Source organism: Nyctereutes procyonoides, unplaced genomic scaffold, assembly GCF_905146905.1.
Source record: "Nyctereutes procyonoides isolate TBG_1078 unplaced genomic scaffold, NYPRO_anot_genome, whole genome shotgun sequence".
Classification (NCBI taxonomy): Eukaryota; Metazoa; Chordata; class Mammalia; order Carnivora; family Canidae; genus Nyctereutes; species Nyctereutes procyonoides.
Window position 1 is genome coordinate 21,486,624 of NW_026575034.1, and position 72,089 is coordinate 21,558,712.

At 38.3% G+C, this 72,089-nt stretch overlaps 2 protein-coding genes and 1 pseudogene across 2 annotated transcripts; all 3 read right to left on the bottom strand.

The window, feature by feature from the left end:
• Positions 1–6,029: 6,029 nt before the first annotated feature.
• Positions 6,030–6,988, bottom strand: LOC129504838 (olfactory receptor 56A3-like; annotated as a pseudogene).
• Positions 6,989–27,021: 20,033 nt separating this feature from the next.
• On the bottom strand, positions 27,022–27,969 carry LOC129505069 (olfactory receptor 56A3-like). Its single transcript, XM_055318000.1, has one exon. The coding sequence runs from the start codon at positions 27,967–27,969 to the stop codon at positions 27,022–27,024; it is 948 nt and encodes a 315-aa protein (XP_055173975.1).
• Positions 27,970–54,459: 26,490 nt separating this feature from the next.
• Positions 54,460–55,419, bottom strand: LOC129504839 (olfactory receptor 56A3-like). The gene has a single exon (XM_055317720.1). The coding sequence runs from the start codon at positions 55,417–55,419 to the stop codon at positions 54,460–54,462; it is 960 nt and encodes a 319-aa protein (XP_055173695.1).
• Between the last annotated feature and the right edge of the window lie 16,670 nt (positions 55,420–72,089).

Below are 72,089 nucleotides of genomic sequence, written 5' to 3' on the forward strand. Positions count from 1 at the left end.
TGGTGATGTTCCCTGTTTCTATCTATCTATAATCTATCTATTTTTAAGATTTATTCATTTATTTGAGAGAGATCACAAAGGGAGAAGGTGAGGGAGAAGCAGACTCAGGGCTGAGCAGGGAGCCTGATGTGGGGCTCATCCCAGGACCCTGAGTTCATGACCTGAGCCAAAGGAGATGCTTAACTGACTGAGCCACCCAGACACCTTTCTCTTGTCCCTTTTTTAAGTTTTTGGTACTTTTGGTCTTTCCACTCAAAAAATTGCTTTTAACATTTCTTGCAGGACTGGTTTAGTGGTCATGAATTCCTTTAGTTTTTGTTTGAGAAACTTTATCTCTCCTTGAATTCTGAATGATAGCCTTGGTGGATAGAGAATCCTTGGCTGGGTATTTTTCCATTCAATATATTGAATATTTCCTTCCATTCTCTTATGGCCTGCCATGTTTCTATGGACAGATCTGCTGGAAGCCTAATCTGTTCCCTTATAGTTTAAGAGCATTGTTTCCCCTTGCTGCTTTCAGGGTCCTTTCCCTTTTCTGTATAGTTTGTGGATTTGACTGTGATATTGTGGAGGCAGAGAAAAATTAAGGCCATTCCACCTTAAGTTCAGAGTTAGCACAAGTACAGCCATCTCAGGCCCTGTGAATAAGTGCTGAACTTTGCCTTACTTCAGTTAAGCCCCATATTAGAATGAGAACAAAGCTCAGAATGTCCTTGGCAGGGAATCCCATGTCAGAAAGATGACAGAGCTCAGAGAATCCCGTATCAGGTCTTAAGAAACTCCCCCACCCTTTCCACCCATATTGGAATGGGAAAAAAAAAATCCTCCACCCCTTCTGAAAAATACCTAGACCAGCCCATAAAAAACACAGCTATATCCCACTTTGGGGTCCAAGCCCCTGCTCTGCTGTGTGGAGTATATTTGGACCCAAGCTCGAGCTTGTAAATAGACCCTTGTGTGTTTGCATCAGTGTGGGCTCCTTGGTGGTTTCTCCGATTCCCAATCTTGGGCACAACATACCTTTAGATGTTGGGGTTTTGTTGAATTTAATGGGAATTCTTCATGGTTTTTGGATTTGATATCTGTATTCTTCCCCAGAATAAGGACGTTTTCAACTATAATTTGTTAGAATAAACCTTCTACCCCCTTTTCTCTCTTTTGATCTTCTGGGATTCCCATGATATGAATGTTACTATGTCTTAATAAGTTGCTGAGTTCCCTAAGTCTACCTCTATGGTCCATTACTTTTCTTTTTCTCTTCTTTTCAGCTTTATTATTTTCTATAATTTTATCTTCTATACCACTGATTGACTCCTGTGTTTCATCCATCCTTATTTTCTATGGCCTCCATTTGTGTTTGCATCTTAGTTTTAGCATTTTAAATTGTGGCCTGACTATATTTTTGTTCTTTTAACTCACCAGTAAGGGATTCTCTTGTGTCTTCTATGCTGTTTTTAAGCCCAGCTAATATCCTTATAATTGTTGTTTTAAATTCTTGTTGAGACATCTTACTTATGTCTATATTGATTACATCACTGGCCTTGAGTTCTACTTCCCACTCTTTCTTTTATGGTGAATTTCTCTGTCTTGTTATTTTGTCCAGAAAAGACAAGAAGAAATATAAAAAACAAAAAAACAAAAAAAATGAAACAAAACACAAAGAAAAACAAAAAACAAGGGGAACCCCCCTCCCAAACAAAACAAAAACCCCTAATTCTTGGATGTATTTTCATGTGTTAAAGAATTATATATATATATATATATATATATATATATATATACATATATATATATATACACATATATATATAATCATATATGTGTGTGTTTTTGGTATATATAATAGAAATATATATGTCATTAAAATTAAAATAAAAAATACATGTTAAAAATACTTAAACGCAAAAATTTTAAAAATAATAATAAAATGATTTGAAGATAAAAAATAAATGAATAAATAATAATAGCAATAACTGAAGAGTAAAACTAAAAAGGAAGCTATATCCTGTTTCCCCTAGAACTGAAGCTTTGCAGCACTGTGTTCAGTAGACCTGGTATGAGTGAGTTGTTTGTGCTGCTCTTCTGGTGGAGAGGGCTGTTTTGCTGATTTTCAAGATAACTTGTTTCAGTGTAAGTATGCCTCCAGGGCATATGGAGGTGGGCTTGATGTGAGTGGCTTCCCTCCACTATGTGGTGCCATTTCGTTACCTGAAGTCTTTCAATGCTGATGGGCAGGATGAATGTGGCAGCACTCTGCTCTCTAGCCCTGGAGCTGAAAGTTCTTGACCACCCTCCCCCTACTCTTCAGAGAGCCCTCACAGAAGAGCAATCAGTCACCCCTCTTGTGTTCCTAGTTTCTGTCTGAATGCTGGATTCACCCTCCCTGTGCCTGAGCTTTTTAATCCCAGGTGTATGACTGAGGTTCAAAACTCCAAATTTTAGGGACTCCCATGGTGTGGACCCACACTGTTCCTCTTGGGAAGGGTCTCCCTGTGATTTTACCATTTGCTAGTTAGTCCCAGGAAAGCCTTTACTTGACTACACAGTGGTTCACAGTTTATGGCAACACAGACAAGAAAATTGGCACCAAGCCCCAGTGCTCCCAACTGGCTTTCCTGCTCCTATGCCTAGAAACAGTGCAAGAAGTTGGTGCCAACTGATATTCTTGTGACCCAATCTATCCTCTGACCATGCTCTCACTCCTGGATCTTGTGGTAACTTAGTAGGCAGTCCCCTTCCCTACAGACATGTTCACAGCTGTATCTCCCCTAATTCAACACTCTGTGCCCCTCCTACCTTCCAAAAGGTGGTCACTTTTTGATGTGTAGACTTCCAATTTTTGTTCTCTGACCTCTGAATTCTTTCTTGGGTGTTTAGAGTGATTTGATAACTATCTAGCTGTGTTTGAGAGACAAGATAAGCTTAGGGTCCCTCTACTCCTTCCCATCTTAACTCCTTCTCTTTGCAACTGTATTATTTTTTGAAACATTTGGTTCTTCTTTATAACTGATTATTTTAGTATTGATATTTATTATTTCCAGTATTATTAATATTTCCAGTATTTATTAAATTTTTGAGGACTTTGATGCTTTTGTTTATCTAACAAATACTTTCTGCTTATATGCTAAGCGTTCCTAATTTATCCTTAATTGTTATTCTTTCTGGCATATTAGTTCTAATTGTCATAATATGGTTGTTCAATTCATTGCCTTTTCACAAAAAGATTTTATTTATTCATTCACGAGAGACACAGAGAGGGAGAGAGAGAGAGAGGCAGAGATATCAGCAGAGGGAGAAGCAGGATTCATGCAGGGAGCCGGACATGGGACTCGATCCAGGGACGCCCAGGTCCAGGCCCTGGACTGAAGGCAGTTCCATTTCTTCCTTCTTGGCTTGTGCTATTTATTATTGTCATACATTTTAGAAACCACATACTGCAAAAATAATGCAAAGCATTATTAATATATATTAATTTATATATTATATATAATTCACATATAATAATAAATATTATATTTAATAAAGCATAATCAAAAATAATGCTTTGCATTATTTTTGTTAGGTTATTTTAAAATACATTTAAATATTGACAAAGTTACTTATTTACCCATGTTGTAACATATTCTGATGCTCTCCAATCCTTTGTGTAGATCCATTGTCACATTTGATAATTTCCCTTTCTAAAGAATTATTGTAAACGTTGTAGTGTGCATCTACTGGTGACAAGTTTTGTGTACATTTTCCCGTTTTTAAATAAATATTCCTTTACTATCTTTTCACTTGCATCGTTTCTGAAATCTGCTGTTGTGTTAATTTAATACCTTTGTATGTAATGTGAATGTGTCTTTGTTTCTGGATTTTACAGTTTTTTTCTTTATCATTACTTCTGAACAATTGGTTTGTTAAGTACTTTAGAATATTCTCAAGTTTCTTAATCTTGGGTCTCATTGAGCTCTTGGAACTACAGGTTTATAATTTTTATCAGATTTGGAAACTTGCAACCATTACTTTTAAAATATATTTTATGTTCCCTCTTTTGTCAAGAGATGGAGCTTTGACACAGCAAATATCTTTGAGCACCGAGAGGACAATAAATACATATGTAAGTATTTTTCTTTACCTGTTATAATATTTATTTATAGGGTATAGGTTACATAATGGGCTACATGGGTCTTTTAAACATTAAGTTACTTAATTAGATAGGGCCCCACAAAATCTACAGGTGGTCTGGGATGAAGGTAATCATAAGTTCTTAAGTGATCACAGTCCATTTTGAAGTGCTTTCTTTTTTTTTTTAAAGATTTTATTTATTTATTTATTTAGTTAGTTATTTAGTTATTTATTTGAGTGAGGGAGAGCACAAGAAGGCGTGAGGGCGAGAGAGAGAGAGAGAGAGGGAGAAGCAAGCTCCCCACTGAGCATGGAGCATGACACAGGGCTTGATGCCAGGACCCCAAGATCATGACCTGAGCTGAAGACACACTCTTAACAGGATGAGCTACCTAGGCACCCATTGAGGTGCTTTCTTGTTGCGACTCTTATTTGTGTTCCCTTTAACCTGACCACTACATCTTTTTGTAATTTCCATGGTAATGTCCCCACGGCAGATACAGGGATGATACAGAGGTTCAGCAAGGCTTTTTGATGGGCTTCCTTCTCTTCTTAATATTTATTTTTTCCTTAGGCCCTTCTACCTACTCCCATTGCTTCAAGTATGATCTGTTGTCAATTCTCAAGTGTACATCTTATTTGAGTATTAAACCCGTGTGTAGTAACCTGTGCTTACTATACACTTTTACTTGTGTTTCTCATATGAATTCAAACTCAGTACCTAAAAATGTACTTCTGATCTTACTTGTAAGCCTCCATCTGTCCTAAGGTAATATTCTATACAGTCTTCAGATTTCAGACCATGGATTCTTGCATGAGATGTAGGCTCCCTCACTCTTAATATGCAATGTAAGAACACAGAGAACAAGAACTGTATCTGAATTATATTCCTAGTAACTAGCATACATTTAATCATTTATTCAATTTGTATTCAGTCATTGATTTCACAAACATTTATGGTCCCTACTGTACACCTAGCACCTTTTGGACACTGGAAATACAACAATGAGCACAAACGGCAAAAGTTCTTGCCCTTCTGCTCCTTATATTTTAGTGACTGTAGGCTGACTAAATAAATAGGTGAACAAAATATACAGTAAGTATATAGCGATTGATGCTGTGCAGAACAAGGAAACAGAGAAAGTGTTAGAATATCATCTGTGCTTTGGGGGAATATTGTTGGACACTTTTAAATACTGTGGTCAGGGTGACCCAAGGAGGGAACGAGCTATGTGGTCAGAGGAACAACAAGCAAAAAAGTCCCAGAGACAGTGGTTCATGTTTTTGAGAAGCTGTTAGGGAGGCAGCTCTGTTTAAGGGACAGAAGGAGGAGATCAGATATGCAAGGAATCCCACCTACACAAATAAATTCCTCTCTCCTCTGGGCTTATTGATGAGTTTTAACCTAACCCTTCTACATTGATTTTACATGTTTTTGGGTTTTCCACCAGGTCTTTTTGGGTAATGGGATCAAGATTTATGTATGTTAGAGTCTCATTTTCTAGTTCTATGCGGGACATACCCTAACTTTCAGTAAATATGCTTGAATGCCTGAGGGAAAGACTAAAGCATAATGGTTACCGTCAATATTTTTTAATAGTTGCTTTTTAATCTCATTTTACTTTTCTAAAGTCAATGCACTGTCAGTAACACTGATGCTTCCTATCAGCCACACATATTTAAATGAGTATTTATTTTCTATCACACTGACCCTAAAGGGAATTAATCAGGAGCAGACAAGGAGGTGTGATGCACAGTCTTCAGCATCATGGCTGTGGGAAGTAAGAGGGAAACCATACAGTTCATATCTTCAGGCATGTCCAGAGAGAGGATTAGGACTGTAATTTTATCTCCAAGTCCCTGCCTTCCAATAGTGACTTTGAGTATTCGTGGTTGAAAGAAGTCAAGCTAGAGTACAATTACTTGCATCTCTCTACTACCCTCCTCAGTAACTTCCTAATTCCCTCTTTAATCTCCTGGGTTCGTACCCATAGACAATGGGATTAAGAGCTGCAGGAATTACATGGTGTAGGACATTAAGTAAGATGGGAATATCTGGGGAAACTTTTTTCTTGGCCATGTGGGTAAAAACAAAAACCAGCAGGATGGTACTAAAGAAGAGGATGAGAATGAAGTGAGAGCCGCATGTGCTCAGAGCTTTGGCAGCTGCCCCTTTTGCCTTGAGTCTAAGAATGGCTCTTAGGATGAGAATATAGGAGAGGAAGATGAGGACTAGGTCAGAGCCCAGAAGAGTCCAGGCTACAGTTAACTGGTATATTCTGTTAAGGGCAACATTATCACAGGAGAGCTTGGACACAGAGAGGTTGGCACATATACAGTTCTCAATTATATTTTTTCCACAATAATGGAGCTGGGCAGAGAGGATAGGAATGAACATAGTAAGAAGTGCATTCCTCGTCAAAATAAACATAGCAGCCCTAGCTACAAATTGATCAGTGATGATGGAAGAGTACCTCAGTGGGTGGCAGATGGCCACATAGCGGTCATAGGCCATGACCATGAATGTGCAAGACTCCATGCCAAGGAAGCAATTCATGATGTACATCTGAATGAAGCAGGCAGAGAAGCTGATGGACCTGAGATCAAACCAGAAGATGGCCAGGACCTTGGGTATAACAGTCAGGCAGAGGACGATGTCCAGCAGAGAGAGGATGCTGAGCAGGTAGTACATGGGCTCATGCAGAGAGGCCTCCAGCTGGATGGTGACCAGGAGAACACCATTGGCCCCCATGGCCAGGAGGAAGAGGAAGCTTAGGGGCAGGGACAACCAGAACTTCCAGCTGGGAGACCTGACTAAACAATTCAGGAGGAAGTCTGAAACCACAACGGAGATGGTGCCATTTTGGTGCGCTGTCATATTTTGCCAAATAGTTCTACAGTTTTCCTTTAGTGATCTGTAAAATTAGGATACACATGAAATATTAATTTAAGACACATGGATATAGAGCCATTTGCTTCGCTGAGCTGAAACTTGTGAGTTCTAGCAGGTCATCCAGACCCATGTGAATCCACCTGTTTATCGTTTGTGCCGTGTTCCTGGGATATTCCTATCACTTGAAGCAGTATAGAGGCCTGAAGAAATATGATTTTTTATACATGTTTGATTTGATCAAAGTTTATCTTTAATAGGATTGTATTTTCTTTGCAGAAATGAAAGAGTAGGAATTACTTAGTAACCTACTTTTTGACAGTTTTGTCCCCTCAAGTTTGTATGTTTTACATATTTTCTGTTTTTTATTCTTTAGTGACCACATACACTAGTACATGACAATTTTACCTTTACAATATGTATAGATAAGTGGCATAGCCAGGCCCAAATAGGGACTCAGATATGCGTCCCTAGTTCTTCATGCCACCTCCATTCTTATTTTCTGGAAGTACTTTGCTTCAAATACAGATTAAAAAATGATACTCTGGTAATAAAGCTTATCAGTCTTCATGATCCCTAAATAGTCATCTAAGGAGGGACATGTGGATACTCTCAAATTATCATATTCACCCCCCTCTATATGTTTTCAGATTTGTAGGATTCTTAACAACCTTAAAAGGAGAAGAAGCAATCTATATAGCTATGTGAGAGCCATATCTGCTGTTAGACAAGGTGAAAACTCGATTGTTCTGCTTGAAATAGTGTGAGGGTGTTGAAGTCTATCTTTAAAGTTTGTACGTCCCCTTTTGTATTTTATTTTCCCATCTTAAATCTAATGATCCAGGTACATGTTCCTCTGCTTCTGGGCATAGTTCAATGTTGTCATGTTCTCTTATCACTTAACCTCCTCCCCTGGCATTCTATTAGGTGCTAGGATCACAGTATTGAGAAATAAACTGTCCTTACTCTCAGTAAGTACAAGTAAAATCCATTCCCCGGGGCAATGAGTAATAATAAGAACAAATGACAGGATGTTGCCCAAACTATGAAAAGAGTGTAGGGTTAGCTGAGTCACTGTAATGTGGGCCATAGACTGGTGAGAAGGGATTGTAAATAAAGTGAAGTGTTCCTCTACTTTACATGAAGGGTGAAGGATTCTTAGGTTCTTGTCCCCATGAATTGTGAAAGAAAGTCAAAAGATGGCTGTAGGTTGGCAAAGGCAAGGTCCAGTATTCTGGGATCCTTCAAATCATGATGTCCATTGTGGATAAATCTGTGTACATGCACCAAGTCTCTGTGGTGTTATTTTGTGGGTACAGAAACACTTTTTCATTAGAGGTTTATGTACTTCCTTGTTTGTCATTCTTTGCTATGTAATATAAATGGCATAGTAGCTTGGGAACTTTTTTTTATTTCCTGTAACTATACTCAAATACGCTAGGGCTTCATCCTGTTGAATTATTTGGCATCCAGTGAGATATGTTGTAATATCACATTCCTAATGAGAGAATTTATATCTCCCAATCTTATCCACCCGTACTGTATCACACTGATCTTTTGTCTGCTTATATAGTGGGTGGGTGGGAGTAATTTCTAGGATTCCTCTGGATCTCATGAGTAATTGTGTGATAATGTGTTTGCCCTATTAATTCTATAAAAAGAAAACAAACCTCAGCCATGTTACAATGAATTTTTTTAACAACAGAATCTGATGGAGGAGAAATAGTATTGGAGTGGGGATTGGGTGGCAAGGAAGGAAGTTTTAATAAAACTGTGAACCCAGATCTGAACAATATTTTCATCCCTTTGGAAACACACTTCCTCTTGGAGTGGTTCAAATATACTTTTGCTTCTGTTTATGATTCTCTATTCTCCAAGTGCAGTTCCAGTCCTGCTCAGCTGACTCTTGTTACATTCTGTTCATTAGAGAGACCCTGTTAAGAGCTGGGGTTTGCTCTCACAGGAGGGAGGAGAGGCATTCCCTTCCAGGGCTCCTTTCTTCACTTTTGATACTCTGCCTCCCCAGGCAAGAGTTTGTGTAGCTGGAGTCAGCAAGGCATGGCTCCCTCCTGATACGTAGAAGAGATTTAGATGGCTTTCCCACTCTTGTTCTCTTGGTATAATAGAATACCTCAGTAGTAACTTTGGCAATTTGGGGATGAATTTTAAACATATTATTTCATTTGTGACTCATACCACTGTGAAGTAGTAGGATAAATTGACCATTATAACAATTTATCTTTTGAAATGGCAAGTTGGGATTCAGTGATTTTATGCATATTTCACAGTTTAATTAGTAGAGTTCAGATGTGGAAGAAATTAAATTTAGATCCAAAGCCCGTGAATATATTAATATACCTGTGTTCTGGGTTACCACAGTGATGTAGCAATGGGTATCTGAACTGTCATTCTATTTTACATGTTTTTATGTTCCTCCCTTTTACCTTCATCACCACCGCCCATGCACATACAATCCTTGGGCAGTTTTCCAAAAATCTGAAATCCTCCTTTTAAACACACTTACCAGTCTGACTCCTGCTTCCACTGCTCAGAGTCCAATTTTCTTCTTTCTTTCCCTTTATTTTGTGTATCTTATTATTGTTTCCCTTCGAAGTAGCCACCCAGTCTGGGTTCAATAAAGATTTCAAATCAATTTCCATAAGCACAATCTCTGATTTATTTTTCTGTCACAAAACTGTATACCCTCCACTCCCCATGTCAGCTTATCTTGGCTATCCTTTGCCTTGTTTGAGTGTCTTACAAAGACTGGGAGATATGAAGATAAAAACCAAGGAAAAGTGACATCCACGCTTGATTGGTGACCAAAGGACCTTCTGTAAATCCTGGGCATCATGTTTATTCACCTCTATCTTTCCCTCTCATTCTTTTTGAATACTTTCACCTGTATGTGTGAGGCATAAATTAGTAGCTCAACCTGCTCAACCCAGACTTTGCCACAATGACCCTCAACATGTATAACAGCAGGCTGCCAAATTCCAAATATTCCATCTAAACCCCACTTTCATCATTTAGGTTTTGTCATTTGTATTTGCTCATCACAACCCCTCATCCTATTCTGCCAAATTTTTACATTTAATCCTTCCAAGACACAGCTCCAAATCTCACCAACTCAAAGAAAGGTCCCAGAAGCACTGGTTCTCACATGTGCCACCTGATTTGAGACAAAATACAGTCTCTACTACCCCATTTTTTTAGACTATCTCAGCCATTCTGACTCAGGAATGGAAAAGTGCACAAATCTGGACTGAATAGGAAGGTTCCCCCTTCTTCCTCCCACCCCCACCCCAGTGTTCTGGCTAATATTGGTATAGCTGCCTCTCAGCCACCCTCTACACAGACTCACTTACAGAGAATGTGAAGCACGAGGTCTGCTGATATTGGAGTTCTGGTTAGTTCTTGAAGTATCTGGAGGTAGTTATAACTCCAGAGCCCAAGGGACTTTACACTCTGTGAACGTCTCCATCCCTAATTCCTTGGGCCCAAGAGGTCCTCTTTGGACTGATAAGTAGGCAAGTGTGAGAAGAAAATGATTTTCTTTCTCTCTAAAGCCAAGGAGCACTGGTAACATCCAGCCCTGTATTGACTGTGAATTCTGTAGGACTCTTGATTGATGTTGACTTATGACTTTTATGATGGCATTGTAATGATAATAATTCAAGAGAAACTTGAAACAAATATTCCTGAGAAAATGCATATTGTTTTTCAAAGAGATAATCCTATAGAAATTTTCATTGTACTAAAGATTTCTTAATTGGGAGATACATAGAACTTTATACTAGGAAATATCACTAAAATTTTTTTAATTCCCACTTGAACTTAGTGTGAATTATTCATATTCCTCAGTATGGTAGCAAGCTTCATTGGTTTCTTTATTATTTCTTTTTTTACGTACTGTTTTACTTGAGTATGGTGGACACATAACATATTAGTTTCAAGTGTACAACATAGTGTTTTGCCAAATTTATACATTATGCTTTTATCACAAGCTACCATCTGCTACCATGCATTGCCATTTATATGTCATTGACCATATTCCCTATGCTGTCCCATCATCATCAGTTTCGATAAAGATCTTCTTTTCCTTTATTTATTTTTTAAAAGTATTTATTTATTTATTTATTTATTTATTTATTTATTTATTTGAGAGATAGAGAGAGAGAGAGAGCGAGCAAGGGCATGGGGAAGGACAGAGAAAGGAGAACAAGAAGACTCCCTGTGAGCAGAAATTCCAATGAAGGGCTCTATGTCAGGCCCCTGAGATCATGACCTGAGCGAAAGTCAGATAGATACTTAACCAACTGAGCCAACCAGGGGCTCTCCATTTTGGTTACTTTTTGTTTGTTTCTGCACATACCATCATTGCTTCTATTTCTCTTCCCTTCAGAAAAGTGTCTTTCTAATTAATCTCAATTGTTCTTATATAACTGTGTTTCATTTATAGGTGATAGTATTGGACATTGAATTTATTTAAATGGTATTGAGTTATAAATCTGAGGTTATTCTTTGATTTCACCCAACACTAAATTTTACATCTGTCCATGTTGCTCTGTGTATGTCTACTTCATTATTTTTACCTGCTATTCAATTTCTGTTATGTGCATTTTCCCCTCTTACTATGAGTAGTCAATACCTCAATGATCCATAATTTACTGTGAGCAAAAATAATATTCCTGTCAATATCCTTATATACTTCTCTTTATAGACCTAAAATATCTTTTTTGTGCAGTAGTTGCTTCCTTTCAGATATGACATAAAAATATTTAATTTCACTAGTAATTATCAAATTTATTTCCAAAATATTACAAAATAGCCCTAGGGATTACTAAAGTTTCTTTAGTTTTCACACTTCTTTTTATTTTATTTTATTTTATTTTATTTTATTTTACTTTATTATTTTATTTATTTTTTTAATAATAAATTTATTTTTTATTTGTGTCAATTTGCCAACATACAAAATAACACCCAGTGCTCATCCTGTCAAGTGCCTCTCTCAGTGCCTGTCCCCCATTTACACCCACCCCCTGCCCTCCTCCCCTTCTACTTCTTATACCATTCGATGTTATCATTTTTAAAAAGCTTGGTTGATATAAAATAGTATCTCATTATTTTAATTAGAATATCTCCTGATAACTGAGATTTGTTCACATATCATTTAGTCATTTGGGATTTCCATACCTTGAATTATATGTTGACATTTCTTGCCTTTTTTAAAATTAATTTTTATTTTTCTTGTGTATTACAAAATCTTGCACTTTTCAATATGAGAGCGCCTTTATGGCTATATATTGCTAATATCTCCTCTAATCTGTCATGTACTGTGAGTTTTAGTGTATGCTATCCATTATTCAGTAAAAATTATTTAATTTGATCAAGTCAAATTTTCTAAGTTTCTATGGAACGATTTTCTCTGGGGTTCTTATTTAGGAAATATTCCACCAGATCACAAAGATGGGATGCCTGGGTGGCTCAGTGCTTGAGCTTCTGCCTTTGCCTCAAGTCATGATCCAGGGGTCCTAGGATCAAGTCCCACATTGGGCTCCTCATGGGAGCCTTCCTCTTCCTCTGCCTATGTCTCTGCCTCTCTCTGTGTCTTATGCATAAATAAAATCTTAAAAAAAATCACAAAGATGATTTTGTTTTAATTTATAAAAAACTTAATGCATTGTGTTTCATACTGGTGTATTTATATCTGTTTGTGATTTATACTGTCAAAATTAGGAAACCACAAATGTTGGAGAGGATGTGGAGAAAGGGGAACCCTCTTGCACTGTTGGAAAGAATGTGAACTGGGGCAGCCACTCTGGAAAACTGTGTGGAGGTTCCTCAAAGAGTTAAAAATAGATCTGCCCTACGACCCACCAATTGCACTCCTGGGGATTTACCCCAAAGATTCAGATGCAATGAAAGGCCGGACACCTGCACCCCATTGTTTCTAGCAGCAATGTCCACAATAGCCAAACTGTGGATTGAGCCTCGGTGTCCATCCAAAGATGAATGGATAAAGAAGCTGTGGTTTATGTATACAATGGAATATTACTCAGCCATTAGAAACGATAAATATTCGCCATTTGCTTCGACGTGGATGGAACTGGAGGGTATTATGCTGAGTGAAATAAGTCAATCGGAGAAGGAAAACGTTGTATGTTCTCATTCATTTGGGGAATATAAAAAATAGTCAAAGGGAATAAAGGGGAAAGGAAAAAAATGAGTGGTAAATATCAGAAAGGGAGACAGAACATGAGAGACTCTGAACTCTGGGAAATGAACTAGGGGTGGTGGAAGGGGAGGTGGGCAGAGGTGGGGATGACTGGGTGATGGACACTGAGATGGGCACTTGATGGGATGTGCACTGGGTGTTATTCTATATGTTGGCAAATTGAACACCAATAAAAAATAAATTTATAAAAAAATAAAAAAAATCAACGAGTAATATTACTTTAGTACATAATCCTATTGTACTGGTAACTGTGAAAATATGAAGTGGTGTCTTGCCATTTTTATAAATATCTTTTACTTCGGTCCCCTCAGCATCTCAGCAGTACTCCGAGTACTCTCATGGTGTGTCCCAGAAGTCCCCATGTTCCATCAAGTGTGGGTTACTGCCAGCAGAATGGTATCCATCAGCAGCAGGCTCCAGTGTGTGGTCTGAAAATTGTTTGTTCTGTTGGTGGAGGTGCTGTTTGGCATAGTAAGTATATTTTTAATATTTTCTTTGTTTATAGGTTAAGTAACTTTTTTTAGGTTAAGTAACTTTATTTTTCTTTATGTAGAGATAAATGATTGATCCTTTTCCTACTGATTTGAGGTGTCAACCGTATTACCTATAAAATTTCATGCACATATGGCTGTGGATCTGTTCCACCATTATTTTTATTGCTATTGCTTCAAGTATAAACTATAATATGGCAATGGTGAGTTTTCATTTGAATTTTATCCAAACATTTTTAGGGTTTCTTTGGCATGTAGATTTTACTTAGAAAGGGGAACCCTCTTACATTGCTGGTGGGAATGCAAACTGGTGCAACCTCTCTGGAAAACATATGGAGGTTCCTCAAAAAGTTAAAATCAGAACTACTCTGTGATCCAGCCATTGTGCTACTAGGTATTTTCCCTAAAGGATACAAAGGTACTGGTTTGAAGGGATACATGCAACCCATGTTTATAGCAGCATTATCAACAATAGCCAAATTATGGAAAGAGCCTAAATGTCCATCAACTGATGAATGGATAAAGAAGAGTTGTGATATATATTGGAATATTATTCAGCCATAAAAAAGAATAAAATCATGCCATTTGCAATGACATGGAAGGAGCTAGACAGCATAATCCTAAGTGAAATAAGTAAATTAGAGAAGGACAAATATATTATTTCACTCATATGGGAATTTAAGAAACAAAACAAATGAACATGGGGGAAAGGACAGGAAAACCAAGAAACAGGCTCTTAACTATGGAGAAAAAACTGATGATTATCAGAGGGGAGGTGGGAGAGAGGATGGGTTAAATAGGTGATGGGGATTAAGGAATGTACTTGATGTGATGAGCATTGGGTATTGTATGGAAGTGTTGAATCACTAAACTGTACACCTGAAACCAATTTTACACTGTATGTTAGCTGAGTATAATTTAAATAAAAACTTGGAAAAAAATAAAAAATCTGAGTAAAACAAACAAACAACAGTCCCAGACATATTTGTTACATGGCCCTGTCATCCGAAGTAAATCTGTAACAATCTGTGGCTCTACAAGGAAAACTGAACCAACATGTACACATTTAAGAAACTGAGTAAATGGCAGATGTACATTTTTTATCTTAGTTTCTTTTCCTTAACATTATATTGTGATCATTTCCTATATCATTAAAATATCTTTTTTTAAAGATTTTATTTATTCATTCATGAGAGATATATATAGAGAGAGGAAGGGAGGGAAGGAGGGAGGCAGACATAGGCAGAAAAGAAGCAGGTTCCATGCAGGGAGCCTGATGTGGAACTTGATCCCGGGACTCCAGGATCAGGCCCTGGGCTGAAGGCAGGTGCTCAATCGCTGAGCCACCCAGACGTCCCAAAATATCTTTGAAATCTCAAAGATAAATGTGTGTGTGTGTGTGTGTGTGAGTGTGTGTGTATATATATGTATATATGTATATATTATATATATAATTACATATCTATAAATCAGTGTCACTTTTGCAATATTTTATTGGTTGCGAGTGAGTCACTGGAAAAACAGCCCAGATTCAGCAGGTGGGACACTGGCCTGGACTTCTTTGTTCAAAGAGTATAAAATAATATGTGGCCATCATTAAATCTTCCATACATGATGTTTCTCCTTCGTGATTTTTGCTTATTATTAAATTGCTTTGATTCTGATTTTCTTTTGTTTCTATCTCCATCCTTTTATTTACTACTTCAACTCCCCAAAATACTTCCAATATACATCAGAATCTTGGAGAATGTTTGGAAATCCACCTAAGGCAGTAGGTGATCTGCACATAGCATTTATTTTTATTTTTTTAATAAATTCATTTTTATTGGTGTTCAATCTACCAACATACAGAATAACACCCAGAGCTCATCCCGTCAAGTGCCCCCCTCAGTGCCCATCACCCAGTCACCCCCATCCCCGCCCACCTCCGTTTTTACCACCCCTTGTTCGTTTCCCAGAGTTAGGAGTCTCTCATGTTCTGTCTCCCTTTCTGATATTTCTGTCCATCTTTCAATGGACATCGAGGCTCCTTCCACAGTTTGGCTATTGTGGACATGGCTGCTATAAACATCGGGGTGCAGGTGTCCTGGCGTTTCACTGCATCTGTATCTTTGGGGTAAATCCCCGGCAGTGCAATTGCTAGGTCGTAGGGCAGATCTATTTTTAACTCTTTGAGGAACCTCCACACAGTTTTCCAGAGTGGCTGCACCAGTTGACACTCCTACCCATAGTGCAAGAGGGTTCCCCTTTCTCCACATCCTCTCCAACATTTGTTGTTTTCTGTCTTGTTAATTTTCCCCATTCTCACGGGTGTGAGGTGGTATCTCATTGTGGTTTTGATTTGTATTTCCCTGATGGCAAGTGATGCGGAGCATTTTCTCATGTGCATGTTGGCTATGTCTGTATCTTCCTCTGACAATGACATGGCCATATGTCTTTATAGATCTTGGATACTAGCCCTTTATCACATACGTCATTTGCAAATATCTTCTCCCATTCTGTAGGTTGTCTTTTAGTTTGTTGACTGTTTCTTTTGCTGTGCAGAAGCCTTTTATCTTGATGAAATACCAATAATTCATTTTTGCTTTTGTTTTCCTTGCCTTCATGGATGTATCTTGCAAGACGTGCCATGGCCAAGTTCAAAAAGGGTGTTGCCTGTGTTCTCCTCTAGGATTTTGATGGAATCTTGTCTCACATTTAGATCTTTCATCCATTTTGAGTTTCTTTGTGTATAGCGTAGGAGAATGGTCTAGTTCCATTATTCTGCATGTCTATATCCAATTTTCCCAGCACCATTTATTGAAGTGATTGTCTTTTTTCCGGTGGATAGTCTTTTCTGCTTTGTTGAATATTAGTTGACCCTAGAGTTGAGGGCCCATTTCTGTGTTCTCTATTTGTGTCTGTTTTTGTGCCAGTCCCACCCTGTCTTGATGATCACAGCTTTGTAGTACAACCTGAAATCTGGCATTGTGATGCCCCCAGCTATGGTTTTCTTTTTTAATATTCCCCTAGCTATTCGGGGTATTTTCTGATTCCACACAAATATTAAGATTTTTTTTCCAACTCTCTGAAGAAAGTCCACGGTATTTTGATAGGGATTGCATTAAATGTGTCAATTTAACACTGACATTTTCACAATATTAATTCTTCCAATCGATAAGCATGGAATATTTTTCCATCTCTTTGTGTATTCCTCAATTTCCTCATTTTTTTGTGTAAGATTTTCCTGTGAATGTATCATAATGTATCATAACACTTGCTGGCCTGCAACATTTCTGCAGAGAAACCAGCTCATAGTCTCATGGTATTTCTGTTGTATGTAACTTTTTAGGTTTCTTTTCTGCTGCTTTTAAAATTCCCATTTTATCTTTAAACTTTGGTATTTTAATTAGTGTATCTTGTAGTGTGAATCTCCTTGGGTTCATCGTTTTGGAGACCTCTGTGCTTCCTGAACCTAGGTGTTTACTACCTTCTCTAGGCTAGGGAAATTTTCAGCTATTTCTCCAAATCAGCTTTCTGTTCCTTTCTCTCTCTTCTCCTTCTTCAGAGACATCTATAATGTGAATGTTTGTTTGCCCAATGTCCAAGAGATCCATTACTTTTTAAAATTTCTTTTCAAATTTCAAATTTCAAACCCATCCTTGTTTTTTTCAAATTTCTTTTTCTTTTCTCTTAAGCTTGGGTGGTTTCTTTCTGTTATTTTTTCAGATTGCTGATCCTTTATTATACCTCCTCTAATCTACAGTTGATTCCCTCAGTGTATTTTTCACTTCAGTTGTATTCTTCAACTTTTTTTTAATTTGCATTTTCTATTTCTTTGTTGAAGTTCTGAGTTCTTCCACTCTTCTCTCGAGGCCCCTGAGCATCTTTATGATCATTACATTATACTCTTTATCAGGCATCCTGCATTACTCTCAATTAGTTATTCCTCTGAGGTTTTATTTTGTTCTTTCTTTTGGAGCATTTTCCTCTGTGTCTCAATTTTCTTTGACTTCAGTGTTTGTTTCTATAAATTAGGTGAAATAGCTACTTCTCCTAAACTTGAAGGAATAGTATTGTTTATGCTCATCTTTTTTTATGGCCCACATGTGCTTGGCTACAGGCTGGCTGGAGTTGTGGCTATTGTAGGCTGGGATATGGGGAGGACATCATGCTGAGGTTGCATGGTGGGATGGCAACAGGTGAAGTGGGCATGGTTGGGGATGGTCCTCAGGTTTTCTGTTAAGAGAGTAATCTGGCAGGACAGGTGAAGCCAAAGTGGGTGCAGGCTGTAGGATTCCCAGGGCTTTAAATGAAGAGGGCACCGTGAAGGAACAGCTGTAGCTGAAGTGGGTGCAGGCGGGGGGGGAGTCCTGGGGCTCTATGCAAAAAGGGCACCTTGGCAGAATAGCTGAAGTGGAAGTGGATGTAAACAGAGCATTGGAAAACTCTATATTCAGTGAGGTCTCAGCAGAGGGCTGGTGGGGTCCCAACATGGGCTATGGGCTACATCAGGTCCTTGGATGTTCTGTGCAGAGGGTGCCCAGGCAAGACTGCTGCTGTTTAAGTGGGCATGATCTGGGAAGTTTTCTATGCAATGGGTACCCTAGCAGGATAGCTGAAGGTGGAGTGAGTGGAAGCCTGGATATCTTGGGGCTTTCCACACTGAAGGCACTCTGGTGGGAAAGCTGTAGCTGAAGCAGATGCAGTCCAGGATGCCCTGGGGTGCTCAGCACAGGGATACCCTGGGGGAGGCGCTGGATCTGAGCCAGTTATAAGTAGGGGTGTCTCAGGGAACTCTGTGCAGGGGGTGCTGTGTGGGGTGGCTGGAACCAAGGCATACACAAGATGAATAATGGCATGGATCTATTTTATTTATTTTTAAAAGATGTTATTTGTTTATTCATGACAGACATACAGAGAGAGGCAGAGACCAAGGCAGAGGGAGAAGCAGGTTCACTGTGGGAAGCCCGATTCGGGACTTGATCCCAGGACCCTGGGATCACACCCCAAGCCAAAGGCAACTGAAGTGTCCTCCAAATCATCTTTTAGACTGGCTGTAGGTATTTGTGTTCCCACCAGCAATGAACGAGAGTTCCTCTTTCTCCTTATGGTTCCCAGCCTGTGCTATTGTTAGTGTTCTGGATTTTGGCCATTCTAATAAGTATGTAATGGTATCTCAGTGGGGTTTAATTTGCATTTTCTTGAACTCTAATGTGGAACAACTTTCTTTTCTTTTCTTTCTTTTTCTTTCCTTTCCTTTCTTTTCTTTTCTTCTTTTCTTTTTTTCTTTTCTTTTCTTTCTTCTTTTCTTTTCTTTCTTCTTTTCTTTTCTTTCTTTCTTTTTTTTCATCCCCTGTGTATCTTGTTTGGAGAGGTGTGTGTTCTGTGTGTTCTTTGCAAATATTTTCCGAGGTTTATAACTTAGTTTCTCATTCTCTCAAATTGATTTTCTCAGAGTGGAAATTCAATTTAATGTAATTACTTTATTTTTTAAAGATTTATTTATTTATTTATTTATTTATTTATTTATTTATTTATTTATTTAATTTATTAACTGGTGAGTGAAGAAGAAGAAGAGAGCACATGAGCAGGGTGAGAGGCAGAGGGAGAATGGGAAGGAGAAAGCAGATTCCCTGATGAGCACAGAGCCCATAGCAGGGCTCCATTTCTGCACCCTGAGATCATGACCTGAGCCCAAATGAAGAGTAGAGTGCTTAACTGACTAAGCCACCCAGGCACTTTGGAAGTTTTAATTTTAATGAAATCCAGTTTATCAGTTCTTACTTTCATGGGTTGTGTCTTTGGTGTTGTATCTAAACGGGCATCACTATATCGAAGGTCATCTAGGTTTTCTCCTATGTTACTTTGTAGGACTGTTAAGGTTTGATGTTTTATGTTGATATCCAAGATCCATTTTGAGTTAACCTTTTTTGTGTGTGTGAAAGATGCAAGGTTTGTGTCTTGTCTATCTATCTATCATCTATCTATCTATCTATCTATCATCTATCTATCATCTATCTGTCTATCTAGTTATTTATTTGCAGATGGTTGTCCAGTTATTCCAGCACTGTTTGTTGAAGACCTGCCTATGATTTTATATTGAAAGTGAATTTCTTGTTAACAGCATATAGATGAGGCTTTTTTTTCCTCTCTCTTTCCAAATCTCATATGTCTATTTGTACTTTTAATTTGGATCATTTAGATCAGAGTTTCTCAGCTTGTAAAGACAGTTTGGTCAGACAATTGTTTTTTGTAGGTGTGTGAGTTTGTTCTATATTTATTATGGGTTTATTTAACAGCATTCCTGGGCTTACCTCACTAGCACCATGCCGAAATTCACCTCTGCCCCCGCAGTTGTAAGGAGCAAAAATGTTTCTAGACATTGCCAAATGTGTTCTGGAGGCCAAAATTGCCATCACTTCCTGAACCACTGATTTAACCTCATAAATTTGCAATGTTGATGTGATTAATGCCCACTATTTTACTCTGTATGGCAGTGTAGTTGCAGCAGAGACTAGATTACTTTAAAAATCTGAGCTTTTTAGGGACACCTGGGTGGCTCAGCGATTGAGCTTCTTCCTTAGACTTGGGGTGTAATTCTGGACGATCGGGTCCTGCCATGGGCTCCTGCATGGAGCCTGCTTCTCCTTCTGACTGTGTCTCTGCCTCTCTCTGTATCTCTCATGATTAAATAAATAAAATATTAAAAATATATGAGCTTTTTAGAGAAAATTTCTGCTGTTGTCAGTTGTAATGTTCAAAAATGTGTCTTTCAATTATCAAGTCAACCTTCTACTAATGTTGTGCTACTCCACATATAAAATATATATTCATAAAAGTTTCCTCCATTTCACTCCTGTAATATCTTGCTGTTGGTGTTATGCACACTTTAAAGCAACTAAATTTTTCTCTTATTGAAATATGTGAGGAAATGAAATTTTTGGGAATTATTTTTCTTATAATAATGAAAAAGGACATCAATGGTTTGAATCTAATTGTCGCTGAACATTCTTTTTTTACTTTTGAGCAACATATTATTCCCCATTCATATGTTGATTGTATGCTTTTAGCCATTGCTTCTTAATTATGTGAGTACATGTTTATTTTTCAAATAAATAGTTCACAGTGATATCCAGGAGCAGAGGAATGACGTACCCATTTATCATTCTTCACTGTGAGATAGAGAAGACAAAGAAATGGACAGAGTTTTGCTGAATGAAAGCTTAAGTAGTCCAAGGATGAATCTAGGTGCTTTCATGCAAGGCTGAAAGACCCAGATTTTGGTGAGAGTATTCGGATCAACTGTTGAGAGATTTTCCTTCCACAGTCAAACAAGGAAACACATTTATAAGTTGTTATTGAGGCACAAAAATCTTATATTTAGAAAGGACCTTTTTTTGGGGTAAAGATATTATTTATGAGAGAGAGAGAGCGCACAAACCATCGTTAGGGGCAGAGGAGTAGGAGAAGCAAACTTTCCTGCATCAGGACACTGGAGCAGGACTCGATCCCTGGGCTCTAAAACAGGATCTGGGCTGAAGGCAGAAGCTTAACTGATTGAGCCACTCAAGTGCCGCTCAGAAAAGATCTTCTAAAACAATTATTCACTGTTCTCAGGGGTAGCAGATGAGTAACATGAAACACAATGAGACCACTTCATTTGTTTCCAAGAACCTACCCTTTTTGGGGTAATTGTTCATGGCTTACAGTTCAGATCTTTAACTCTCTATCTAATGCTTTCTTATATTGGTAGATATCTTACTGCCTATAGATATCTTATTCCATTCCTCATCCTCATATTGGTATTTCCCATAACCAAACTTTGGGCTACTAACAGCAACAATATTCTATTTCTGTGTCTTAATAACTAACAGAAATAGCAGGACACAAAGTGTGCTTAGAAACTGCCCATATAATGTGAAAACAAAGTTCAGATATTATATTTTCAATATTTTAAATTATTATTATTGGATTATATATTATAAACCTTGAACAACTTGTAACTCATTTGCAGAGCTATATGTGCATACCATAAACTATGACAGCTTGATCCAAAGATAAATGTCTGAAGCACTAACCCACTGGGGAGAATTTAGGAATCTCTTGAATCTAATCAAACTCATTGCTATGTTTTTGCACAAATTAGAAATCCATGCAAAACCCCTGTGTCTCTTGTCATGCAAATTTCCTAATGACCATCCAGTTGCAGACTGAGTGACAAACCAGTAGCAACTTGCCGTGATTTAGGACTCAAAATTCCCTCTTGTTTTGTTTCCAATATGTTCCCTTTTGTGGAAATAAGAATGATAATGTGTACATATTACACAGCCCTCCCCCCAAAATTCATATTTATATATTTGCTAATGTAAAGACATGACATATTAACAGCTGTACATTTTGGAACATAAATTTCTCACTTTAGCTGGAGGTCCTAAAAATGAGGGTTAATGAGGTAGAAGTACCAGTGAGTGACATAGAAGACAAGTTGATGGCAAGGAAGGAAGCTGAGCAAAAAAGAGAAAAACAATTAAAATATAATGAGGATAGGTTAAGGGAAATAAATGACAGCCTCAGAAAGAAAAATCTACATTAAATTGGGGTTCCAGAGGGCGCCGTAAGTGACAGAGGACCAGAAAGTGTATTTGAACAAATCATAGCTGAGAACTTCCCTAACTTGGGAAGGGAAACAGACATTCAGATCCAAGAGATGGAGATATCCCCCCCAAAATCAATAAAAACCGTTCAACACTTCAACATTTATTAGTGAAACTTGCAAGTTCCAAAGATAAAGAGAAAATCCTTAAAGCAGCAAGAGACAAGAGATCCCTAACTTATATGGGGAGAAGTATTAGGTTAACAGCAGACCTTTTCTCAGAGACCTGGCAGGCCAGAAAGGCCCGGCAGGATATATTCAGGGTCCTAAATGAGAAGAACATGCAGCTAAGAATACTCTATCCAGCGAGGCTCACATTCAGAATAGAAGGAGAGATAAGGAGCTTCCAAGGTAAGCAGAAATTGAAAGAATATGTGACCACCAAACTGGCTATGTAAGAAATATTAAGGGGCACTCTGTAAAAGAAAGAGGAAGTCCAAGGAAACAGTCCACAAAAAGAGGGACTGAATAGGTATTATGGTGACACTAAATTCGTATCTTTCAATGGTAACTGATGTGAATGGGCTTAATGATCCCATCAGAAGGCACAGGGTTTCAGACTGGATAAAAAAGCAAGACCCATCTATTTGCTGTCTACAAGAGAGTCATTTTAGACATAAGGACACCTACAGCCAGAAAATAAAAGGTTAGAGAACCATTTACCATTCAAATGGTCCTCAAAATAAAGCAAGGGTAGCCATCCTCATATCAGAGAAATTCAAGTTTATCCCAAAGACTGTAGTACGAGATAAAGAGGGACACTCTATCATACTTAAAGGATCTATAACAAGAGGACTTAACAATCCTCAATATATATGCCCCGAATGTGGGAGCTGTCAAGTATATCAATCAAATAATAAACAAAGTTAAGACATACTTAGATAATAATACACTTATACTGGGAAACTTCAGCATGGTGCTTTCTGTAAATGACAGATCTTCTAAGCACAACATCTCCAAAGAAACAAGAGCTTTAAATGATACACTGGACCAGATGGATTTCACAGATATTTACAGAACCTTACATCCATACGCAACTGAATACACATTCTTCTCAAGTGCACATGGAACTTTCTCCAGAATAAACCACATACTGGGTCACAAATCAGGTCTTAACCAATACCAAAAGTCTGAGATCATCCCCTGCATATTTTCAGACCATAATGCTTTGAAACTATAACTAAACCACAAGAAGAAGTTTGGAAGGATTTTAAAAACGTGGAGGTTAAAGAGCATCCTGCTAAAAGATGAAAGGGTCAACCGGAAAATTAGAGAAGAATTAAAAAGTTTCATGGAAACTAATGAGAATGAAGATACAACCGTTCAAAATCATTGGGATAGAGCAAAGGAGTCCTGAGGGGGAAATACATCGCAATACAAGTATCCATCCAAAAACTGGAGAGAACTCAAATATAAAAGCTAACCTTACACCTAAAGGAGCTGGAGAAGGAACAGCAAATGAAACCTTGACCCAGCAGAAGAAGAGTGTTCATAAAGATTCGAGCAAAACTCAATGAAATAGAGACCAGAAGAACTGTGGAACAGATCAACAAAACCAGGAGTTGGTTCTTTGAAAGAATTAATAAGATAGATAAATCATTAGCCAGCCTTATTAAAAAGAAGAGAGAAAAGACACAAATTAATCAAATCATGAATGAGAAAGGAGAGACCACCACCAATACCAAAGAAATACAAATGATTTAAAAAACTTATTATGCAAAAATTCTCATCAAGATACTATCCAATAGAATCCAACAGTACATGAAGAAGATTATTCACCATGCCCAACTGGGATTTATCCCCAGAATGCAAGGCTGGTTCAACACTCGTAAAGCAATCAATGTGATTGACCATATCAGCAAGAGAAAAAACAGGAACCATATGATCCTGTGAATAGATGCAGAGAAAGTATTTGAAAACACACAGCATCCATTCCTGAAAAAAACCTCTTCAGAGTGTAGGGATAGAGGGAACATTCCTCAACATCTTAAAAGCCACATACGAAAAGCCCACAGCAAACATCATTCTCAACTGGGAAACACTGGGAGTCTTTCCTCTAAGATCAGGAACTAGACAGGGATGTGCACTCTCACGACTGCTATTCAACATAGTACTAGAAGTCCTAGCCTCAGCAATCAGGCAACAAAAAGAAATAAACACCGTTCAAATTGGAAAAGAAGTCAAACTCTCCCTCTTTGCAGATGACATGATACTGTGTATAGAAAACTGTAAAGACTCCACACCAAGATTGCTAGAACTCATACAGCAATTCGGCTGTGTGGCAGGATACAGAATCAAGGCCCAGAAATCAGTGGCATTTCTATACAGTAACAATGTGACTGAAGAAAGAGAAATTAAGGAGTCAATCCCATTTACAATTGCACCCAAAAGCATAAGATACCTAGGAATAAACCTAACCAAAGAGGTAAAGGATCTATACCCTAAAAACTACAGAACACTACTGAAAGAAATTGAGGAAGACACAAAGAGATGGAAAACTATTCCATGCTCATGGATTGGCAGAATCAATATTGTGAAAATGTCAATGATATCCCAGGGAAATTTACATGTTTAATGCAATCCCTATCAAAATACCGTGGACTTTCTTCAGAGAGTTGGAATAAATCATCTTAATGTTTGTGTGGAATCAAAAAAGACCCCGAATAGCCAGGGGAATATTAAAAATAAAACCATAGCTGGGGGCATCACAATGCCAGATTTCAGGTTGTACTACAAAGCTGTGGTCTTCAAGACAGTGTGGTACTGGCACAAAAACATACACATTTATCAGTGGAACAGAATAGAGAATACAGAAGTGGATTCTCAACTTTATGGTCAACTAATATTTGACAAAGCAGGAAAGACGGTCCACTGGAAACAAAAGACAATCTCTTCAATAAATGGTGCTAGGATAATTGGACATCCACATGCAGAATAATGAAACTAGACCATTCTCTTACACCATACACAAAGATAAACACAAAATGGATGAAAGATCTAAATGTGAGACAAGATTCCATCAAAATCCTAGAGGAGGGATCCCTGGGTGGCGCAGCGGTTTGGCGCCTGCCTTTGGCCCAGGGCACGATCCTGGAGACCCGGGATCGAATCCCACGTCGGGCTCCCGGCGCATGGAGCCTGCTTCTCCCTCTGCCTGTGTCTCTGCCTCTCTCTCTCTCTCTCTCTCTCTCTCTGTGTGTGTGACTATCATAAAAAAAATTAAAAAAAAAATCCTAGAGGAGAACACAGGCAACACCCTTTTTGAATTTGGCCACAGCAATGTCTTTCAAGATACATACATGAGGCAAGAGAAACAAAAGCAAAAATGAATTATTGGGACTTCATCAAGATAAAAAGCTTCTGCACAGCCGAAGAAACAGTCAACAAAACTAAGAGACAACCTACAGAATGGGAGAAGATATTTGCAAATGAAGTATCATATAAAGGGGTAGTATCCAAGATATACAAAGAACTTATTAAACTCAACAGCAAAGAAACAAACAATCCAATAATGAAGTGGGCAAAATTCCTGAATAGAAATTTCAAAGGAAGACAGAGACATGGCCAAGAAGCCCATGAGGAAATGCTCCGCATCATTGGCCATCAGGTAAATACAAATCAAAACCACAATGCATACCACCTCACACGAGTGAGAATGGTGAGAATTAACAAGGCAGGAAACAACAAAAGTTGGAGAAGATGTCGAGAAAGTGGAACAGTCTTGCACTGTGGGTGGGAGTGTGAACTGGTGCAGCCACTCTGGAATACTGTGTGGTGGTTCCTCAAAGAGTTAAAATACATATGCCTTACCACCCAGCAATTGCACTGCTGGGGTTTTACTACAAAGATACAGATGCAAAGAAATGCTGGGACACCTGCACCCTGATGGTTATAGCAGCAATATCCACAATAGCCAAACTGTGGAAGGAGTCTCAGTATCCATCAAAAGATGAATGGATAAAGAAGGTGTGGTCTATGTATACAATGGAATATTACTCAGCCATTAGAAATGACAAATACCCACCATTTGCTTCGATGTGGATGGAACTGGAGGGTATTATGCAGAGTGAAGTAAGTCAATTGGAGCAGGACAAACATTATATGGTGTCATTCATTTGGGGAATATAAAAATTAGTGAAAGGGAGTAAAGGGAAAGTAGAGAAAAAGAGTGAAAATATCAGTGAGGGTGACACACATGAGAGACACCTAACTCTGGGAAATGAACAGGTGGAAGTGGACAGAGAGGTGGGCTGGGTGTTGCGGTGACTGGGTGATGGGCACTGAGAGGGGCACTTGGTGGGATGAGCACTTGGTGTCTACTGAATACTGGCAGATTGAACTCCAATAAAAAGTAAAACAAACCACTTCTACTATCTGGAAAAAAATAAATTTCTCACTTTAGAACCTGCCCAGTGGAAATCCAGGATTTTGCAAAATATGATAATATGCATGGGTATAACAAAAGAGGCTAAGGATATTGTTAAAGGAGAAGTGAGAGAAAGGAGACATATAATGACACTTAAGTTTTATTAAAGAAGGAACAATATCCAATTTACCCAGTTTGAGATTATAACTCATAGTATGAATTGCAGGTCACTCACCCAGTATTGATTCAAAATCATTCTAATTTAGGAAGCCAGAGCTCCAGTTGTTCTCACTACCATCCTTTGTTTAGTAATCTCTGGATTCCTTGCTTGATCTCCTGAGTTCGCACTCCATAAACAATGGGATTGAGGGCTGCAGGAATGACATGGTGGAGAACATTGAGCAAGACTGGCACATCAGGGGAGACTTTCTTCTTTGCCACATGAGTGAGCACGAAGACCAGAAGGATAGTGCTGAAGAAGAGGATAAGGATGAAGTGAGAACCACATGTGCTCAGGGCTTTGGCCATAGCACCCTCTGCCTTGAGTCTCAGCACAGCTCTCAGTATGAGGCTGTAGGAGAGGAAGATAAAGATGAGATCAGATCCTAGAATTGTCCAGCCTGCAGCAAACTGGTAGAGGCGATTGATGGTGACATCATCACAGGAGAGCTTGGAGACAGACATATTGGCACAGATGCAATTCTCAATGACATTTCTCCCACAGTAATGGAGTCTGGATGATAGAATGGGAATAGGCACTGAAGAAATAGCATTCCTGGCCAAAATAAAAATAGCAGCCTTAGCTACAAATTGTTCTGTGATGATGGATGGGTACCTCAGTGGGTGGCAGATGGCCACATAGCGGTCATAGGCCATGACCATGAATGTGCAGGACTCCATGGCAAGGAAGCAATTCATGATGTACATCTGAATGAAGCAAGCATAGAAGTTGATGGACTTGAGATCAAACCAGAATATGGTCAGGACTTTGGGGATGACAGTGAGGCAGAGCACGATGTCCAATAGGGAGAGGATGCTGAGCAGGTAGTACATGGGCTCGTGCAGAGAGGCGTCCAGCCAGATGGTGATCAGGAGAACACCATTGGCCCCCATGGCCAGGAGGAAGAGGAGGCTGAGGGGCAGGGAGAAAGAAAGTTGCCAGCTGGGAGACCTGACAAAACAATTCAGGAGAAAGTCTGAAATCTCAGTGGATATGGTCCCATTTTGATTTGTTGTCATCTTCTGTCATATATTTCTACAGTTTTCCTTTAGTGATCTGTAAAATTAGGGTAAAAATTAGCTACTGAATCAAGACACATAAATTCACTACAATTTGCTTCACCTAGGTGAAACTCGTGTGAGTCCTAGCAGGTCATCGAGAGCCATGTAAATTCATGTCTTTATTCTTTGTGTTCTGATCCTGCTCTGATATTTCTATCACTAAGCAGTGTAGAGGACTAAGGTATATGGTTCATTTATACATTTTTGATTTGTTCAAGTTCTGCTTTTGAGAGAATGTTATATCTTTGTAGCAACAAAAGAAAGGATAAAGTTACTTTGAAAAGTACTTTGGGACAGATGAGTCCCTAGATTTGTCTTTATAAGTTTCTTCCTTTTTGTTTTTTTGTTCTTTGATGACTACCTACCTATATAACACATGGCAATTTAACTATAACAACACACAGAAATGAGTAACAGAGTGTGTCACAAAGTTTGACTAGGTACAGATTCCTAGTTTTCCATGCCACCCCTGCTCTGAATTTTCAGCGATAGTTGGCTTTAATAACAGATTAAAAATACTATATCCTGGCATGAACATTAGTTAATTTTCATTTTGTCAAAAAGTCATTTTAATTTGGTGGGTATGGATCCTGCCACGTAATTGCAAATACATCTTCATACGTGTGGGATTCTTGACTTCAGGAATGGAACAATGTAAAAGTAGAATGTGCACTTGCACATATGTATGGAGGAGGCATATGTGTCATTGAAGAAGCTAAGCATTGATAATTCTCATTGCAATAGTGTGAGAGTGATGAAATGTACTTTTATGTACTTTCACCCCCTTTCCCTTTCCCCTTCTACCTCCAATACAATGATCCAGGTCCTCCTGTCTAGTGGTTATGCTTTGTCTCGGTGTATTGGCTCACAAAGATTGGGAGATGCTGCACAAGCTGGAAGTCGTGATGGTAAAAACCCATAGAAAAATAACGTCCAGTCTTCAATTGGTGATCAAAGGACCTTCTCTTGTCTTGAGCACTATGTTCACTCAACTCTTCTTTCCATTTTTCTAGTTGGATACCTCATGCCTCTAAAATCTAAATATTCTTTCTAATCACCACTTTTATCATTTGCATTTTGTCTTTTGTTCTTGCTGATTGCATCCTCTGATCCTACTCTGCAAAATTTTGACATATATGTCTTATACATTAGGGCTCTATATCTCACCATGTCTGAGAAGCTTTTCTTCTTCAGGCATTTCAGAGTATTCTTGGGAGGAATTAGGAATTCATTGCATGGAAGGAGGGAAAATATTGAAATGAGAATTGGAGGATACAGCCAAACGGAAGAAGTGGAAATTCAGGCATGAGTGTCCATGTAGTATTCATAGAGAAAGAAGCATGTTCTCTTTGTCTCCTGAAGAAGTTTGGGATACTCATTTCTAGCCCTAGGGTGCAATTTCTGAGACTCCACAGGACCATTTTTTTAAAGATATAATTTAATTCAATAGTAGTACATAAAATCTGTAAATTTTTAAGCTTTACACAATGAATGAAGAAGAAGAATGAGGAATTGTTAAAATTATATTTAAAAATAGAGTAAAGGTAAGTTAATGTTTAAAAAATAGAATTTCCAAAATATCATATATGAGGAAATAATTATAGTTCTTGCTTATAAATTAAAAGTCTTCATTTAAGACATTGATTTGCATTATATATTGTTATAGTAGTTGAAGTTTGAGTCATATGATGCCTTACAAAATATTCATGAAAATACAGAAAAAATTCATAAGAACATATGTATATTGATAATGATATTATATAATAGATATAGATTATCAATATTTAAGAATACATTAACTGGAGAGAATTAGAAACACATTATCTATACAGAATTATCTCTCATTCTTCTAATCTATCTCTATTTGCTTATCTCTCAAGTAATTAGCATAATGTCAAATATAGTTTATTACCTTTTAAAATTGTTTCAATATAATATATTGAATATATATTTGCGTATATATATAATGTATATATATATGTCTATATATATACAATGTAATATATGTTTCAGACATAGGAGGATTTTTTAAGCCATTCTTGCCACTCACTCTTTTCTCCTTTCTCCTTGTTTCTGTGGATATTTCTACATAGTCTTCAATCCATAGTTTATCCAACAAGCATTGAACTTGAACTACCTATTCAGCCCTAGAAGTAAAGCTTTTGAGTCTATATATGTCCTTCCCCATTCTTCTTTCAACCTTGGATTGCAATCAGGGCTAGCCAGTGACAGTAGTAGGCCTAAGGACTAGAACTGATGACTACTGCTTCCAGGTAGGGACAGAATGAAGAATCCAGTGAAGTTGAAGGGCAATGATAAAAGCAGACAACCTGCAGGATGGGCTTTTTCCCATGTTGTAGGATAGACCCTTAGCATAACACTATGCAAGTGCTGTATGAAGTGGAGGAGGAATTGTTAAGCACCACCTAACTCCATGCACACAGACACAATTGTGAGACATGTCTTCCATGTACCATTTCAGACATCTTTGCTCTGAACAAACCAGTGACAGATGTCTCTATGATCCTATGGTTTGTGCATAATCCCCCTTTTTGGCAGGTGTAGATTTTAGAATTTCTTTAGATAGAGCTGAAATCTAAGGGGCTATCTTCTGACTCTCATGGATCCTCCCACTGTGGTCTGTATCCTCAGTCTCTGAAGTTGTAGAGATTACATTTAATTCTTGTGCCATGAGTCAGGCATTTGGGGATAGAGTCTTTGCCCTAAGGCTTCTAAATGTTCATAATCACAGATGAAACCCCCAAATTTTCTAAACTGAGCTCCAGATGATATATTTCCCTGATCCCCTCTGCTCATTTATTGGCTATGGACAAATTCCTGCTTCTCTGCATTTCTGACACCACCCAGCAAAAGATCCAAAAAAGACAGAGGATTGCAAAAGGGAAATTCTCAGAGCACAGGTTCTCACATGTGCCTCCTGACCTGGGACAGGATGCAGCCTCTTCCACCCCATTTTCCAAGTACTTCAGCTGTATTGACTCAGGAATGGAACAAAGCACAGATCTGGACTGAAGACAAAGATCTCCCCCATGTTCTTGCTAATCTTGGTATAGTTTCTCCTCAGACACCCTCTTACCAGACGCACCTACAGAGGATGTGAGCAAGGAGGCCGGCCCCAGCAATACTGGAGTTCTGATTAGTTTCTCAGGCATCTGGTATAGTTATAACCCAAGAGCCTCAGGGACATTGCCGTCTGGGAACTTCTTCCCATCACTACTCTTGGGCCTAAAATGTCCTCCTGGGACAGACGGGCTGGCAGGTGTGAGAAGAAAATTATTTTCTTTCTCTCTGAAAGTGAGGAGCTCTGTTAATCTAGCCCAACATTGACTGTGTGTGCTGCAGGAATTAGTCTCCTGGATGTAGGGGTGTTACACTCATCTGTCCATCCATATTCATACTCCTTTGCACATGCACGCTCAGTGCCTTGTATGGGTACAAAAAGGCTCATTCAGAAGTTCTCATGGGCTTCCTGCACAAAACTGTTTGATAAGCCCTCCCAACCCATCCTATCTAATGGATTGATGTTAACATATCATGGCTTTTGTCATTGCATTATGATGATAAACATACAAGAGAAACTTAAAAAAAAATTCCTGAAAAAATACAATGTATTTTTCAGAAAGAAAATCCGATAGAATTTTTTTCCTATAGTGAAAGATGTTTCAAATGGGATGTATATACAACTCTATACTAGGAAATATGATTTATTCCTTTTATAAAAATTTTCATTTTGAACTTCATGTGAATTTTTCCCTCCTCTCCAATATTGGGAGCTAACATGATCAGTTTCTTTATTTTCTATTTATTTGTTTTCATTGATTTTTAAAAATTTGAGTGTAATTGACACACAATGTTACCTTAGTTTCAGATATACAACATAGTGATTGGACAAGTCTATACATTATGCTATGCTCACCTTAGGTGTAGCTATAGTTTGTCACCACACAAAGCTATTACAGTATCGTTAACTATGTTCCTTGGGCAGTGCCACCACCTTCAGTCTCTTTGAAGGCCTTCTTTTACTCTATTTTACCTCTCTTTCTCCCATAGATCTCAACATTGCTGTTCCTCTTTCCTTCAGGTGAGTGAAAACTCTGGTGTTCTTAAAATATGTCTAATTAAACTTAGGTTTGCTTATTATTTACATGTTTGTTGATGGTAGGAAAGGTTGGAAATGGAATTGTAAAAATGTCATTGGTTTATAAATCTGATGTTATTCTTTGTTTATACTTAGCAGAAATTTGTAAGCATCTGTCCACCTTGCTCTGTGAAAGTCCACTTCATCTTTTTAACTGTTCGATTTCCATTACGTGCATTTTTTCTCTTCATGTAAGTAGTTTAGGCCCTAAGGACCCATAATTGTTACCAAAAATAATGTTGCTTTCAATATCCTTGTACACTTCTCTTTATAGATCTAAAACCGGTATATGTGGAGGATTTTTAATTCAGTGAAAGGTATAAAAGTATTTAATTTCCATAGAAATTATAAAAATTTTCCACAAATTATTTATAAAATATTACTAGAAATTCCCAAAGCTTCTTTATTTTTCACATTCCTTCCACCATTAGATGCTATTTGTTAAAAAAGTATAAGAATGTAAAATACTATGTCACTATTTTTAATTTGATTTTCTCCCGATAAGTGAGCATTGTTCATATACTGTTGAGCCATTTGTGTTCTTCATACTGTGAATTGTATGTTGACATCCTTTATCTGCTTTTTCTATTAATTTTGTTTTCCTGCATCTTGTCAAAATATCTATGCGTATTTCAAATATTAGAGCTCCTTGTTGGTTAGATATTGCTTGTCTCTCCTCTAGTGTGTTATGAAGCTCTCAATTTTAGTGTCTTCTGTCCAGACATCTTTCAATTTGATTGAGTCAAATTCTATTCTTCTGTGAATAGATTTTCTCAGTGGATCTTATTTAGGGGTCACTTCAGAAGATCACAAAGTGCTTTTATTTATTTGTTTTTGTTTGTTTTATTTTTTTGTAAAACAGTGCATTATGTTTCATACTGATATATTTAAATCTGTTTGTGGTTACACTGTGAAGAGTAGGGAGTGGTATTAAGTTAGTATGCGGTGCTATATTCATAACAGCTGTGAAAATATTAAGTAATGTGTTGCTAGTTTTATAAATTTCCTCTACCCTGAGTCCCCTATCACCTCAGCACTACCTTGGGCACTCATGGTGTCTCCTAGTCCTCCCCATGTTCCATGAAGTGTGGAAACTGCCCCAGAGCATGCCCGTCAATGGTAGCTACCTTGCATAGTCTGAATAGCTTCTATTTTCTTGAAAGAGTTGGTGTGCCTTTTACCAAATCTCTTTTTTTCTCTAAATTTAAACATAGTTGCCTAAGTTGTTTTAATTATGCTCTAGATTTTAAAGTATCCACCCACCTTGTTGACCCATGTACTCTATGTAAACTGTCCTAGGTTTTTTGTTTGTTTTGTTTTACTTTTTTTTTTTTTTTTTTTTTTTTTTTTTTTTTTTTTTTAATTTTTATTTATGATAGTCACAGAGAGAGAGAGAGAGAGAGGCAGAGACACAGGCAGAGGGAGAAGCAGGCTCCATGCACCGGGAGCCTGATGTGGGATTCGATCCAGGGTCTCCAGGATCGCGCCCTGGGCCAAAGGCAGGCGCCAAACCGCTGCGCCACCGAGGGATCCCTGTTTTACTTTTAAAAGGAAATTAAGTTCCAGTTAGCTACCATACAGTGTAATCTTAGTTTCAGGTGTGCAATACAATGATTCAACACTTCCATGCATCACCCAGTGCTCATCATAGCAAGTTCACTCTTTAATCTGCATATTCACCCATCCCCCACTCCTTCTTGTTTGGTAACCATCAGTTTGCTCTCTTAGTTCACAGTCTGTTTCTTAGTTTCCCTCTCTCTTTCTTTTTCCATTTATTTCTTCTGTTCCTTAAATTCCATATATGAATGAAATCATATAGTCTTTGTCTTTCTCTGACTTATTTCACTTAGCATAATACTCTGGCTCCATCCATGTTGTTGCAGATGGCCAGATTTCATTCTTTTCTATGGATGAGTAATATATTTGTATATATATTGAGATACAGTATTAATATTATACATATATTATATATATATATATTATACAGATTGTATATATACGATATTGAACACAGTATATTGTGTTCATGCATCTTCTTTATCCATTCTTCAGTTGTTGGACACATGGATTGTTTCCTTAATTCGGCTATTGTCCATAATGCTGTTATAAATATCAGGGTAGGGGATCCCTGGGTGGCGCAGCGGTTTGGCGCCTGCCTTTGGCCCAGGGCATGATCTTGGAGACCCGGGATCGAATCCCACGTCGGGCTCCCGGTGCATGGAGCCTGCTTCTCCCTCTGCCTGTGTCTCTGCCTCTCTCTCTCTCTCTCTCTGTGACTATCATAAATAAATAAAAATTAAAAAAATATATTTAAAAAATAAATAAATAAATTAATTAATTAATAAATATCAGGGTACATGTATCCCTTTGAACAATATTTTTGTAATCTTTGGCTAAATACCTAGTAATGCAATTGCTAGGTTATAGGTTAGTTCTATTTTTAGTTTTTGGGGAACGTCCATACTGTTTTCCAGAATGGCTGCACCAGTTTACATCCCTACCAACAGTGCAAGAGGGTTCCCCTTTGTCCACATCCTCACCAGCTACTGTTGTTTCTTGGGTTGATTTTAGCCTTTCTGACTGATGTGAGGTGGTAGCTCATTGTAGTTTTGATTTATATTTCCCTGATGGTGAGTGATGTTGCACAACATTTCATGTGTCTATTGACCATCTGTATGTCTTCTTTGAAAAATAGTTTATGTTTTCTGCACATTTTTTAATTGAAGGTTTGTTTCCTGGGTGTTGAATTTTATAAATTCTTCATGTATCTTGGGTACTAACCCTTTATAGGTATGTCATTTGCAAATATTTGCTCCCGTTCTATAGGTTGACTCTTAGTTTTATCGAGTATCTCCTTTGCTGTGCAGAAGCTTTTTATTTTGATGAAGTCCCAATAGGGCATTTTTACTTTACTTTTCCTTGTTTCAGGAGACATATCTAGTAGGAAGTTGGTATGGTTGATGTCAATGAAGTTGCTGCCTGTGTTCTCCTCTAGGATTTTTATGATTTCAGGTCTTACATGTAGGTCTTTAATCCATTTTGAATTTATTTTTGTGTGTGCTGTAATAAAGTGCTCCAGTTTCATTCTTTGCATGTCACTGTTCAATTTTCCCAACACTGTTTGCTGAAGAGATTGTCTTTTTTCCATTGGATATTCTTTACTGTTTTGTGGACTACTTGACCACAGAGTTGAGGGTCCATTTCTGGGTTCTCTATTCTGTTCCATTGATCCATGTGTCTGTTTTTGTGCCAATACCATACTGTGTTGATGACTACAGCTTTGTAAGGCAACTTGAAGTCGAATTGTGATGCCTGTAGCTTTGCTTTTCTTTTTCAAATTTGCTTTGGCGGTTTGTGGTCTTTTGTGATTCTAAACAAATTTTAGAATTGTTTGTTTTAGCTCTGTGAAAAATGCTGTTGATAGCTTGATAGGGATTGCATTAAATGTGTAGATTGCTTTGGGAATTGTAGACGTTTTGACAACATTTTTTTTTCTAATTCATGAGCAGAGAATATTTTTTCCATTTTGCATCCTCTTCAATTTCTATTTTCAGTGTTTTACAATTGTTATATCTTGTTGGATTGTCTCCTTTATGATTATATAATGCCCTTCTTTGTCTCTCTTTAGTCTTTGACTAAACTCTAGATAAAGACTAAAGTCCAGTTTGTCTGATATAATTATTGCTACTCTGGCTTTTTTTGACATCCATTTGCATGATAGATGTTCTTCCAACCCCTCACTTTCTATCTACAGATGTGTTTAGGTCTAAAATGAGTCTCTTCAGAATATGAGAGACTCCTAATTCTGGGAAACGAACAAGAGGTGGCAGAAAGGGAGGTGGGCGGGGTGGGGGTGGGCATGACTGGGTGACGGGCACTGAGGGGGGCACTTGATGGGATGAGCACTGGGTGTTATTCTATATGTTGTCAAATTGTACTCCAATAAAAATAAATTAAAAAAATAAAAAAATAAAATGAGTCTCTTGTAGGTAGCATATAGATTTTTTCTTTTTTTTTTCAGTTCATTCTGACACCTAGTGTCTTTTGATTTGAGCATTTTACCCATTTACATTAAAAGTAACTATTGATAGATATGTATTTATTGCCATTTTATTACTCATTTGTTTTTGTTTCTGGAGATGTTCTCTGATCTTTTCTTGTCTTTGTCATTTTGTTATTCCCTCTGCACTCAGAGAGTCCCCTTTAATATTTTTGGCAGGGCTGGTTTAGTGGTCAATGACTCCTTTAATTTTTGTTTGTCTGGGAAACTATTTATTGCTCCTCTTATTTTGAGTGATAGCCTTACTGGATAGAGTATTCTTGGTTGTAGATTTTTCCCATTCATCACTTTGTATATATCAAGGCACTCCCTTTTGGTTTGCCAAATTCTCTTGTGAGATCTCCAGCGAGCGGTATAGGTCTTCCTTCGTAAGTTAAGGACTATTTTTGTCTTGTTGCTTTTAAGATTTTTTTCTTTACCAGTAAATTTTGTTAATTTAATTACAATAGGTACTTGTATTGGCCTGGTTTTGTTCATTTTGATGGGAGTTCTCTGTATTCCTGGATCTGGACGTCTGTTTCCTTCCTCAGGTTAGAGAAGCTTTCTGCTATTATTTCTTGAAATAAATTTCCGACACCTTTCCTCTCCTTTTGGAATTCCTATAATACATATGTTAATACATTTGAATTTTTTTTATGAATTTATTTTTTATTGGTGTTCAATTTGCCAACATATAGAATAACACCCCGTGCTCATACCGTCAAGTGCCCACCTCAGTGCTCATCACCCAGTCGCCCCCACCCCCCGCCCACCTCCCCTTCCACCACCCCTAGTATTACATATGTTAATACATTTGATGGAGTCAATGAGTTCCCTAAGTCTATTCTTGTTTTCCATAATTCCTTCTCTGTTTTGTTCATCTTCATTGTTTTCCATTATATTGTCTTGTAGTTCACTATTTTTTTCCTCTGCTTCTTCCAGCCTGCTCTTTATTGCATCAGGCTTGTTTCCAATCTCATTTGGTGCATTCTTCATCTGTGATTGATGCTTTTTTTTAACTCTGAATCCCTGTGGTAAGGATGTCTCTGATGTCTCCTACTCTTTTGCCAAACCCAGTGACTATCCTTATGACAGTTGCTTTAAAATTGCCGTCAGGTATGTTATTTATATTTGTTTCACTTAAATCTCTGGCTGTGACCTTATCTTATTCAATCATTTGGAATAAATTCCTCCATCTTGGCATTTTGTCTAAGTCTCTGCCTTCTTCTCTGTGTTACAAAAGCCAGTAATGTCTCCTGCTCCTGAAAGTAATGGCCTTATGAAGAAGAGGTCATGACACTTCAGGGAGTGTTTCAGATGTGTTCTGCATGTACTGTGCTGTTGTGTTGTGGCTGCTTTATCCTTTAGGCTAGTCATCTGCAGAGGTTCTGCTTGTCTGCTGTGTGCAGTTTGGTGCTTGACCTGAATGTGAATAATTTTAACTAGGTGTGCTCTGATCTGCTTGTTAAATGAAACCCGACCCCAACTCCACTAGAACTGTGTCCCTGCAGAACACTCTGGTCAGGAGAGATGGTGTGGGCAGGTGTGTGTGCTGATCTTCTGGGTGAGGGGCCTGCTCTGTTGGGACTGAGTCAAGCTTGACTGAGAAGAGCAGTCTGCCAGAGTGCAGGGGGTGGGGGCTAGGGTTTGGTGTATGCAAGTTAAGCAGCCAGTGTAGCCTCTGAGCTGCTTCTCTTAGTTGTCTCTGTGTTTATTTTTAGAAGCCGGAGATGGAAATCATGCCAACCAGCTCCTTTGTTCCTGGAGAGGAGTCCATGAATTCCTCCCCCTAGTGATGCACTCTCCCCACAATGTGCCCCAAGCATTTTTCAGATGGCTATTTCCAAGCTGTCTTCCTTGGGTTGTTTGCCTGCCTTGTCTCCAGGAGCAGTGTAGTACCCTCTTGGCTCTATCCCAGCCATGCCTGCAGACCTTTAAAATTCCAGGCTTTAAGCCCCACTGGTTGGAAGAACTCATGAAGTTCAGCCTTTCTCACTTCCAAGCCATTGGTTTTGGGAAAATGATCTCCCTGTGCATTTCCTTGTGTGCTTTTCTCTCTCACCCTTCCTTGTGACCACAGCTCCATCCCCTCTATAGCATCTGTGACCCATGTCTCTTTCTTCACTTTGTACCTTCCTTGATGTGGCTTCTACTCTTCCTTTAGTTATGGAGTCTGTTCTGTCAAACTTCAGGTTGATTTTGGAGGTATTTAGGATGATTTGATAATTACCTAGTTGTGTTTGTGAGACTGAATGAAGCTAGGGTCCTCCTACTCTACCACCATTCTCCCTTTCTCCCCTTCGGGGTACTACTAAGTATTTCTGAATACCACCCCTACTCACAGTGTTATAAGTAATTTTATTTTTATCTCTGTATCTTATCTATATTTATCTTATTTTTAGCTTTCTATCTCTATATAGAGATAAATATTTGATCTCTCTCACTGACTTGAAGTGTAAACTTTACTGAATACCAAGTTTCACGCACACTTGGTCGTGTTTCTGTTCCGTCATTGGTGTGTTTGACTTTACTACTATGACAATGCTACATTATTTGTATTAGTATTGCTTTGTAATACATAATATTATATAGTAGGGTGAGATCCCATTTGAATCTATCCAAGTATTTTTAGTTATTTACTAAATTTTGTAGATTACTTCTATATATGTAGTTTATAACTGGCATCACTTGTGCCATATTCTGTTGCTTATGAGTGAGTCCCTGGAATCAGCCCAGATTTAGCAGTAGGGAGACTGGACTTGGCTTCTTTATGAGAGGGAGTGTTAAAGAATTTGTGGCCATATTAACACCTTCTTTGTGAATCGCTAATTTTTATTTTTTAATCATTTTTTGTGTATTACTAAAATTACATTATTTCTGGTTTACTTTTGTTTCTACTCCATCCTTTTATTTTCCACTTCAACTCCTCAAAATACCACCAGTATACATCAAAGTCTCAGAATCTGTTTAGGAACCTACCAAAGGTAATAGGTGACCTACACATAGCCTTTAGAACTGTTTTTTTTTTTTTTTCTGATATCATAATATATCTAGAAGTTTTTGTTTTTTTATTTTTTTAAATACTAAATTTATTTTTTATTTGTGTTCAATTTACCAACATACAGAATAACACCCAGTGCTCATCCCGTCAAGTGCCCCCCTCAGTGCCCGTCACCCATTCACCCCAACCCCCCGCCCTCCTCCCCTTCCACCACCCCACGTTTGTTCCCAGAGTTTGGAGTCTTTATGCTCTGTCTCCCTTTATGATATTTCCTACCCATTTCTTCTCCCTTCCCTTCTATTCCCTTTCACTATTATTTATATTCCCCAAATGAATGAGAACATACAATGTTTGTCCTTCTCCGATTGACTTACTTCACTCAGCATAATACCCTCCAGTTCCATTCACGTCGAAGCAAATGGTGGGTATTTGTCGTTTCTAATGGCTGAGTAATATTCCATTGTATACATAAACCACATCTTTTTTATCCATTCATCTTTCGATGGACACCGAGCCTAGAAGGTTTTATTTTGGACATCTAATTTGTCTTTATAAAATACCTTCAAAATTCAGTCTTACATTTTTTAAATTTGGGAGCAGTCCTGCATTTCACTTTCTTCAAGTATGTTCCCAGTCTATTTATTTATTTCCTCATGTGACTCAGGTACTACCAAATTTACATTGTGACATCCTTGCATATGATCTCTTATTCATTTTCTCCTCCTTCTTTCTGTGTCTTCTAACCGTTATGTAATAGGACTATGAAACTCCTTGGCCTGATCCAGCCCACTGATATGCCACTCAGCTGCATTTATTTAGCTGTCCAGCTCATCCACTGACTGCTTTATGGCAACTGTTTTATTTTTTTTTTAATTTAAATTTTAGTAATTTAACATACAGGGTGGTATTACTTTCTGGAGTAGAATTCAGTGATGCACCACTGACATGCGATATCCAGTGCGCATCACAGCAAGTGCTCTCTTTAATATCCATCAACCATCTAGCCCAACTCCATCCACCTCCCTCTATCAATTCTCAGTTTTCTATCATTAAGAGTCTTTAAATTTTTTTAATTTTTATTTATTTTATGATAGTCACACAGAGGGAGAGAGAGAGAAAGAGGCAGAGACACAGGCAGAGGGAGAAGCAGGCTCCATGCACCGGGTGCCCGACATGGGATTCGATCCGGGGTCTCCAGAATCGCGCCCTGGACCAAAGGCAGGCGCCAAACCGCTGCGCCACCCAGGGATCCCTCATTAAGAGTCTTTTATGGATTGCTTCCCTCTCTCCTTTTTTTCTTTTCCCCTTCTTATATGTTCATCTATTTTCTTTCTTAAATTCTACATATGATAGAGATCATACTATATCTGCCTTTCTCTAACATATTTCATTTAGCATAATATACTCTAGCTCCATCCACATGATGTAAATGGCAAGATTTCATTACTTTTGATGGCTAATATTCCATAGTCCATATTCCATATTCCAATATATATGGAATAAATATATTTATATAAATACATATTTATATATGTATTATTATATATACATGTTTATATTTATTTATATATACATATTTATTTATTTATACATATACATGTCACCTCTTCTTTATCCATTTATCAATTGATGGATATTTTAGTTCTTTCAATAATTTGGCTATTGTTGATAATGGTACTATAAACATTGAGGTGCATGTACCCCTCTGAATCAGTATTTTTGTATCCTTTTGGTAAATACCTAGTAGTCCAATTGCCTGTTTGTAAGGTAGGTCTATTTGTAACCTTTTGAGGAACCTCCATGGTCTCTTCCAGAGTGGCTGCTCCAGTTTGTATTCCCACCAAGAGTGCAATAGGATTCTTCTTTGCATACTAGCCAACACCTGTTGTTTCTTGTGTTAATTTTAGCCATTCTTCCTGGTGTGAGGTGATATCTCATCATGGTTTCAGTTTGTATTTCCCTGAGGATAAGTGATGTTGAGCATCTTTTCACGTCTGTTAGTTATCTGGATATTCTTCTGAAAGGTGTCTATTCATATCTTCTGCACATTTCTTGACTGGATTATTTGTTTTTTGGGTGTTGAGTTTGATAAGTTCTTTATAGATTTTGGATACTAACCCTTTATCAGATATGTTGCTTGCAATTATCTTCTTGATTCCATAGGTTATCTTTTAGTTTTGTTGATTATTATCTTTGCTGTGCAGAAGTTTTTATCTTTATGAAATCCCATTAGTTCATTTTTGCTTTTGTTTCCCTTGTCTCTGGAGACAAGTCTAGTAAGAAGTTGCTACTGCAGTCAAAGAGGTTTCTGCCTAAGTTATCCTTTATGATTTTGATGTTTTCCTGTCTCACACTTAGGTATTTCATCCATTTTGAAGGTTTTTTTTTTTTGTGTGTGTGTGTGTGTGTGTGTGTGTGTGTGTGTGTGTGCACTGTAAGGAAGTGGGCCAGTTTCATTCTTCTGCATGTTGCTTTCCAATTTTTTCCAGTACCATTTGTGGAAGAGACTGATTCCCCACTCCTTACTGGATATTCATTCCTGCTTTGTTGAAGATTAGTTGACCAGATAGTTGTGGCTTCATTTCTGAGTTTTCTATTCTGTTCCATTGATCTATATGTCTGTTTTCATGCCAGTACCGTAATGTCTTGATGTCTACAGCTTTTTAATATAGCTTGAAGTCCAGAATCATGATGTCTCCTATCTTACTCTTCTGTTTTAGGATTGCTTTGGGCATTCAGGTTCTTCTGTGGTTGCATACAAATTTTAGGGATGTTTGTTCTAGCTCTGTGAAAAATACTGATGTTATTTTGATAAGGATTGCATTTAATGTGTAGAATTCTTTGAGTAGTATAGGCATTTTAACAACGTTTGTTCTTCCAATCCATGATCATGGAAGGCTTTTCTATTTCTTACTGTCCTCTTCAATTTCTTGCATTAGTGTTCTATAGTTTTAAGAGTACAGATTTTTATACCTTTGGTTAGGTTTATTCTTAGGTATCATCTTGGTTTTTGATGCAATGACAAAGGGAATCGATTCCTTGATGTCTTTTTCTGCGGCTTCATTGTTGGTGTATAGAAATGCAACAGATTTCTGCACAATGATTTTATATCCTGCAAGTTTGCTGAATTCATGTAGGAGTTCTAATAATTTTTTCAAGTCTTTCAGGTTTTCTACATTGAGTATTATATCATCTGCAAATACTTAACATTTGACTTCTTCCTTGTCAGATGGAGTGCCTTTTATTTATTTTGTTTTCTGATTATGGAAGCCAAGACTTCCAGTACTATATTAAGTAGTAATGGTGAGATTGAACATCCTTGTCTTGTTCCTGACCATTGGGGAAAGGAACAGTTTTCCCATTGAGGATGATATTAGCCATGGGTCTTTCATATATCTTTACAATGTTGAAATGTCTTCCATCTATCCCTACTTTGTTGAGGTTTGTTTTTTTTTTTATCAAGAATCGATGCTGCATGTTGTCAAATGCTTTTTCTGCATCTTTTGACAAAATCATATAGTTCTTATCTTTCTTTTAATTAATGTGGTGTATCACGTATATTGATTTGTGAATATTGAACCACTCCTATAGCCCAGGAAAAATTCCACTTCATTGTGGTGAATAACTCTTTTAATGCACTGTGGAATTCAATTTAGAGTATTTTATTGAGAATTTCTGCATCCTTGTTTATCAGCAATATAGGCCAGTAATTCTGCTTTTTAGTGTGGTCTTTTATATATATATATATATATTTTTTGTTGGAGTTCAATTTCCCAACATATAGCATGACACCTAGTGCTCATCCCATCAAGTGCCCCCCTCAGTGCCTGACACCCAGTCACCTTAACCCCTGACCCACTTCCCCTTCCACTATCTCTTGTTCATTTCCCAGAGTTAGGAGTCTCTCATGTTCTATATCTCTCTCGCATATTTCACAAAAACTTTTTCTCCTTTCCCCTTTATTCCCTTTCACTAATTTTTATATTCCCCAAATAAATGAGACCATATAATGTTTGTTCTTTTCAGATTGACTTACTTCACTCAGCATACTACCCTCCAGTTCCAACCACATGAGAGCAAATGGTGGATATTTGTCGTTTCTAATGGCTGAGTAATATTCCATTGTATACATAGACCACATTTTCTTCATCCATTCTTCTTTCGATGGACACCGAGGCTCCTCCCACAGTCTGGCTATTGTGGACATTGCTGCTATAAACATTGGGATGCAGGTGTCCTGCCATTTCATTGCATCTGTATCTTTGGGGTAAATCACCAGCAGTGCAATTGGTAGGTCGTAGGGCAGATCTATTTTTAACTCTTTGAGGAACATCCACACAGTTTTCCAGAGTGGCTGCACCATTTCACATTCCCACCAACAGTGCAAGAGAGTTCCCTTTTCTCCACATCCTCTACAACACTTGTTGTTTTCTGTCTTGTTACTTTTCACCATGTTCTCTGGTATGAGGAGGTATCTCATTGTGGTTTTGATTTGTATTTCCCTGATGGCAAGTGATGTGGAGCATTTTCTCAGGCTTGTTGGCCGTGTCTATGTCTTCCTTTGTGAAATTTCTGTTCATGTCTTTAGCCAATTTCAGGATTGGATTGTTTGTTTCTCTGCTGTTGATTTAATAAGATCTTTATGGATCTTGGGTATTAGCCCTCTATCTGATATGTCATTTACAAATATCTTCTCCCATACTGTAGATTTTTTTTTTTAGTTTTGTCGACTGTTCCTTTTGCTGTGCAGAAGCTTTTTATCTTGATGAAGTCCCAATTATTCATTTTTGCTTTTGTTTCCTTTGCCTTCATAGAGGTGTCTTGCAAGAAGTTACTGTGGCCAAGTTCAAAAAGGGTATTGCCTGTGTTCTCCTCTAGGATTTTAATGGAATCTTGTCTGACATTTAGATCTTTCATCCATTTTGAGTTTATCTTTGTGTATGGGCTAAGAGAATGGTCTAGTTTCATTCCTCTGCATGTGGATGTCCAATTTTCCCAGCACCATTTATTGAAGAGATTGTCATTTTTCCCGTGGATAGTCTTTCCCTGCTTTGTCGAATATTAGTTGATCATCGAGTTGAGGGCTCATTTCTGGGTTCTCTGTTTTGTTCTGTTGATCTATGTGTCTGTTTTTGTGCCAGTATCATACTGTCTTGATGGACACAGATGTGTAGTGCAACTTGAAATGCGGGTTTGGGATACCCCTGGCTCCTGTTTTCTTTTTCAGTATTCCCCTGGCTATTTGGGGTGTTTTCTGATTCCACACAAATCTTAAAATTATTTTTTCCAGCTGTCTGGAAGAACGTCCATGGTATTTTGATAGGGATTGCATTGGATGTGTAAATTGCCCTGGGTAGCATTGACATTTTCACAGTATTAATTCTTCCAGTCCATGAGCATGGTATATTTTTCCATCTCTTTGTGTCTTTCTCAATTTCTTTCAGAAGTATTCTGTAGTGTTTGTTTTTTATTTTTTTTATTTATTTATGATAGGCACACAGTGAGAGAGAGAGAGAGAGAGAGACAGAGACAGGCAGAGGGAGAAGCAGGCTCCATGCACCGGGAGCCCGACGTGGGATTCGATCCCGGGTCTCCAGGATCGCGCCCTGGGCCAAAGGCAGGCGCTAAACTGCTGCGCCACCAGGGATCCCTATTCTGTAGTTTTTAGGGTGTAGATTCTTTTCCTCTTCGGTAAGGCTTATTCCTAGGTATCGTATGCTTTTAGTGGAAATCTAAACGGGATCACACATTCTTCTTAAGTGCTCGTGGAACTTTCTCAAGAATAGATCACATACTGGGTCACAAATCAGGTCTTAACCAATACGAAAAGATTGATATTGTCCCCTGAATATTTTCAGACAATAATGCTTTGAAACTTGAAATAAATCAGAAGAAGAAATTTGGAAGAAGCTCAAACATGTGGAGGTTAAAGAGCATCCTGCTAAAAGATGAAAGGGTCAACCAGGAAATTAGAGAAGAATTAAAAAGATTCATGGAAACTAATGAGAATGAAGATACAACGGTGCAAAATCTTTGGGATATAGCAAAAGCAGTACTAAGAGGGAAATACATCTCAATGACAGCATCCCTCAAAAAATAGGAAAAAACTCCAAGATAGAAGCTAACCTTGCACCAAAAGGATCTGTAGAAAGAACAGCAAATAGATCCTACACTCAGCAGAAAGAGTTAATAAAGATTCGAGCAGAACTCAATGAAATAGAGACCAGAAGAAGTGATAGCTTGAATAGATAACAAAACCAGGAGTTGGTTCTTTGAAAGGATTAATAAGATAGATAAACCATTAGCCAGCCTTATTAAAAACAAAAGAGAAAAACTCATATTAATAAAATCATGAATGAAAAGGAGAGATCACCACCAATACTAAGGAAATTTAAACAATTATAAAAACATATTATCAGCAGCTATACGCCAATTAAGTAGGCAATGTAGAAGAAATGGACGCATATCTGGAAAACCTCAAACTACCAAAACTGGAACAGGAAGAAATAGAAAACCTGACTAGGCCAATAAGCAAGGAGGAAATTGAAGCAGTCATCAAAAACCGCCCAAGACAAAAAAGTCCAGGGCCAGATGGCTTCCTCGGGGAATTCTTTCAAATGTTTAAAGAAGAAACCATACCTATTTTACTAAAGCTGTTCCTAAAGATAGAAAGGGATTGAATACTTCCAAATTCATTCTGTGAGGCCAGCATCACCTTAATTCCAAAACCAGACAAAGACCTCACCAAAAAGGAGAATTATAGACCAATATCCCTGATGAACACAGATGGAAAAATTCTCATCAAGATTCTAATCAATAGGATCCAACAGTACATGAAAAAGATTATTCATCATGACCCAGTGGGATTTACCCCTGCAATGCAAGGCTGGTTCAACACTCATAAAGCAATCAATGTGATTGATCATATCAGCAAGAGAAAAAAACAAGAACCCTATGATCCTCTCAATAGATGCAGAGAAAGCATTGGACAAAATACAGCATCCAATCCTGATCAAAACTCCTCAGAGTATAGGGATAGAGGGAACATTCTTCAGCATCCTAAAAGCCATCTATGAAAAGCTCACAGCAAATATCATTCTCAATGGGGAAACACTGGGAGCCTTTCCCCTAAGATCAGGAAGAGGACAAGGATGTCGACTCTCTCCACTGCTATTCAGCATAATACTAGAAGTCCTAGCCTCAGCAATCAGACAGAAAGAAATCAAAGGCATTCAATTTGGCAAAGAAAAAGTTAAACTCTCCCTCTTTTCAGATGACAAGATACTGTACTTAGAAAACGCAAGAGACTCCACCCCCAAGATTGCTAGAACTCATACAGCAATTTGGCAGTGTGGCAGGATACAAATCAATGCCCAGAAATCAGTCGCATTTCTATACACTAACAATGAAACTGAAAAAAGAGAATTTGAGGAATCCATCCTGTTTGCAATTGCACCCAGAAGCATAAGATAGTGTGGTCTTTGGTTTTGGAATGATGGTAATGTTGGCTTCATAGAATGAGTATGGAAAGTGTCCTTCCATTTCTGTTTTTTTTTTTTTGTTTGTTTTTGGAACAGTAGATATGAAAAGCTATTATCTTTTCTGTATATGTCTGGCTCATTTGAAGTCATTTGGCCCAGGAGTTATGTTTGTTGGGAGATTTTTGATTACTGATTCAATGTCTTTGCTGGATGTCAGTCTGTTAAAGTTTTCTATTTTTTCCTATTTTGGTTTTGTTAGTTTATAAGTTTCTGGGAATTTTCCCATTTCTTCCAGGTTGCCCAGTTTGTTGGCATATAATTGCTTATAGTATTGTCATATTCAATACAAGTCTCTTTGCATTTCTGCGGTGTTGGTTGTGATCTCTCCTCTTTCATTCATGATTTTGTCTATTTGGGTCCTTTCTCTTTTCTTTTTGGTAAGTCTGGCTAGGGGTTTATCAACCTTATTACTTATCGAACTTTATTATTTCTTTTCCCCTGCTGCGTTTCTGCTTTACTTGTTGTGTTTCGAGCTCCTTTAGGTGTAAAGTGAGGTTGCATATTTCGGACTTTTCTTGTTTCTTGAGGATAGCTTGCATTGCGATATACTTCCCACCTAGGACCACCTTTGCTCCATCCCAAAGATTTTGAACTGTCATGTTTTCATTTGCTTCCAATTATTTTTTTTTAAATCTTTGATTTTTCTGGTTGATCCACTCATTCTTTAGCAGGATGTTCTTTAACCTATATGTATTTGAAGTCTTTTCAGATTTTTGCTTATGGTTGATTTCAAGTTTCATAGCATTGTAGTGTGAAAATGTGCATGGTATGGTATTGATATTTTTGTACTCATTGAGGGCTGGTTTGTGACCCAGTATGTGATCTATTCTGAAAAATGTTCCAAGTGCACTCAAGAAGAATGTTTATTTTGCTACTTTAGGATTAAGTGTCCTGAGTATATCATTAAATCCATCACATCCAGTGTGTCATTCACATCTACTGTTTCCTTGCTGATTTACTGCTTAGATTACCTATTCATTGTTGTAAGTGGGGTGTAGAAGTCCCCTCCTATTATTGTATATTATCATTGAGTTTCTTTATTTTTATTATTGTTTTATACATTTGGGCGTTCCCATGCTGGGTGTATCAATATTTACAGCTGTTAGATCTTCTTGATGGATAGACTCCTTAATTATGATGTAATGCACCTCTTCATCTCTTGCTACAATCTTTGTTTTATTTATTTATTATTTTTTAAAGATTTTATTTTTATTTATTCATGAGAGACACAGAGGGGCTGGGGGAGAGACAGTTAGAGACACAGGCAGAGGGAGAAGTAGGCTCCATGTAGGGAGCCTGATGTGGGACTTGATCCCAGGTCTCCAAGATCAGGCCCTAGACTGAAGACAGCATTAAACTGCTGAGCCACCCGGGCTGCCCTAATCTTTGTTTTAAAATCTAGTTTGTCTGTTTTAAGCATGGCTACTTTGGCTTTTTTAATGTCAATTTGCATAATAGATGGTTCTCCATCCCCTCATTTTCAATCTGCAGTGTCTTTAGTTGTAAAATGAGTTTCTTGTATATAGTGTATAGATTGATTACTGTTTTTTTTAATATTCTGTTTCTGATACCCTGTGTCTTTTGATTAGAGCATTTAGTGTCCATTTACATTCAGAGTAATTATTGAAAGATTTGAATTTAGTGCCGTTGTTTTCCCTGTGGAGTTAGTATTTCTGGTGATGTTCCCTGTTTCTATCTATCTATAATCTATCTATTTTTAAGATTTATTCATTTATTTGAGAGAGATCACAAAGGAAGAAGGTGAGGGAGAAGCAGACTCAGGGCTGAGCAGGGAGCCTGATGTGGGGCTCAATCCCAGGACCCTGAGTTCATGACCTGAGCCAAAGGAGATGCTTAACTGACTGAGCCACCCAGACACCTTTCTCTTGTCCCTTTTTTAAGTTTTTGGTACTTTTGGTCTTTCCACTCAAAAAATTGCTTTTAACATTTCTTGCAGGACTGGTTTAGTGGTCATGAATTCCTTTAGTTTTTGTTTGAGAAACTTTATCTCTCCTTGAATTCTGAATGATAGCCTTGGTGGATAGAGAATCCTTGGCTGGGTATTTTTCCATTCAATATATTGAATATTTCCTTCCATTCTCTTATGGCCTGCCATGTTTCTATGGACAGATCTGCTGGAAGCCTAATCTGTTCCCTTATAGTTTAAGAGCATTGTTTCCCCTTGCTGCTTTCAGGGTCCTTTCCCTTTTCTGTATAGTTTGTGGATTTGACTGTGATATTGTGGAGGCAGAGAAAAATTAAGGCCATTCCACCTTAAGTTCAGAGTTAGCACAAGTACAGCCATCTCAGGCCCTGTGAATAAGTGCTGAACTTTGCCTTACTTCAGTTAAGCCCCATATTAGAATGAGAACAAAGCTCAGAATGTCCTTGGCAGGGAATCCCATGTCAGAAAGATGACAGAGCTCAGAGAATCCCGTATCAGGTCTTAAGAAACTCCCCCACCCTTTCCACCCATATTGGAATGGGAAAAAAAAATTCCTCCACCCCTTCTGAAAAATACCTAGACCAGCCCATAAAAAACACAGCTATATCCCACTTTGGGGTCCAAGCCCCTGCTCTGCTGTGTGGAGTATATTTGGACCCAAGCTCGAGCTTGTAAATAGACCCTTGTGTGTTTGCATCAGTGTGGGCTCCTTGGTGGTTTCTCCGATTCCCAATCTTGGGCACAACATACCTTTAGATGTTGGGGTTTTGTTGAATTTAATGGGAATTCTTCATGGTTTTTGGATTTGATATCTGTATTCTTCCCCAGAATAAGGATGTTTTCAACTATAATTTGTTAGAATAAACCTTCTACCCCCTTTTCTCTCTTTTGATCTTCTGGGATTCCCATGATATGAATGTTACTATGTCTTAATAAGTTGCTGAGTTCCCTAAGTCTACCTCTATGGTCCATTACTTTTCTTTTTCTCTTCTTTTCAGGTTTATTATTTTCTATAATTTTATCTTCTATACCACTGATTGACTCCTGTGTTTCATCCATCCTTATTTTCTATGGCCTCCATTTGTGTTTGCATCTTCGTTTTAGCATTTGAAATTGTGGCCTGACTATATTTTTGTTCTTTTAACTCACCAGTAAGGGATTCTCTTGTGTCTTCTATGCTGTTTTTAAGCCCAGCTAATATCCTTATAATTGTTGTTTTAAATTCTTGTTGAGACATCTTACTTATGTCTATATTGATTACATCACTGGCCTTGAGTTCTACTTCCCACTCTTTCTTTTATGGTGAATTTCTCTGTCTTGTTATTTTGTCCAGAAAAGACAAGAAGAAATATAAAAAACAAAAAAAACAAAAAAATGAAACAAAACACAAAGAAAAACAAAAAACAAGGGGAACCCCCCCTCCCAAACAAAACAAAACCCCCTAATTCTTGGATGTATTTTCATGTGTTAAAGAATTATATATATATATATATATATATATATATATATATATATATATATATACACATATATATATAATCATATATGTGTGTGTTTTTGGTATATATAATAGAAATATATATGTCATTAAAATTAAAATAAAAAATACATGTTAAAAATACTTAAACGCAAAAATTTTAAAAATAATAATAAAAATGATTTGAAGATAAAAAATAAATGAATAAATAATAATAGCAATAACTGAAGAGTAAAACTAAAAAGGAAGCTATATCCTGTTTCCCCTAGAACTGAAGCTTTGCAGCACTGTGTTCAGTAGACCTGGTATGAGTGAGTTGTTTGTGCTGCTCTTCTGGTAGAGAGGGCTGTTTTGCTGATTTTCAAGATAACTTGTTTCAGTGTAAGTATCCCTCCAGGGCATATGGAGGTGGGCTTGATGTGAGTGGCTTCCCTCCACTATGTGGTGCCATTTCGTTACCTGAAGTCTTTCAATGCTGATGGGCAGGATGAATGTGGCAGCACTCTGCTCTCTAGCCCTGGAGCTGAAAGTTCTTGACCACCCTCCCCCTACTCTTCAGAGCCCTCACAGAAGAGCAATCAGTCACCCCTCTTGTGTTCCTAGTTTCTGTCTGAATGCTGGATTCACCCTCCCTGTGCCTGAGCTTTTTAATCCCAGGTGTATGACTGAGGTTCAAAACTCCAAATTTTAGGGACTCCCATGGTGTGGACCCACACTGTTCCTCTTGGGAAGGGTCTCCCTGTGATTTTACCATTTGCTAGTTAGTCCCAGGAAAGCCTTTACTTGACTACACAGTGGTTCACAGTTTATGGCAACACAGACAAGAAAATTGGCACCAAGCCCCAGTGCTCCCAACTGGCTTTCCTGCTCCTATGCCTAGAAACAGTGCAAGAAGTTGGTGCCAACTGATATTCTTGTGACCCAAGGTATCCTCTGACCATGCTCTCACTCCTGGATCTTGTGGTAACTTAGTAGGCAGTCCCCTTCCCTACAGACATGTTCACAGCTGCATCTCCCCTAATTCAACACTCTGTGCCCCTCCTACCTTCCAAAAGGTGGTCACTTTTTGATGTGTAGGCTTCCAATTTTTGTTCTCTGACCTCTGAATACTTTCTTGGGTGTTTAGAGTGATTTGATAACTATCTAGCTGTGTTTGAGAGACAAGATAAGCTTAGGGTCCCTCTACTCCTTCCCATCTTAACTCCTTCTCTTTGCAACTGTATTATTTTTTGAAACATTTGGTTCTTCTTTATAACTGATTATTTTAGTATTGATATTTATTATTTCCAGTATTATTAATATTTCCAGTATTTATTAAATTTTTGAGGACTTTGATGCTTTTGTTTATCTAACAAATACTTTCTGCCTATATGCTAAGCGTTCCTAATTTATCCTTAATTGTTATTCTTTCTGGCATATTAGTTCTAATTGTCATAATATGGTTGTTCAATTCATTGCCTTTTCACAAAAAGATTTTATTTATTCATTCACGAGAGACACAGAGAGGGAGAGAGAGAGAGAGGCAGAGATATCAGCAGAGGGAGAAGCAGGATTCATGCAGGGAGCCGGACATGGGACTCGATCCAGGGACGCCCAGGTCCAGGCCCTGGACTGAAAGCAGTTCCATTTCTTCCTTCTTGGCTTGTGCTATTTATTATTGTCATACATTTTAGAAACCACATACTGCAAAAATAATGCAAAGCATTATTAATATATATTAATTTATATATTATATATAATTCACATATAATAATAAATATTATATTTAATAAAGCATAATCAAAAATAATGCTTTGCATTATTTTTGTTAGGTTATTTTAAAATACATTTAAATATTGACAAAGTTACTTATTTACCCATGTTGTAACATATTCTGATGCTCTCCAATCCTTTGTGTAGATCCATTGTCACATTCGATAATTTCCCTTTCTAAAGAATTATTGTAAACGTTGTAGTGTGCATCTACTGGTGACAAGTTTTTTGTACATTTTACCCAGTTTTTATATAAATATTCCTTTACTGTCTTTTCACTTGCATTGTTTCTGAAATCTGCTGTTGTGTTAATTTAATACCTTTGTATGTAATGTGTCTTTTTTTCTGGATTTTACAGTTTTTTTCTTTATCATTACTTCTGAACAATTGGTTTGTTAAATACTTTAGAATATTCTCAAGTTTCTTAATCTTGGGTCTCATTGAGCTCTTGGAACTACAGGTTTATAATTTTTATCAGATTTGGAAACTTGCAACCATTACTTTTAAAATATATTTTATGTTCCCTCTTTTGTCAAGAGATGGTGCTTTGACACAGCAAATATCTTTATGAGCACTGAGAGGACAATAAATACATATGTAAGAATTTTTCTTTACCTGTTATAATATTCATTTATAGGGTATAGGTTATATAATGGGCAACATGGGCCATCCATTTTCAATGTCTCTTACACATTAAGTTACTTAATTAGACAGGGCCCCGCAAAATCTACAGGTGGCCTTGGATGAAGGTAATCATAACTTCTTAAGTGATCACAGTCCCTTTTGAAGTGCTTTCTTTTTTTTTAAAGATTTTATTTATTTATTTAGTTAGTTATTTAGTTATTTATTTGAGTGAGGGAGATCACAAGTAGGCGTGAGGGTCAGAGAGAGAGGGAGAAGCAAGCTCCCCACTGAAGCTGTGTCATGGAGCATGACACAGGGCTTGATGCCAGGCCCCCAAGATCATGACCTGAGCTGAAGGCACACTCTTAACAGGATGAGCTACCTAGGCACCCATTAAGGTGCTTTCTTGTTGCGACTCTTATTTGTGTTCCCTTTAACCTGACCACTACATCTTTTTGTAATTTCCATGGTAATGTCCCCACGGCAGATATAGGGATGATACAGAGGTTCAGCAAGGCTTTTTTGATGGGCTTCCTTCTCTTCTTAATATTTATTTTTTCCTTAGGCCCTTCTACCTACTCCCATTGCTTCAAGTATGATCTGTTGTCAATTCTCAAGTGTACATCTTATTTGAGTATTAAACCCGTGTGTAGTAACCTGTGCTTACTATACACTTTTACTTGTGTTTCTCATATGAATTCAAACTCAGTACCTAAAAATGTACTTCTGATCTTACTTGTAAGCCTCCATCTGTCCTAAGGTAATATTCTATACAGTCTTCAGATTTCAGACCATGGATTCTTGCATGAGATGTAGGCTCCCTCACTCTTAATATGCAATGTAAGAACACAGAGAACAAGAACTGTATCTGAATTATATTCCTAGTAACTAGCATACATTTAATCATTTATTCAATTTGTATTCAGTCATTGATTTCACAAACATTTATGGTCCCTACTGTACACCTAGCACCTTTTGGACACTGGAAATACAACAATGAGCACAAACGGCAAAAGTTCTTGCCCTTCTGCTCCTTATATTTTAGTGACTGTAGGCTGACTAAATAAATAGGTGAACAAAATATACAGTAAGTATATAGCGATTGATGCTGTGCAGAACAAGGAAACAGAGAAAGTGTTAGAATATCATCTGTGCTTTGGGGGAATATTGTTGGACACTTTTAAATACTGTGGTCAGGGTGACCCAAGGAGGGAACGAGCTATGTGGTCAGAGGAACAACAAGCAAAAAAGTCCCAGAGACAGTGGTTCATGTTTTTGAGAAGCTGTTAGGGAGGCAGCTCTGTTTAAGGGACAGAAGGAGGAGATCAGATATGCAAGGAATCCCACCTACACAAATAAATTCCTCTCTCCTCTGGGCTTATTGATGAGTTTTAACCTAACCCTTCTACATTGATTTTACATGTTTTTGGGTTTTCCACCAGGTCTTTTTGGGTAATGGGATCAAGATTTATGTATGTTAGAGTCTCATTTTCTAGTTCTATGCGGGACATACCCTAACTTTCAGTAAATATGCTTGAATGCCTGAGGGAAAGACTAAAGCATAATGGTTACCGTCAATATTTTTTAATAGTTGCTTTTTAATCTCATTTTACTTTTCTAAAGTCAATGCACTGTCAGTAACACTGATGCTTCCTATCAGCCACACATATTTAAATGAGTATTTATTTTCTATCACACTGACCCTAAAGGGAATTAATCAGGAGCAGACAAGGAGGTGTGATGCACAGTCTTCAGCATCATGGCTGTGGGAAGTAAGAGGGAAACCATACAGTTCATATCTTCAGGCATGTCCAGAGAGAGGATTAGGACTGTAATTTTATCTCCAAGTCCCTGCCTTCCAATAGTGACTTTGAGTATTCGTGGTTGAAAGAAGTCAAGCTAGAGTACAATTACTTGCATCTCTCTACTACCCTCCTCAGTAACTTCCTAATTCCCTCTTTAATCTCCTGGGTTCGTACCCCATAGACAATGGGATTAAGAGCTGCAGGAATTACATGGTGTAGGACATTAAGTAAGATGGGAATATCTGGGGAAACTTTTTTCTTGGCCATGTGGGTAAAAACAAAAACCAGCAGGATGGTACTAAAGAAGAGGATGAGAATGAAGTGAGAGCCGCATGTGCTCAGAGCTTTGGCAGCTGCCCCTTTTGCCTTGAGTCTAAGAATGGCTCTTAGGATGAGAATATAGGAGAGGAAGATGAGGACTAGGTCAGAGCCCAGAAGAGTCCAGGCTACAGTTAACTGGTATATTCTGTTAAGGGCAACATTATCACAGGAGAGCTTGGACACAGAGAGGTTGGCACATATACAGTTCTCAATTATATTTTTTCCACAATAATGGAGCTGGGCAGAGAGGATAGGAATGAACATAGTAAGAAATGCATTCCTCGTCAAAATAAACATAGCAGCCCTAGCTACAAATTGATCAGTGATGATGGAAGAGTACCTCAGTGGGTGGCAGATGGCCACATAGCGGTCATAGGCCATGACCATGAATGTGCAAGACTCCATGCCAAGGAAGCAATTCATGATGTACATCTGAATGAAGCAGGCAGAGAAGCTGATGGACCTGAGATCAAACCAGAAGATGGCCAGGACCTTGGGTATAACAGTCAGGCAGAGGACGATGTCCAGCAGAGAGAGGATGCTGAGCAGGTAGTACATGGGCTCATGCAGAGAGGCCTCCAGCTGGATGGTGACCAGGAGAACACCATTGGCCCCCATGGCCAGGAGGAAGAGGAGGCTTAGAGGCAGGGATAACCAGAACTTCCAGCTGGGAGACCTGACTAAACAATTCAGGAGGAAGTCTGAAACCACAATGGAGATGGTGCCATTTTGGTGCGCTGTCATATTTTGCCAAATAATTCTACAGTTTTCCTTTAGTGATCTGTAAAATTAGGATACAAATGAACTATTAATTCAAGACACATGGATATAGAGCCATGTGCTTCGCTGAGCTGAAACTTGTGAGTTCTAGCAGGTCATCCAGACCCATGTGAATCCACCTGTTTATCGTTTGTGCCGTGTTCCTGGGATATTCCTATCACTTGAAGCAGTATAGAGGCCTGAAGAAATATGATTTTTTATACATGTTTGATTTGATCAAAGTTTATCTTTAATAGGATTGTATTTTCTTTGCAGAAATGAAAGAGTAGGAATTACTTAGTAACCTACTTTTTGACAGTTTTGTCCCCTCAAGTTTGTATGTTTTACATATTTTCTGTTTTTTATTCTTTAGTGACCACGTACACTAGTACATGACAATTTTACCTTTACAATATGTATAGATAAGTGGCATAGCCAGGCCCAAATAGAGACTCAGATATGTGTCCCTAGTTCTTCATGCCACCTCCATTCTGATTTTCTGGAAGTACTTTGCTTCAAATACAGATTTAAAAAATGATACTCTGATAATAAAGCTTATCAGTCTTCATGATCCCTAAATAGTCATCTAAGGAGGGACATGTGGATACTCTCAAATTATCATATTCACCCCCTTCTATATGTTTTCAGATTTGTAGGATTCTTAACAACCTTAAAAGGAGAAGAAGCAATCTATATAGCTATGTGAGAGCCATATCTGCTGTTAGACAAGGTGAAAACTCGATTGTTCTGCTTGAAATAGTGTGAGGGTGTTGAAGACTATCTTTAAAGTTTGTACGTCCCCTTTTGTATTTTATTTTCCCATCTTAAATCTAATGATCCAGGTACATATTCTTCTGCTTCTGGGCATAGTTCAATGTTGTCATGTTCTCTTATCACTTAACCTCCTCCCCTGGCATTCTTTTAGGTGCTAGGATCACAGTATTGAAAAAGAAACTGTCCCTAACTCTCAGGAAGTAGAAGTAAAATCCATTCCGGGGCCATGAGTAATAATAAGAACAAATGACAGGATCTTGCTCAAACTGTGAAAAAGAGCGTAGGGTTAGCTGAGTCACTGTAATATGCGCCATAGACTGGTGAGAAGGGATTGTAAATAAAGTGAAGTGTTCCTCTACTTTACATGAAGGGTGAAGGATTCTTAGGTTCTTGTCCCCATGAATTGTGAAAGAAAGTCAAAAGATGGCTGTAGGTTGGCAAAGGCAAGGTCCAGTATTCTGGGATCCTTCAAATCATGATGTCCATTGTAGACAAATCTGTGTACATGCACCAAGTCTCTGTGGTGTTATTTTGTGGGTACAGAAACACTTTTTCATTAGAGGTTTATGTACTTCCTTGTTTGTCATTCTTTGCTATGTAATATAAATGGCATATTAACTTGGGAACTTTTTTTATTTCCTGTAACTATACTCAAAAAGCTAGGGCTTCATCCTGTTGAATTATCTGGCATCCAGTGAGATATGTTGTAATATCACATTCCTAATGAGAGAATTTATATCTCCCAATCTTATCCACCCGTACTGTATCACACTGATCTTTTGTCTGCTTATATAGTGGGTGGGTGGGAGTAATTTCTAGGATTCCTCTGGATCTCATGAGTAATTGTGTGATAATGTGTTTGCCCTATTAATTCTATAAAAAGAAAACAAACTTCAGCAATGATACAATGAATTGTTTTGACAACAGAATCTGATGGAGGAGAAATAGTATTGGAGTGGGGATAGGGTGGCAAGGAAGGAAGTTTTAATAAAACTGTGAACCCAGATCTGAACAATATTTTCATCCCTTTGGAAACACACTTCCTCTTGGTGTGGTTCTAATAGTACTTTTGTTTCTGTTTATGATTCTCTATTCTCCAAGTGCAGTTCCAGTCCTGCTCAGCTGACTCTTGTTACATTCTGTTCATTAGAGAGACCCTGTTAAGAGCTGGGGTTTGCTCTCACAGGAGGGAGGAGAGGCATTCCCTTCCAGGGCTCCTTTCTTCACTTTTGATACTCTGCCTCCCCAGGCAAGAGTTTGTGTAGCTGGAGTCAGCAAGGCATGGCTCCCTCCTGATACGTAGAAGAGATTTAGATGGCTTTCCCACTCTTGTTCTCTTGGTATAATAGAATACCTCAGTAGTAACTTTGGCAATTTGGGGATGAATTTTAAACATATTATTTCATTTGTGACTCATACCACTGTGAAGTAGTAGGATAAATTGACCATTATAACAATTTATCTTTTGAAATGGCAAGTTGGGATTCAGTGATTTTATGCATATTTACACAGTTTAATTAGTAGAGTTCAGATGTGGAAGAAATAAAATTTAGATCCAAAGCCGTGAATATATAAATATACCTGTGTTCTGGGTTCCCACAGTGATGTAGCAATGGGTATCTGAACTGTCATTCTATTTTATATGTTTTTATGTTCCCCTCTTTTACCTTCACCACCACCGTCCATGCACATACACTCCTTGGGCAGTTTTCCAAAAATCTGAAATTCTCCTTTAAAACACACTTACCAGTCTGATTCCTGCTTCCACTGCTCAGAGTCCAATTTTCTTCTTTCTTTCCCTTTATTTTGTGTATCTTATTATTGTTTCCCTTCGAAGTAGCCACCCAGTCTGGGTTCAATAAAGATTTCAAATCAATTTCCATAAGCACAATCTCTGATTTATTTTTCTGTCACAAAACTGTATACCCTCCACTCCCCATGTCAGCTTATCTTGGCTATCCTTTGCCTTGTTTGAGTGTCTTACAAAGACTGGGAGATATGAAGATAAAAACCAAGGGAAAAGTGACATCCAGGCTTGATTGGTGACAAAGGACCTTCTGTTAATCCTGGGCATCATGTTTATTCAACTCTGTCTTTCCCTCTCATTCTTTTTGAATACTTTCACTTGTATGTTTGAGGCATACTAATAGCACCTGCTCAATCCAGACCTTACCACAATGACCCTGAATATGTACAACAGCAGGGTGTTGAATTCCAAATATTCCATCTAAAACCCACTTCATCATTTAGGTATTGTCATTTGTATTTGCTCATCACACCCTCTCATCGTATTCTGCCAAATTTTTACATTTAATCCTTCCAAGACACAGCCCCAAATCTCACCAACTCCAAGAAACTTTCCTTCTCCAGGGTATTCCATGTATTCTTGGAAATAATTAGGGTGATGTTGCACGGAAATAGAGGAAATCTTGAAATGACCTTTGGAAGATAGAGACTAATGGAAGAACTGGTGATTCAGACATGAATGCTCACGGAGAAGTAACGAGGAAGAGGCAGATTTTTTTTTGTCTCCTGAGGAACTTTGGGATAATTATTTCTAGCACCAGAATGAAACTTCTGAGGACAATGTAAGGGGACTATTTTATCTGTTCTTTCTACTCACTGACTCTCCCTTGCTCTTCTTTTCTTGGAATGTTCTCTTATATGTTCTTCAATTTACAACTCATCCAATAAGCTCAGCCCTAGAAACAAAGTAACTGAGACCATCTATGTCCTTCTTCCCTTCTCCTGTTTTGACCTTGGATTGCAATCAGAGCTAGATAATGACAGGACTTGGGCTGAGGACGCAGAGCAAATGACTACTGGTTCCAGGTAGAGACAGGATGAAGAAGCCAGTGAAGTTGAAGGGCAATGATCCAGGCAGAGACCCTGCAGGGCAAGTTTTTTCCCAGACAGCAGGTTGGGACCCAACATAGCATTATGGAATCCCTGTTTGAAGGAGAGGAGAGGTTGATAGGGACGACCTAACTTGGTGAATTCAAACAGATTTGTGAGACATCTCTCTCAAGTATCATTTTGAACAACATTGATATGAATGAACCTGTGACAGATACCTCTATGATCTGTGCATAATTTTCTGTTTTTGGTGGCAGTAGCTTGTAGAAATTCTTCAGATTCAGCTCAATCTGAAGAACTACTTTTGGACTTCCACTGACCCTCACTTGTGGTCTCTGTACTCAGCATCGTGAGTTATTTAGATTAAATATAATACCTATACCATGATTCAAGCCTTTATGTGCAGAACCTTTGCCCTAATGTCCCTATGTTTCAATACGTACATTTGAAAACCCCAAATCACCTACACTAAACTACAGATGGTGTACTTTTCATGCTCGCTATAGCAAGCCCCATTAATCTCTTATGGGTGATTTTCTGTTTTTCTACTATCTCTGGCATCACCCAGCAAAAAAATCCAAAAAGGCAAGATGATGGCAAAAGGGAAGGTCCCAGAGCACAGGTTCTCACATGTGCCACCTGACTTGAGACAAAATACAGTCTCTACTACCCCATTTTCAGACTACCTCAGCCATACTGACTCAGGAATGGAAAAGTGCACAAATCTGGACTGAATAAGGTTCCCCCTTCTTCCTCCCATCCCCACCCCAGTGTTCTGGCTAATATTGGTATAGCTGCCTCTCAGCCACCCTCTACACAGACTCACTTACAGAGGATGCGAAGCACGAGGTCTGCTGATATTGGAGTTCTGGTTAGTTCTTGAAGTATCTGGAGGTAGTTATAACTCCAGAGCCCAAGGGACTTTACACTCTGTGAACGTCTCCATCCCTAATTCCTTGGGCCCAAGAGGTCCTCTTAGTACTGATAAGTAGGCAAGTGTGAGAAGAAAATGATTTTCTTTCTCTCTAAAGGCAAGGAGCACTGGTAATCCAGCCCTGTATTGACTGTGAATTCTGTAGGACTCTTGATTGATGTTGACTTATGACTTTTATGATGGCATTGTAATGATAATAATTCAAGAGAAACTTGAAACAAATATTCCTGAGAAAATGCATATTGTTTTTCAGAGAGATAATCCTATAGAAATTTTCATTGTACTAAAGATTTCTTAATTGGGAGATACATAGAACTTTATACTAGGAAATATCACTAAAATTTTTTTAATTCCCACTTGAACTTAGTGTGAATTATTCATATTCCCCAGTATGGTAGCAAGCTTCATTGGTTTCTTTATTATTTCTTTTTTTACGTACTGTTTTACTTGAGTATGGTGGACACATGACATATTAGTTTCAAGTGTACAACATAGTGTTTTGCCAAATTTATATATTATGCTTTTATCACAAGCTACCATCTGCTACCATGCATTGCCATTTATATGTCATTGACCATATTCCCTATGCTGTCCCATCATCATCAGTTTCGATAAAGATCTTCTTTTGCTTTATTTATTTCTTAAAAGATTTATTATTTATTTATTTATTTATTTATTTATTTATTTATTTATTTATTTATGAGAGAGAAAGAGCAAGGGCAGATGGAAGGACAGAGAGAGGGGGACAAGAAGACTCCCTGTGAGCAGAAATTCCAATGAGGGGCTCTATCTCAGGACCCTGAGATCATGACCCGAGCGAAAGTCAGATAGATACTTAACCAACTGAGCCACCCAGGGGCCCTCCATTTTGGTTACTTTTTGTTTGTTTCTGCACATACCATCATTGCTTCTATTTCTCTTCCCTTCAGAAAAGTGTCTTTCTAATTAATCTCAATTGTTCTTATATAACTGTGTTTCATTTATAGGTGATAGTATTGGACATTGAATTTGTTTAAATGGTATTGAGTTATAAATCTGAGGTTATTCTTTGATTTCACCCAACACTAAATTTTATATCTGTCCATGTTGCTCTGTGTATGTCTACTTCATTATTTTTACCTGCTATTCAATTTCTGTTATGTGCATTTTCCCCTCTTACTATGAGTAGTCAATACCTCAATGGTCCATAATTTACTGTTAGCAAAAATAATGCTGCTGTCAATATCCTTATATACTTCTCTTTATAGACCTAAAATATCTTTTTTGTGCAGTAGTTGCTTCCTTTCAGATATGACATAAAAATATTTAATTTCACTAGTAATTATCAAATTTATTTCCAAAATATTACAAAATAGCCCTAGGGATTACTAAAGTTTCTTTAGTTTTCACACTTCTTTTTATTTTATTTATTTTATTTATTATTTTATTCTATTTTTTAATAATAAATTTATTTTTTATTTGTGTCAATTTGCCAACATACAAAATAACACCCAGTGCTCATCCCTTCAAGCGCCCCCCTCAGTGCCTGTCACCCATTCACTCCCACCTCCTGCCCTCCTCCCCTTCCACTTCTTACACCATTTGATGTTATCATTTTTAAAAAGCTTGGTTGATATAAAATAGTATCTCATTATTTTATTTAGAATATCTCTTGATAACTGAGATTTGTTCACATATCATTTAGTCATTTGCGATTTCCATACCTTGAATTATATGTTGACATTTCTTGCCTTTTTTAAAATTAATTTTTATTTTTCTTGTGTATTACAAAATCTTGCACTTTTCAATATGAGAGCGTCTTTATGGCTATATATTGCTAATATCTCCTCTAATCTGTCATGTACTGTGAGTTTTAGTGTATGCTATCCAGTATTCAGTAAAAATTATTTAATTTGATCAAGTCAAATTTTCTAAGTTTCTATGGAACGATTTTCTCTGGGGTTCTTATTTAGGAAATATTCCACCAGATCACAAAGATGGGATGCCTGGGTGGCTCAGTGCTTGAGCTTCTGCCTTTGCCTCAAGTCATGATCCAGGGGTCCTAGGATCAAGTCCCACATTGGGCTCCCCATGGGAGCCTTCCTCTTCCTCTGCCTATGTCTCTGCCTCTCTCTCTGTGTCTTATGCATAAATAAAATCCTAAAATAATCACAAAGATGATTTTGTTTGTTTTGTTTTAATTCATAAAAAACTTAATGCATTGTGTTTCATACTGGTGTATTTATATCTGTTTGTGGTTTATACTGTCAAAATTAGGAAACCACAAATGTTAGAGAGGATGTGGAGAAAGGGGAACCCTCTTGCACTTTTGGAGGGAATGTGAACTGGGGCAGCCACTCTGGAAAACTGTGTGGAGGTTCCTCAAAGAGTTAAAAATAGACCTGCCCTACGACCCAGCAATTGCACTGCTGGGGATTAACCCCAAAGATACAGATGCAATAAAAGGCCGGGACACCTGCACCCCGATGCTTCTAGCAGCAATGTCCACAATAGCCAAACTGTGGAAGGAGCCTCAGTGTCCATCCAAAGATGAATGGATAAAGAAGCTGTGGTCTATGTGTACAATGGAATATTACTCAGCCATTAGAAATGACAAACACCCACCATTTGCTTCGACGTGGATGGAACTGGAGGCTATTATGCTGAGTGAAATAAGTCAATCGGAGAAGGACAAACATTATATGGTCTCATTCATTTGGGGAGTATAAAAAATAGTGAAAGGGAATAAAGGGGAAAGGAGAAAAATAAGTGGTAAATATCACTCCGGATCTCTCCGTCTGCAGGGCCTGGAGGCTCCGGGGCGGGGCCGGTGATCTGCTCAGCTCGGGGCAGGGGCGTCCTCGCTGTCCTGGGCCCTCCCGGCCTCTGCCTGTCCCGGGAGAGGCCGGATCCTGGGCTGTGTCCCGGCGCCCTGTGCTCCGGGGCCTGCGCTGTGGGATTCGCGCTCCCGCCCCGCAGCCCCCTCCGCGGAGCCGCCGCCCGAGCCCCTCCGAGCTGCTCCGGCCCCGCCGTGCCCGCTGCAGCCCTTAGGGAGCTCCGCGCACTCTCCCGGGGCGCAGGTGTCTGTTAGTGTCCCCGGGAGCCCGAGGGCATCCCCGCCCTCCTGGGTCCTGCTCTAACTCCCTGCGGGCCCCATTCCGCCCGGGAAGGTTGGTGCAGCTCCTGCTCCTCCGGGACGGGGCTCTCCTGTCCTGGGGACACTCGCCCCGGCCTCAGCCCGGCTCCTCGCGGGGCCCCTCCCCCTCGGAGGCCTTTTGTTTCTTTATTTCTCTTTCCCCGTCTTCCTACCTTGATAGAAGCGCGAACTCTTCTCACTGTAGCGTTCCAGCTGGTGTCTCTTTAAATCTCAGGCCGAATTTGTAGATTTTCAGGATGACTTGAAGCTTATCTAGGTAATTTGGTGGGGACAGGTGACTTGGGGACCCTGCTCTCCCGCCATCTTGCCCCTCCTCTATGCTTTTCATTTTGAATATTCCCTTGGCTATTCGGGGTCTTTTTTGATTCCACACAAATATTAAGATGATTTGTTCCAACTCTCTGAAGAAAGTCCGCGGTGTTTTGATAGGGATTGCATTAAATGTGTCAGTTTATCATTGACATTTTCACAATATTAATTCTTCCAATCGATAAGTATGGAATATTTTTCCATCTCTTTGTGTCTTCCTCAATTTCCTCAATTTTTTTTGTGGTAAGATTTTCATGTGAATGTATCATAATGTATCATAACTCTTGCTCGCCTGCAACATTTCTGCGGAGAAATCAGCTCATAGTCTTATGGGATTTCTGTTGCATGTAACTTTTTAGGTTTTTTTTTTTTCTGCTGCTTTTAAAATTCCCATTTTATCTTTAAACTTTGGTATTTTAATTAGTATATCTTGTAGTGTGAATATCCTTGGGTTCATCATTTTGGAGACCTCTGTGCTTCCTGAACCTAGGTGTTTACTGCCTTCTCTAGGCTAGGGAAATTTTCAGCTATTTCTACAAATCAGTTTACTGTTCTTTTCCATATCTTCTTCTTTCTTCTTCTTCTTCTTCTTCTTCTTCTTCTTCTTCTTCTTCTTCTTCTTCTTCTTCTTTCTTCTTCTTCTTCTTCTTCTTCTTCTTCTTCTTCTTCTTTCTTCTTCTTCTTCTTCCTCCTCCTCCTCCTCCTCCTTCTTCTTCTTTTCCTTTCTTCTTCTTCTTCTTTCTTCTTCTCTCTATAATGTGAATGTTTGTTTGCCCAATGTCCAAGAAAGAGATCCATTACTTTTTAAAATTTCTTTTCAAATTTCAATTTTCAAACCGATCCTCATTCTTTCAAATTTCTTTTTCTTTTCTCTTAAGCTTGGGTTGTTTCATTCTGTTATTTTTTTTTAGATTGCTGATTCTTTATTATACCTCCTCTAATCTATTGTTGATTCCCTCAGAGTATTTTTCACTTCGGTTGTATTATTCAACTTTTTTCGAAATTGCATTTTCTATTTCTTTGTTGAAGTTCTCACTGAGTTCTTTCACTCTTCTCTCGAGGCCCCTGAGCATCTTTATGATCATTACATTATACTCTTTATCAGGCATCCTGCTTTACTCTCATATAGTTATTCTTCTGAGCTTTTATTTTGTTCTTTCTTCTGGAGCATTTTCCTCTGTGTCTCAATTTTCTTTGGCTTCAGTGTTCGTTTCTATGAATTAGGTGAAATAGCTACTTCTCCTAAACTTGAAGCAATAGTATTGTTTATGGTCATTTTTTTTTTTTTTTTTTGTGGCACACATGAGCTTGGCTACAGGCTGGCTGGAGTTGTGGCTATTGTAGGCTGGGTTATGGGGAGGACATCATGTTGGGGTTGCATGGTGGCATGGCAACAGGTGAAGTGGGCATGGTTGGGGATAGTCCTCAGGTTTTCTGTTAAGAGAGTAATCGGGCAGGACTGGTGAAGCCAAAGTCAGGTTGGGGGAGTCCTGGGGCTCTATGCAAAAAGGGTACCTTGGCAAAAAGCTGAAGTGGAAGTAGATGTAAACAGAGCATTGGAAAACTCTATATTCAGTGAGGTCTCGGCAGAGGGCAGGTGGGGTCCCAACATGGGCTATGGGCTACATCAGGTCCTTAGATGTTCTGTGCAGAGGGTGCCCGGGCAAGACTGATGTTATTTAAGTGAGCATGAGCTGGGAAGTTTTCTTTTTTTTTTTTAAATAAATTAATTTTTATTGGTGTTCAATTTACCAACATACAGAATAACACCCAGTGCTCATCCCGTCAAGTGTCCCCCTCAGTGCCCGTCACCCATTCACCCCCACCCCCCGCCCTCCTCCCCCTCCACCACCCCTAGTTCATTTCCCAGAGTTAGGAGTCTTTATGTTCTGTCTCCCTTTCTGATACCTTCCACACATTTCTTCTCCCTTCCCTTATATTCCCTTTCATTATTATTCATATTCGAGCTGGGAAGTTTTCTATGCAATGGGTACCCTGGCAGGATAGCTGAAGGTGGAGTGAGTGGAAGCCTGGATATCTTGGGGCTTTCCACACTGAAGGCACTCTGGCGGGATAGCTGTAGCTGAAGCAGATGCAGTCCAGGATGCCCTGGGGTGCTCAGCACAAGGATACCCTGGGGGAGGGGCTGGATCTGAGCCAGTTATAAGTAGGCGTGTCTCACGGAACTCTGTGCTGTATGGGGAGGCTGGAACCAACGCATACACAAGATGAATAATGGCACAGGTATATAATTATAATATGAAAGGCAGTATTTTCATTACACCAGGAATCCTCTGTGCTCTGCTGACTCCTCTCTGTACTGCTCCTTCTCACTCACCCAGGAACTTCTGATCTTTTTATTGTCTCCCTAGTGTTGCCTTCCCCAGAATGTCATATAGATGGAATCATATGGTATGTTGCCTTTTCACAGTGGCTTCTGTCACTAAGTAATATGCATTTAAGGTTCCTCCATGTCTTTTTGTGGTTTCATAGCTCATTTTTGTTAAGGCCTGGATGATATTCTATTGATATACCTTCGTTTATTTATCTCCTCACCTCCCGAAGGACACTTTGGTTGCTTGCATGTTTTGGCAATTATAAATAAAGCGGGTATAAATATCCTTGGGCAGGTTTCAATTTAGAAATACATCTTCAACTTATCTGTGTAAAAACCAAGGAGTACACTTGCTGGATCAAATGGTAAGAGTATGTTTTGTTTTGTAAGAAACCGTCAAATCATCTTTTATTTTATTTATTTTTAAAAAGATGTTATTTGTTATTCATTACAGACCTACAGAGAGAGGCAGAGACCAAGGCAGAGGGAGAAGCAGGTTCACTGTGGGGAGCCCGATTCCTGACTTGATCCCAGGACCCTGGGATCACATCCCAAGCCAAAGGCAACCCAGATGTCCTCCAAATCATCTTTTAGACTGGCTGTAGCTATTTGTGTTCCCAACAGCAATGAATGAGAGTTCCTCTTTCTCCGTATGGTTTCCAGCCTGTGCTATTGTTAGTGTTCTGGATTTTGGCCATTCTAATAATTATATAATGGTATCTCAGTGTGATTTTAATTAGCATTTTCTTGAACTCTAATGCGGAAAAACTTTTCTTTTCTTTTCTTTTCTTTCTTTTCTTTTTTCTTTTCTTTCTTTCTTCTTTCTTTTTTCGTCACCTGTGCATATTGTATGGTGATGTGTGTGTTCCATGTGTTCTTTGAAAATATTTTCCGAGGTTTATAACTTAGTTTCTCGTTCTCTCACATTGATTTTGTCAGCATGGAAATTTAATTTAATTACTTTATTTTTTTAAGATTTATTTATTTATTTAATTTATTTACTGGTGAGTGAAGAAGTAGAAGAGAGCACATGAGCAGGGTGAGAGGCAGAGGGAGAATGGGAAGGAGAAAGCAGATTCCCTGATGAGCACAGAGCCCATAGCAGGGCTCCATTTCTGCACCCTGAGATCATGACCTGAACCCAAATGAAGAGTAGAGTGCTTAACTGACTAAGCCACCCAGGCACTTTGGAGGTTTTATTTTTAATGAAGTCCAGTTTATCAGTTCTTACTTTCATGGGTTGTGTCTTTGGTGTTATATCTAAAAAGGCATCACTATATCCAAGGTCATCTAGGTTTTCTCCTATGTTACTTTGTAGGACTGTTAAGGTTTGATGTTTTACGTTGATATCCAAGATCCATTTTGAGTTAACTTTTTTTGTGTGTGTGAAAGATGCAAGGTTTGTGTCTTGTTTATCTATCTATCTATCATCTATCTATCTATCTATCTATCTATCATCTCTCTATCTGTCTATCTAGTTATTTTTTTGTCCAGTTGATCCAGCACTGTTTGTTGAAGACCTGCCTATGATTTTATATTGAAAGTGAATTTCTTGTTAACAGCATATAGATGAGGCTTTTTTTTTCCCTCTCTCTTTCCAAATCTCATATGTCTATTTGTACTTTTAATTTGGATCATTTAGATCAGAGTTTCTCAGCTTGTAAAGACAGTTTGGTCAGACAATTGTTTTTTGTAGGTGTGTGAGTTTGTTCTATATTTATTATGGGTTTATTTAACAGCATTCCTGGGCTTACCTCACTAGCACCATGCCGAAATTCACCTCTGCCCCCGCAGTTGTAAGGAGCAAAAATGTTTCTAGACATTGCCAAATGTGTTCTGGAGGCCAAAATTGCCATCACTTCCTGAACCACTGATTTAACCTCATAAATTTGCAATGTTGATGTGATTAATGCCCACTATTGGCTTCTTTTACTCTGTATGGCAGAGTAGTTGCAACAGAGACTAGATTACCTTAAAAATCTGAGCTTTTAGGGACACCTGGGTGGCTCAGCGGTTGAGCTTCTGCCTTAGACTTGGGGTGTAATTCTGGATGATCAGGTCCTGCCATGGGCTCCTGCATGGAGCCTGCTTCTCCTTCTGTCTGTGTCTCTGCCTCTCTCTGTATGTCTCATGATTAAATAAATAAAATCTTAAAAAATATGTGAGCTTTTTAAAGAAAATTTCTGCTGTTGTCAGTTGTAGTGTTTAAAAAATAGTCTTTCAATTATCAAGTCAACCTTCTACTAATGTTGTGCTACTCCACATATAAAATACAAATTCATAAAAGTTTTCTTCCTTTTCACTCCTGTAATATCTTGCTGTTGGTGTTATGCACACCTTAAAGCAACTAAAGTTTTCTCTTGTTGAAATGTGTGAGGAAATGAAATTTTTGGGAATTCTTTTTCCTATAATAATGAAAAAGGACAACAATGGTTTGAAACTAATTGTCGCTGAACATTCTTTTTTTACTTTTGAGCAATATATTATTCCCCATTCATATGTTGATTGTATGCTTTTAGCCATTGCTTCTTAATTATGTGAGTACATGTTTATTTTTCAAATAAATAGTTCACAGTGATATCCAGGAGCAGAGGAATGACGTACCCATTTATCATTCTTCACTGTGAGATAGAGAAGACAAAGAAATGGACAGAGTTTTGATGAATGAAAGCTTAAGAAGTCCAAGGATGAATCCAGGTGCTTTCAGGGAAGGCTGTAAGGCCCAGATATTGGCAAGAATATTAGTACCAACTGTTGAGAGATTTTCCTTTCACAGTCAAACACGGAAACACATTTATAAGTTGTTATTGAGGCACAAAAATCTTAAATTTAGAAAGGACCTTTTTTGGGGGGTTAAAGATATTATTTATTTGAGAGAGAGAGAGAGAGAGAGAGAGGGATTGAGAGAGAGAGCACGAACAGTGGTTAGGGGCAGAGGTAGAAGGAGAAGCAAACTCTCCTGTATCAGGGAGCCTGGCACAGGACTCGATCCCTGGGCTCTGAATCAGGACCTGGGCTGAAGCAGAGGCTTAACTGATTGAGCCACTCAAGTGCCGCTCAGAAAAGATCTTCTAAAACAATTATTCACTGTTCTCAGGGGTAGCAGACGAGTAACATGAAACACAATGAGACCACTTCATTTGTTTCCAAGAACCTACCCTTTTTGAGGTAATTGTTCATGGCTTACAGTTCAGATCTTTAACTCTCTATCTAATGCTTTCTTATATTGGTAGATATCTTACTGCCTACAGATATCGTATTCCATTCCTCATCCTCATATTTGTATTTCCCATAACCAAACTTTGGGCTCCTAACAGCAACAATATTCTATTTTTGTGTCTAATAACTAACAGAAATAGCAGGACACAAAGTGTGCTTAGAAAGTGCCCAATTAATGTGAAAACAAAGTTGAGATATTATTTATCAATATTTTAAATTATTATTACTGGATTATATATTACAAACCTTGAACAACTTGTAACTCATTTGCAGAGCTATATGTGCATATACCATAAACCTTGACAGCCTGGATCCAAAAATAAAGGTCTGAAGCACAAGCCCACTCGGGAGGAGAATTTAGGAATCTCTTGAATCTAATCAAACTCATTGCTATGTTTTTGCACAAATTAGAAATCCATGCAAAACCCCTGTGTCTCTTGTCATGCAAATTTCCTAATGACCATCCAGTTGCAGACCGAGTGACAAACCAGTAGGAACTTGCCATGATTTAGGACTCAAAATTCCCTCTTGTTTTGTTTCCAATATGTTCCCTTTTGTGGAAATAAGAATGATAATGTGTACATATTACACAGCCCAAAATTCATATTTATATATTTATTAATATAAAGACATGACATATTAACAGCTGTGTTGGGAGCGGTCCCGCGGTGTGAGGCAAGGTTCCAAGTTGAGCCAAAGCTCCTTGTTGTCCCTAGCCATCCCGCAGTCCTGCGGTGCGAGGCAGGGTTCCAGGTTGAGCAAAGGCTCCCTGTCATACCTAGCCAACCCGCTGGGACTGCACCGAGCTCTTAACCCCTTATGGAAGTAAAAGTACATATTTGCTTCTCCTTTAAAATATTATTGGGACAAGTTCCCATAAAGTAAGCAAGGAAGTGGATTGACATATGACTGCCTTGGTAGTCATTACTTAATGAACAAACCTCATTGTTTATTCTAAATGTGGCATTCATGCTCTACTGCTTAAAAACAAGTGACAGGAATTTGCGGTGTTCTAGCTATTGTTAGTTTTAAAGACAATGTATGTTCGTCCACGAGATGTATTTCTCCTTAGAGAAATAGGTCACCTGCTTATAGAGGCTATATAAACTATACATGTAAAAATAAAGCTTGTCCATTGCAGCCATCAGCCGCATGGAACCTCCTATCCCATGAACTTATAGTCTCTTGTTTATTTCTCATCCCCTTGCCCTCGGTTCCTGAATCCGGACCTTCTCGCGCCGGCCGTGACACAGCTGTACATTTTGGAACATAAATTTCTCACTTTAGCTGGTGGTCCTAAAAATGAGGGTTAATGTGGTAGAAGTACCAGTGAGTGACATAGAAGACAAGTTGATGGCAAAGAAGGAAGCTGAGGAAAAAAGAGAAAAACAATTAAAATATAATGAGGATAGGTAAAGGGAAATAAATGAAAGCCTCAGAAAGAAAAATCTACATTTAATTGGGGTTCCAGAGGGCGCCGTAAGTGACAGAGGACCAGAAAGTGTATTTGAACAAATCATAGCTGAGAACTTCCCTAACTTGGAAAGGGAAACAGACATTCAGATCCAAGAGATGGAGATATCCCCCCCCACACACACACAAAAATCAATAAAAACCGTTCAACACTTCGACATTTAATAGTGAAAACTGCAAGTTCCAAAGATAAAGAGAAGATCCTTAAAGCAGCAAGAGACAAGAGATCCCTAACTTATATGGGGAGAAGTATTAGATTAACAGCAGACGTCTCCACAGAGACCTGGAAGGTCAGAAAGGGATGACAGGATATATTCAGGGTCCTAAATGAGAAGAAGATGCAGGTAAGAATATTCTATCCAGCAAGGCTCTCATTCAGAATAGAAGGAGAGATAAGGAGCTTCCAAGATAAGCAGAAATTGAAAGAATATGTGACCACCAAACTGGCTATGTAAGAAATATTAAGGGGCACTCTGTAAAAGAAAGAGGAAGTCCAAGGAAACAGTCCACAAAAAGAGGGACTGAATAGGTATTATGGTGACACTAAATTCGTATCTTTCAATGGTAACTGATGTGAATGGGCTTAATGATCCCATCAGAAGGCACAGGGTTTCAGACTGGATAAAAAAGCAAGACCCATCTATTTGCTGTCTACAAGAGAGTCATTTTAGACATAAGGACACCTACAGCCAGAAAATAAAAGGTTAGAGAACCATTTACCATTCAAATGGTCCTCAAAATAAAGCAAGGGTAGCCATCCTCATATCAGAGAAATTCAAGTTTATCCCAAAGACTGTAGTAAGAGATGAAGAGGTGCACTCTATCATACTTAAAGGATCTATCCAACAAGAGGACCTAACAATCATGAATATTTATGCCCCGAATGTGGGAGCTGCCAAGTATGTCAATCAATTAATAACCAAAGTTAAGACATACTTAGATAATAATACACTTATACTGGGAAACTTCAGCATGGTGCTGTCTGTAAATGACAGATCTTCTAAGCACAACATCTCCAAAGAAACAAGAGCTTTAAATGATACACTGGACCAGATGGATTTCACAGATATCTACAGAACTTTACGTCAAAATGCAACTGAATACACATTCTTCTCAAGTGCACATGGAGCTTTCTCCAGAATAGACCACATACTGTGTCACAAATCGGGTCTTAACCGATACCAAAAGGTTGGGATCGTTCCCTGCATATTGTCAGACCATAATGCTTTGAAACTATAACTAAACCACAAGAAGTTTGGAAGGATTTTAAAAATGTGGAGGTTAAAGAGGATCCTGCTAAAAGATGAAAGGGTCAACCAGGAAATTAGAGAAGAATTAAAAAGATTCATGGAAACTAATGAGAATGAAGATACAACTGTTCAAAATCATTGGGATAGAGCAAAGGAGTCCTGAGGGGGAAATACATCGCAATACAAGTATCCATACCAAAACTGGAGAGAACTCAAATATAAAAGCTAACCTTGCACCTAAAGGAGATGAAAAAGGAACAGCAAATGAAACCTTGACCCAGCAGAAGAAGAGTGTTCATAAAGATTCGAGCAAAACTCAATGAAATAGAGACCAGAAGAACTGTGGAACAGATCAACAAAACCAGGAGT

Bases quoted from the DNA above. Each gene is read 5' to 3' on its own strand.
- LOC129505069 (XM_055318000.1), bottom strand. From the start codon at position 27,969: ATGACAACAAATCAAAATGGGACCATATCCACTGAGATTTCAGACTTT.
- LOC129504839 (XM_055317720.1), bottom strand. From the start codon at position 55,419: ATGACAGCGCACCAAAATGGCACCATCTCCATTGTGGTTTCAGACTTC.